Here is a 72,089-nt window from a genome sequence, read left to right on the forward strand (position 1 = left end):
AGATTCATGGAAACTAATGAGAATGAAGATACCACCATTCAAAATCATTGGGATACAGCAAAGGCGGTCCTAAGAGGGAAATACGTCGCATTTGAGGCATACCTCAAAAAAATGGAAAAACTCAAATACAGAAACTAACCACACACATAAAGGAACTGGAGAAAGAACAGCAAATAAAACCTACACCAAGCAGGAGAAGAGAGTTAATAAAGATTCGAGAAGAATTCAATGAAACAGAGTTCAGAAGAATTATAGAACAGTTCAACAAAACCAGGAGTTGGTTCTTTAAAAGAATTAATAAGATAGATAAACCATTACCAGCATTATAAAAACAAAAGAGAAAAGACTCTAATTAATAAAATTATGAATGAAAACGGAGAGGTCACAACCAATACCAAGGAAATACAAATGATTTTATTTTATTATTTTATTTTTTTTAATTTATTTATTTATGATAGTCACAGAGAGAGAGAGAGGCAGAGACAGAGGCAGAGGGAGAAGCAGGCTCCATGCACCGGGAGTCCGATGTGGGATTCGATCCCAGGTCTCCAGGATCCCGCCCTGGGCCAAAGGCAGGCGCCAAACCGCTGCGCCACCCAGGGATCCCTACAAATGATTTTAAAATATATTATGAGCAGCTCTACATCAATAAATTAGGCAATCTAGAAGAAATAGATGCATTTCTGGAAAACCACAAATTACCAAAACTGGAAAGGGAAGAAACAGAAAACCTTAACAAGCCAATAACCAAAGAGGAAATTGAATCAGTCATCAAAAACCTCCCAAGGCATAAAAGTGCAGGGCTAGGTGGCTTCCCAGGGGAATTCTATCAAACATTTAAAGAAGAAACAATACCTATTCTACTAAAGTTGTTCCAAAAGATAGAAAGGGATGGATTACTTCCAAACTCGTTCTATGAGGCCAGCATCTCCTTAATTCCAAAATCAGACAAAGACCCTACCAAAAAGGAGAATTATAGACCAATATCCCTGGTGAACACAAATGCAAAAATTCTCAGCAAGATACTAGCCAATAGAATCCAACAATACATTAAGAAGATTATTCACCATGACCAAGTGGGATTTATCCCTGGGATGGAAGGTGGTTCAACACTAGTAAAATAATCAACATGATAGGTCATATCAACAAGAGGAAACAAGAACCTTATGATCCTCTCAAAGGATGCAGAAAAAGCATTTGACAAAATACAGTATCCATTTCTGATCAAAACTCTGCAGAGTGTTGGGATAAAGGGAACATTCCGCAGCATCTTAACAGCCATCTATGAAAAGCCCACAGCAAATACCATTCTCAATGGAGAAACACTGAGCGCCTTTCACCTAAGATCAGGAACACTACAGGGATGTCCACTCTCAGCACTGCTATTCAACATAGTACTAGAAGTCCTAGCCTCAGCAATCAGACAACAAAAAGAAATAAAAGGCATTCAAATTGGCAAAGAAGTAGTCAAACTCTCCTTCTTCACAGATGACATGACTCTGTACATACAAAACCCAAAAGACTCCACCCCAAGATTGCTAGAACCCATACAGCAATTAGGCCTGTGGCAGGATACAAAATCAATGCCCAGAAGTCAGTGGCATTTCTATACACTAGCAATGAGACTGAAGAAAGAGAAATTAAGGAGTCCATCCCATTTACAATTGCACCCAAAAGCATAAGATACCTAGGAATAAACCTAATCAAAGAGGTAAAGGATCTATACCCTAAGAACACTTTTCAGAACACTTCTGAAAGAAAGAAAGAAATTGAGGAAGACACAAAGAGATGGAAAAATATCCCGTGCACATGTGTTGGAAGAATTAATATTGTGAAAATGTCAGTGCTACCCAGGGCAATTTATACGTTCAGTGGAATCCCTATCAAAATACCATGGACTTTCTTCAGAGAGTTGGAACAAATAATCTTAAGATTTGTGTGGAATCAGAAAAGAGCCCCAAATAGCCAGGGGAATATTGAAAAAGAAAACCAGAGCTGGGAGCATCACAATACTGGATTTCAAGTTGTACTACAAAGCAGTGATCATCCAGAGAGTGGGGTTCTGGCACACACACAGACACATCAATGGAACAGAATAGAGAATCCAGAAATGGGCCCTCAACTCTATGGATAACTAATATTCGACAAAGCAGAAAAGACTATCCAATGGAAAAAGGACAGTCTCTTCAATAAATGGTGCTGCGAAAATTGGATAGCCACGTGCAGAAGAATGAAATTGGACCATTGTCTTTCACCATACACAAAGATAAACTCAAAATGGATGAAAGATCTAATAGTGAGACAAGATTCCATCAAAATCCTAGAGAAGAATACAGGCAACACCCTTTTTGAACTCAGCCACAGTAACTTCTTGCAAGATATGTCCACGAAGGCAAAAGAAACAAAAGCAAAAATGAACTATTGGGACTTCATCAAGATAAGAAGCTTTTGCACAGCAAAGGATACAGTCAACAAAACTAAAAGACAACCTACAGAATGAGAGAAGATATTTGCAAATGATGTATCAGATAAAGGGCTAGTTTCCAAGATCTATAAAAAACTTCTTAAACTCAACACCAAAGAAACAAACAATCCAATCATGAAATGGGAAAAGACATGAACAGAAATTTCACAGAGGAAGACATAGATAGACATGGCCAACACGCACATGAGAAAATGCTCTGCATCACTTGCCATCAGGGAAATACAAATCTAAACCCCAATGAGATACCACCTCACACCAGTGAGAATGGGGGAAATTAACAAGGCAGGAAACCACAAATGTTGGAGAGGATGCGGAGAAAAGGGAACCCTCTTACACTGTTGGTGGGAATGTAAAATGTTGCAGCCAATCTGGAAAACTGTGTGGAGGTTCCTCAAAGAGTTAAAAATAGAGGTACCCTAGGACCCAGCAATTGCACTGCTGGGGATTTACCCCAAAGACACAGATGCTGTGAAAGGGCAGGACACCTCCACCCCAATTTTTATAGCAGCAATGTCCACAATAGCCAAACGGTTGAATGAGCCTTGGTGTCTATTGACAGACGAATGAATAAAGAAGATGTGGTTTATGTATGCAATGGAATATTACTCAGCCATTAGAAATGAAAAATACCCTCCTTTTGCTTCAATGTGGATGGAAGAGGAGGGTATTATGCTGAGTGAAGTAAGTCAATCGGAGAAGGACAAACATTATATGGTCTCATTCATTTGGGGAATATAAATAATAGTGAAAGGGAATAGAAGGGAAGGGAGAAGAAATGGGTAGGAAATATCAGAAAGGGAGACAGAACATGAAGACTCCTGACTCTGGGAAATGAACTAGGGGTGGTAAAAGGGGAGGAGGGCAGGGGGTGGGGGTGAATGGGTGACGGGCACTGAGGAGGGCACTTGACGGGATGAGCACTGGCTTTTATTTTGACAAATTGAACATTAATAAAAAATAAATGTATTATTAAAAAAATCCTAGAGGAGAGCACAGGCAACACCCTTTTTGAATTGGCCACAGCAACTTCCTGCAAGATATATCTATGAACAGTCAACAAAACGAAAAGACAACCTATAGAATAGGAGAAGGTATTTGCAAATGACACATCAGATAAAGGGCTAGTATCCAAAAATAAAGAACTGATTAAACTCGACAGCAGAGAAACAAACAACTGAATCATGAAATGGGAATAATTCTTCACCAAAGAATACATAGACATGGCCAACAAGCACATGAGAAAATGCACTGCATCCCTTGCCATCAGGAAAATATAAATCAAAACTACAATGAGATACCACCTCACACCACTGAGGATGGTAAAAATTAAGAAGATGGGAAACAACAAATGTTGGAGAGTATATGGAGAAAGGGGAACCCTCTTGCACTGTTGGTGGGAATCCAGACTGGTATAGCCACTCTGGAAAACTGTGTGGAGGTTCCTCAAAGAGTTAAAAATAGAGCTACCCTAGGACCCAGCAATTGCACTGCTGGGGATTTACCCTAAAGTCACAGATGCAGTGAAACGGCAGGACACCTGCACCCCAATGTTTATAGCAGCAATGTCCACAACAGCCAAACTGTGGAAGGAGCCTCAGTGTCCATCGATAGATGAATGGATAAAGAAGATGTGGTCTATGTATACAATGGAATATTACTCAGCCGTTAGAAACAATGAATACCCACCATTTGCTTCAATGTGGATGGAACTGGAGGGTATTATGCTGAGGGAAGTAAGTCAATCGGAGAAGGACAAACATTATTTGGTCTCATTCATTTGGGGAATATAAAAAATCGTGAAAGGGATTATAGGGGAGAGGAGAAAAAATGAGTGGGAAATATCAGAGAGGGAGACAGAACATGAGAGACTCCTAACTCTGGGAAACGAACAAGGGGTAGTTGAAGGCGAGGTGGGCGGGGAGATGGGACGACTGAGTGTCAGGCACTGAGTGGGGGCACTTGACAGGATGAGCACTGGGTGTTAACACTGTATGTTGGTAAATAGATTTCCAATAAAAATAAATAAAGAAATAGATAGATGATAGATACATAGATACATAGATACATAGATGATGATAGATGATAGATGATAGAAGATAGATAGATGATAGATGATAGATAGATGATAGATAGATAGATAGATAGATAGATAGATAGATAGATGATAGATGATAGATAGATAGATGATATAGATATAGATAGATGGTATATAAAGTGAGGGGGGAAATGTATATTATTTCATTTAAATTTGGGTTCTATTGATGGATTAAAAGGAAGTACCAGAAACATTCATAAAAACTCATTTGGCTTGTCTCTCTTTAATGAAGTTAGAGAGAACGTACTTTAGCAGTAGGAAGCCACTTTCTTTGGCAGCCCGTGTGGCTCAGCGGTTTACCGCCACCTTCAGCCCAGGGCCTGATCCTGTAGACCCAGGATCAAGTCCCACGTCAGACTCCCTGCATGAAGTCTGCTTCTCCCTCTGCCTGTGTCTCTGCCTCTCTCTCTCTCTCTCTCTCTCTCTGTGTGTGTGTGTATCTTGTGAATAAATAAAATAAATCTTTTAAAAAAAAGGAAGCCACTTTCTTTCCTGTTTGTCCTTTCCTAATAAAGGAATAGTGTCTATTCACAAGTTAGAGTTGCCAATAGAATATTGATGCTCACAGTGACCAGAGAATTAAAAGCCATGCCTTGAATATGGGCATGCCAGGTGTAATATAATGAATCTTTAAAATTAATTGATTTCTGTGGATACATAAACACTAAATCAATGGGATATGAGCACCCAGATGTTTATAGAAGCATTATCTGCAAGAGTTATTTGCAATGACAAGGAAAGAGCTAGAGAGTATTATGCTAAGTGAAGCAACTCCTAGAAATATGATTTCACTTATGTGGAATTTTAGAAACAAAACAAATAACTATCAGGAAAAAAAGAGAGAGGGGTCAAATAAAGAAACAGACTCTTAAATATAGAGAATAAACTGATGGTTGCCAGAGGGGAGGTGGGTAGGAGGATGGGTTAAATAGATGATGGGAAATAGGAATACACTTGTTGTGATGAGCTGAGTGTTGATGTAAGTGTTGAATTACTAAATTGTACACCTGGAATTTTTATTACATTGAATGTTAACTAAATGGAATTTAAATATCCATTTTGAAAAAAATAAATAAATAAACTCGATTTCAGTGTATTCAAGGGTACCACGTGCTTAGTAACTGTTACAAGAATCCATTTCATGTTTAATTCTGCTTTTCATTATTTACCTGGAAAACCTTTTCAATACCAATATTAACCTGTCAAGGATTATTTTAAAACAAGTTCATTAAAATATCACGTTTTCACCGTTCTCACTAGTTTATGCTTTCATGGATATTATGAAGCTTAGTGCCTGCATTAGTGTTCCAAAGATGGCATATTGACATACTATATATATATATATTTCAGTTGTAAAATGTTATTTTGATATACATATAATGTGAAAACATCACCACAATGTAAGTAGCATATCTATTTTCTCTATATAGTTACCATTTTGTGTGTGTGTGTGTGTGTGTGTGTGTGTGTAAGATTTTATTTAAGATCTATCCTTTTTGTAATTTCAAGTATACATTATGGCATTGTTAACTATAGTGACCATGCTATATATTAGATCTCTAGAATTTATTCATTCCACATAACTGAAGCCTTATAACTGTGGGTCAACTTCTCTTCATTTTCCCATCCCTGGCCCCTGGTAACCACCATTCTACTCTCTGCTTCTGTGAAGTGAACTATAGCATTTCAACCTATAAGTGAGATCATGCAGTATTTCACTTAACATAAAGTCTCCCAGCTCTTTATGTTATTGCAAATGGCAGAACTCTCTTCTTTTTAAAGTCTGAATCATATATATGTCACATTTTCTATATTGATTCATCAGTCAAGGATGAGGTTGTGTTCACACCATGGCTATTGCGAATAATGATGCATTGAACCTAGGAATGCAGATTGCCCTTCACAATCATGATTTCATGTCCTTTGGATATATACCCAACAGTAGGATTGGTGGGCAGTAGTTCTAGCTTTAATTTTCTGAGAGACCTCTATGCAATTTTCTCTAATGGCTGTAGTAATTTACATACTCATCAATGGTGTAGATGAGATCCCTTTATTCTACATGCTCACCAACATTACTGATCTTTTATCTTCCCAATAATAGTCATTCTAACAGATGTGGAATGATATCTCATGATTTTGATTTGCCTTTTCGTGGTGATGAGTGATGCTGAGCTCCTTTTGATGTATCTGTATGCCTTTGCAAAAATGCCTATTCAGTCCCTTTGCCTATTTATAAATGAGGAGATGAAGGAAATCTCTATAGCTTCTCTCAATTTTCCTGTAAACCTGAAACTGTCCTTTAAAAAAAGTCTATTATTTCAAAAGATATTAAAAAGATACGATTGACTATTAGACAAAAATCATCTAAATTCACTTAAAAGAATATAGAAAAGAAATAAAATAGGTTATAAAGGGGAAAAAAGTAAACTACAAAAAGATGAACTTATACCAAAATAACAACGACATTAAATGCAAATACACTACACTTGAAAGGCAGAAGTTGCCAAGATAGAATAATCTTCAGCTAAGTAATGGACTAACGATACACACGTCAGTATGATAACCTTCAGAACAAAGAGACCATACATGATGAGTAAATGCTGTATTTCAATTTACATAAAGTTATAGAGTAGACAATACATAGCTCAGCACAGAGTCTGCTTAAGAATCTCTCCCTCTGCACCTCACTACCCCCCAACACACACATATGTCCTCTCACTCTCAGAAAAAAAACAAGAAAAAAAAATGAAAGTAGATTGTATTTGTCTAGGACTGCTGTTGATGGTGATGGAGAGGAATAAATAAATGACTGCTAATGGGTATGCAATTTCTTGTTGAGGGAGCAAAGATATTGTAAAATTAGACAGTGTTGATTATTTCAGACTTTAAATTGCATACTATCAAATTATATACCTTAAATAATTGAATTGTATGATATGTATAGATTCTATTTCAATAAGCTTCTAAAAACAGATAAATTATTGAAAACTGCATTTGAAATGAATGATGAGGTATATGTAGTCCAATTGAATTTAAATAAAACGAAAATAATTTTTAAAAACCCAGATAAAAGTTAAATATAATGATCATTTGTACAGAATAAAAGGCCATACAGCAACTATTACTAAAAATATACTTACCATGATCAGAAGTTATGTAAATGTTGTATTAAAAGTCACTGCATAATAATGACTTTGGATCTCTTTTAGAACTAAAATGTTAAGTGATCAACATTTCATTTGATAATTTGATTCATTTATACAGAATAACTCAGAACTTTTGTTATCAGGAAATAAATAGGTTGTGGCATAAGAAAAGGTCATCTGTTTCTAATCTGCAAAATGGTGCCATGTGACCTATATCCAGGATATCTGCTTCAACAGCCAAGTGTAGAGCCCAATGGCACCCACTAAAGGCGAAGTTTCTTTGTGCTGCTGGAGAAGTACATGCCCCAAGGGTTTGAGGAGCACAGCACAAAGCCCCAACTGGAGCTGAGGAGTGTGAGGACCAAACATTATATAGTCAGGAGATCCTGACAGGTCTAGCTCCAACAAAACAGCCCCAATGTCTGCCCTCATAAAAATTAGATATTGGTCTGCCTTTGAATATTACCATTTGTAACAGTATAGATGGATCATTATGGGCCTTATGCTAAATAAATAAACATAAAGACAAATACCATATGATCTCATTTACATGTAGAATCTTAAAAAAAAAAGGATCAATAAACTGAACTCACAGATACAGAGAACAGATTGGAGGTTGCCAGAGTGAGGGGTAGGAAGGGTATATGTAATGGGTGAAGGTGATCAAGGAAGAAACTTCCAGTTATAAAATCTTACATAATTGAATATAATAATGTACACACAGTAACTCTAGTTAACACTATATTGTTTATTTGAAAATTGCAAAGAGTAGCTCTTAAATGGTTTTATCACAAGAAAAAAATTATAACAATGTGTGGTGGTGGATGCTACCTAGATTTTGAGATGATCCTTTTGAAATATATACAATATTGAATCATTAGTTTTTATACCTGAAGCCATTAAAAATATTCTATGCTAATTGATTTTAATTTTAATAAGGAGGGAACCTATGTCTCCATGCTTTTGTCTGCGCTAAACTTGTGACACATGTCGCATGTAACCTTTAACCACATGAAGAGAAGGAGGTAAAAATCATGTTGTATAATCCCTAAAAGTTGGTGTGAAAGGATTTAAAACTTTTGCTTTTGTGAAACAGCCAATGCCCTGAAACAACTATGGTGTGATATAGCCCAATCTACAATCCTGAAGAGTGAATGAGAACAGACATACCTGAGCAGACATCCGGTTGTATGAATGAGGCCATCTTGGACCATGTAATCCATTCATACTCCATCCATGGCCATCTTGGGCCATGTACTCCATTCATACTCCATCCATGCCAGTGAGAATGTTTCAGTGTGAAACCAGGAGAAGGACCACACAGCTGAATCCAACCCACATTGCAGAATCATTCAAATAAATTGCTTTTATGTTAAACCTTTGAGTTTTGGGATGGCTGGGTGACTCAGCAGCTTAGACTGTGCCTTTGGCTCAGGGTGTGATCCTGGAGTCACAGGATCAAGTCCCATATTGGCATCCTTGCGGGGAGCCTGCTTCTGCCTTTGCCTATATCTCTGCCTCTCTCTCTCTCTGTCTCTCATGAATAAATAAATAAAATCTTTAAAAAAGAAATAAATTAACTTTTAAGTTTTGATTTTGCAATTTAAAACCATTAATAGGGGTGGGGGTGCCTGGGTGGCTCGAACCCTTAAGCATCTGCCTTAAGCCCAGGTCAGGATCTCACGGTCCTGGGATCTAGCCAACCAGAATCTACTTCTCCCTCTCACTGTCCTTCTATGTTCTCTCTCTTAAATAAATAAATAAACAAGCAAATAAACAAACAAATAAATAAATATACTTAAAAAAATAAAACTAATTCCAGGATTAAATTTGTAGTTGTAAGCCACTAATTTTTGGTTTAGTGGTAGTTCCCAGTATATAGCAGTAGTAACTTACACACATACTAAGCTCACACAAGACAGAAAGTAGAAGATAAACACTGTGAAGTTTCAGGGGACTATCACATGGGTAGAGTTCTTAAAAGTCCTGTGGCCTGTGGATTGTAGAGATCCCAAAATCAAAAAGAAATGTTTTCTATTCACATCTCCTATCACTTGAAAAGAGACACAGTATTTTATGGGCCTTTAAATTTGGGAAGGAACATACAATTATATGGAACAAAGATTCCAAATCTTTCATTATGTTACTATAAAAATGACTAGTTTCAGGAGGACCTACTGACAAAGGCAAAGAAAGAGTCAAATCCCTTTGGGGTGAAGGTGAATGTCACCTGACCATTCAAGCAACTGAGAGCTAACAGCTGAGTGTGAGGCAGATCAAGCGTGACACCCCAATTTTTATGCATCCCTCAGATTCCTGCATTCCTCTTGCTTGTAGCCAGAGATGTCTTAGCAGTGGCCTATATTTCATCATGATACTAAGAGACCATAAATGAAGAGAGTTATGGAAACTCTTCTTCATCTTTAGGTCACTCAGGGGCCTGACCTGACAGGACTTTAGCTCACATCCATGTGGGCACTTCTGAACCCTATCCACAGATATCCCTTGTGCTGCTGAGGTACTGTGCGACATGATTGGAACCTAAAGCTGCTCAGTGGCTATCCCATCAAGCTTGTTTTCTGTATGAATGTCCCTGCTGCTAATTTGGGCTCTGTATTTCCTTCAACTGCAGGCCTGGTCCAGTGACATGGCCAGAGAACAGTGCAAATGGCCCACAGTGGGGTAAACTTTGGCCAGTGGGAAGGAAAAGTCAATTGCTACAGTTTTCCACTTTGTGGCTATTTACATATTGGAAAAGGAACACATAGTCTCTCTTAAAAGATCTAATGAGGTCAAGAAATCAGCTCTGTATGTGATAAAACTAGCCAGGGGTAAGAAGCTTGTAAGTTCCCTCTGAGAGTAGAAAGTGGGAAGGGTCTGGCGTGTTGGACATTGTATGAAAAAGGAAGTAGGTTTGATGAAAGTAGGAAGAGAAAAAAAAGAAAAGCAAGAATGAGGAGAATGGAAAGTGTAGGATAGGAGAAGAATAAGAAAGAATATTAGTGGTCAAGAGCCAACTTTAATGACTCACATTTCAGAAGTAAGGACTGCAATGAAAAGACTATGGGGCAGGAAGGTTTACTCAGAGGCTAATGGAAACTATTGAACATAATATTTAAGCTGGATGATCTTAAATTTTCTCATATGTTCAATGAAAACAGTAATAATAAGCTTATATGGGTTTTGGAGGTAAAAAGAAAATAACACATGCTGCACAACTGAGGTATTATTTATCATCAGCTTTATTATATTTTTTCTGATATTTCATATATAGATAATTTTTTTAGTAGATAAATTTTCTGAATGATCTAGGCCATAGGTATCTTCTTAAACTCAGAAGCTCACCAGGACTTGGCACCACTGTTTCTTCTTCCCATTTTGACCTCTTTTCCATTTTCCTTAAAGAATGAGGGTCTACTGTGAAATATTTGAGGTCACTTTCTAGCATTTAGAACTGTGATAGAAATGTAGTGAGCACTCAGTATGGATATGTTAGATACACAATAGGATACAGGAAAATAACAGAGATCTGAGCTATAGGGTTCTGATCTAAGTCCTGCAAAACACAGTAGAAACTAAACCTAGCAAGGCTCCAAAGGGAGGGGTGGTATGTGCCTATGAAAAAGAGATAAAACACACTTAAAAAACAAAGCACCTATTCTAATCCTCTGCTCTCGAGAGAAAGTTTTCCATTCTCTAGGATTCATTTTCTTTACCTAAAAAAGTAAGTAATGGGGGGGGGGGGGATCACATTAAAGATCCTCACTGTAGTTCTAAGATCCCATTCATATGTTCTGCTACCTGACTAATCATGACCTCTCTTGTAGCTAGTAGTCCCCAACCTACATAAAGGAAATAAAATGAAAAACTGAAGAAACTGAATGAAAACAAGAACATTCGATATGAGTAGGTGACTTGATTCAAACAATACAAATAAAATACTGAAATGTATGGCTAGGAAAAGACATTTTCTCCAATGTGGTAATCAAACAGGTTTTACTGAATACAGTGATCCATGTATCACACATCTCTCCTTCACTTCCTGAAAACGGAATTTCATATATATTTTTCTCTAACAAATGAACACATCACTGAACATTACTCTCATTTTTTTAATTGTCTTTTTTTTACAAATCTGATTATTCTAGTTATTGCTTGTACCTGGGTATTTATGGTGGAGTGTGTGTTTGTGTGTGTGTGTGTGTGTTTCTGTGTGTATATATTTCATTAAGAACTGCACATAGTGCTTTAAAAAAAATCTCTGATGTTGATGCATTCACAGAGTAAAGATAAGAAAGACCTAAGTTATCACCATTTTTGGTAGAAGTTATAATTAAGAAACCCTGGCCCTGGAAGCACACAAAATCATGCCTATTGTCCCAGCTTCGAATCTCAATGGACTTCCACCTGTTCATTGTTTAATGACGACTAGATCAATGTTTCTCAAACTTGTTTGATCATGGGTGTCATTTGGAGAAATGTTTGAACAGATAACAATATCTGTGCTATGAGTTTCTAATCCATTAGGTGATAGTTATGGGGTATTCAAAATCTATAATTATAACAAGCTCGTCTTGTAATTATTACAGTCAGTAGCACATCTGAGCACTTAATTTGGAAGCAGCAGGACTGGATGATACTTGGTATACTTATATTTTCTTATACCTGGTCCCTAAGAAGGTAAAGGTTATAAATTAATTACTCTCAAAGACCAAGAAGCAGGGTATATGAAATCGTATTTTAGCTTCTATCCTTGGCTTTATACATTTATTCCTATTGAATAAGGTCCTCGGGGTCAATCCCAAACAGAAGAACTCAGAAAATCTACTCTTGGATTCTTGGAAAAGATGACTAAAAATTATTAGAACCTAGATTCTCCCCGCTTTCATTAAGGATAAATCTGGTTTATACCATTCTATTTCATAGACATATGATCACAGCCTTGGCAGTCAACCACTCTCGGAATTTTATAGTTTTTTACATTTACAACTTGCTGCTGCAAGACAACAGATATTATTTTTATTAGAGCCTTCAGTAATGATAAAAATATGGAATCCCCTTCTCATTTTCCAGTTGAATTAATTAGTTTAGTTCATAATGGAAAACAATAAAAGTGTATCTCCCTATGTCTTCTTAGTAACGGTTATACTTCTTTACAAGGGAGTAGCAAACATTTTTGAAACATGTTTTCTTCTACTGCTCAATTTAATATGTAAAAACAATTTTCATGTTCCTCCCTATGTCATCCTTAATGCAAGAGACAGTTCAATAACCACGCATAGAAGATAATATAGATTTTAGAAAAATAACTTTATTTTTTAAAAGATTTTATTTATTTATTCCTGAGAGACACACTCACAGAGAGAAGCAGAGACACAGGCAAAGGGAAAAGCAGGCTCCATGCAGAGAGCCTGATGTGGGACTCAATCCTGGGACTCTAGGATCATGACCTGAGCTGAAGGCAGACACTTAACCACTGAGCCACCCAGGTGTCCCTGAAAAATAACTTTAAAAAATCACTTTGTCACCCAGCAAACACAATTCAAAAAATAATTCCCTCATAAAGTCAGAACTTTACCAGGATGTCCATTCTCAATATTTATGTTCAATGTTTAATGAAAAGACTTTTACTAGAGAAATTAGGTTAAAAAATAAATAAATCATCCTATTGAGAAAGGAAGAAGTAAAACTATTTCTATTAACAAATGACATGATCTCATACATAGAAAATCCTAAAGCTTCCACCAAAAATATATGAGAAATAAGAAGTGAATTCAATAAAGTTGAAGGATAAAAATATTAACACAAATCAGTTGCATTTCAGATGCAAACATCAACCTACTTGAAAAAGAAATGAAGAAAGCAATCCCATGTACAATAGCTTCAAAATCAATAAAATACTTTGGAATAAATTTAACTGAGGAAGGGAATGGCTTGTAGACTGAAAACCATAAGGCACTGATGATACAGATGGAAGAATGCATAAATAAATGGAAAGATAGCCTGTGCTCATGTATTAGTAAGATTAATATTGTGAAAATGTCCAGACAACCCAAAGCAATCTATAGATTCAATGCAATCCTGATCAAAATTCCAAAGGCATTTTTCACAGGAAGAGGAAAAAAAAAACTAGTGTTAGTTTCTTTGGAACCACAAGAATACCCTGAATGACCAAAGCAATCTTGAGAAAGAAGAATAACCTGAATATGCTGAGGTATTATGCTGAGTGAAGTAAGTCAATTGGAGAAGGACAATCATTATATGGTTTCACTCATATGGGGAGTATAAGAAATAGTGAAAGAGATTATAGGGGAAAGGAGGAAAAATGAGTGGGAAAAATTAGTGAGGGTGACAAAACAACCTCCTGAGAGACCCCTAACTCTGGGAAATGAACAAGGAAAGTGGAGGGGAGGTAGGCGGGGGTATGGGGTGACTCGGTGACAGGCACTGAGGAGGGCACTTGACAGGATGAGCACAGGGTGTTATACTATATGGTGGCAAATCTAACTTCAATTAAAAATATATTAAAAAAAGAAAAATCTGGGGATATCCCATACTTGATTTCAAGCTATATGACAAAGGTATAATAATCAATCAGTATGATATTGACATAAAAAACAAGCACCTTAGACCAGTGTCACAGAATGAAGAACCAAGACAATTACATACACATATACAGTCAACTGATTTTTGACAAGGGTTCCAAAACACACAATAAGGAATTAATAGAATCTTCAAAAACAGGTTTTGAGGAAATTGGATATTCATGAAAAAGAATAAAATAGGATACCTATCTTATACGAATCACAAAATTAACTTGTAGTGAATAAAAGTCTTAAACAGAAGACCTAATAAGATAAAATTACCCAAAGGAAACAGCGAGAAAAGATTTTTGACATTAGTCTTGAAAATTATATCTTGGATTAGACAGAAAAAAAAAACAGAAAAAAAAAGCAAAATGAACAAGTGGGACTACATTAAAAAAAATGAATTCTGCACAGAAAAGGCAACAGGACATTGAAAGGCATACTACAGAATGGGGAAATATTCACAAAATATGTAACTGATAAGTTTAAAAATCATAAAAGAAAACACATACTGGGTGTTATTCTGTATGTTAGTAAATTGAACACTAATAAAAAATAAATTAAAAAAAAAAAGAAAACACATACTGAATTCATACAACTTAATAGCAAGTAAGTAAATAATTCAATTAAAATTGAGCTAAAAAAACGAATAGCCATTTTTTTCAAAGAAAACTTATAAATGGCCAAGGATATATGAAAAGGTGCTCAACATCACTATCAGGGAAATGTAAATCAAAACTACAATTGAGTGTCACCTTACACCTGTTCAGACTGTTATTTAAAACAACACTAAAGCTAACAAATATTAGCAAGAATGTGGACAAAAGAAAACTTTTATACACTGTTGGTGAAAATTCAAAATGGCACGGCCATTAGGGAAAATAATATGGTGAGATTTCAAAAAAATTTAAAATGTACTACTGTAGATATGATGTGCCAATCCTACTTGTGGGTGTATTTAAAAGGCTTAAATTCAGTACCTTGGGGGCGCCTGGCTGTCTTAGTTTGTAGAGCATGAGACCCTTGATCCTAGGGCCTGGAGCTTAAGCCTCACCTATGTGTGAGGCTTAAGAAAAAAAGTCATTTTTTAAAAAATCAGTATCATGAAGATAACTGCACACCCATGTTTACTCTAACATTATTCACAAAAGCTGTAATATGGGGAAAACATAAAAATTCTTCAATAAATGAATGAATAAAGAAGATAAATATTATTCAGCCATTTAAAAAAAGGAAATCCTACCATTTGCAATGACATGGTAAACTGGGAGCATTACGCTATATAAAAGAAGCCAAAAGGGGAAAGACAAATATGGTATGCTATCACTTTTATGTAAAATCTGGAAGGAAAAAAGAGAACAGAGACTTAATCTGAGGAGAAAAAAGAGAAGTTAAAGAACTTAATCTATCTAATTAAAAGATTTATATTAAGCTCCCATAAACAGTACTGTGTGGTATTGCTATAAGGATAAACATATAGATCATTGAAATATTAGGTGTCCATAAACAGACCTAAATGTATGATTTTTTAGTAAAGATGTCTAGGTAATTCAATGAAGGAAAGAATAGACTTTTTTCCCTACTGATTATGCTGGGTCAATTACATACCCATATGGAAAAAAAAAATGAACCTCAACTACTACTTCATATCATACCCCAAAATTAACTCAAAATGAGTCAGAGACCTACATGTTAAAAACAAACCTATAAAAATACTAGAAAGAGTATTTTAAACTTTGGGGTAGATCAATGTTTATTAAATATCTCACAATGGGATACCTGGGTGGCTCAATGGTTGAGAGGCTGCCTTAGCCTCAGGGCACGATCCTAGGATCCAGGGATGGAGTCCTGCATCAGGCTCCCTGCAAGAAGTCGATTTTCCCTCTGCCTATACCTTTGACTCCCTTCTGTCTCTCATGAATAAATGAGTAAAATCTTTAAATAAATATCTCCCAGTAAGCATGAGCTATAAGTAAAACTGAAAATTGAAACTTGTTAATATTTTAACTCTTTTACTCCCTGAATGACATCTTTCTAAAAATGAAAAAGCAATCCATGGACTAGGAAAAAACTATGTATATAGACACGCAAACAATTTTATAAAGTATAAATATATAAACATTTTACAGACAATTTATATATATTATATATATAAATTTTATATAAACATATACTTTATATTTATTTTTAATATATAAGATATATATATATATATGATTAAAAGGCCTATACCTAGAATATATAAAGAACGTTCAGACTTTAGTAATTAGAAACCCAGAATGACTATCTTTATATTGTACAAAGGACGCAAAAAAGAAATTTCCAGAAAAAGATCTACAAATGCTTGATCATAGCGTAGTTCTATTTTTACCTTTTTGAGAACCCTAATACCATTTCCTTGAGTGGCTGCACTACTTTGCATTCCCACTCAGTGCAAGAGGGTTCCCCTTTCTCCTCATCCCCATCCCCATCTCTTGGCACTCGTATTGTTAATTTTAGCCATTCTGGCAAGTGTGAGGTGAGATCTCATTATAGCTTTGATTTGTATTTCCCTGATAATAAGTGATGTTGAGGTTCTTTTCATGTGTCTATTAGCAATATGAATGTCTTCTTTGGAAAAATGCCTATTGAAGTCTTCAGCCCCTTTGTTAATTGAATTAATTGTATTTGGGGTATTGAGTTTTATAAGTTCTATTTATAGATGGTACTTGGATGGTACTCAACTATCCAGAAATTGCACTGGTAGGTATTTGCTCAAAGAATACAAAAATACTAACTCAAAGGGATAGTGCATCCCAATGTTTATCTACAATAGCCAGATTGTGGAAACAACCCAAGTATCCATCAACTGATGAATGGATAACAAAGATGTGGTAGATATAAAACCTGGTATATATTTACATGTATATAATATATATATGATATATACATATGATAGAATATTACTCAGCCGTAAAAAGAATGAAATCTTGCCTTTTGCAATGACATGAATGGAGCTAGAAAGAATTATGCTAAGTAAAATGAGTCAGTCAGAGAAATACAAATACTAAAAGATTTCAATCATATGTACAATAAGAAATAAAACATACAGTATGGGGGCAGGGGGAGAGGGAGGCAAAAAAAATGGAATTTTAATCGTAGAGAACAAAATGATGGTTACTAGAAGGGAAGTGGGTGACAGTAAATGATGGGAATTAAGAAGAACACCTGTAATGAGACCCAGGTGTTGTGGAAGTTTTGAATCACTATATACTACACATGAAACTATTATTATAATGTATGTTAAGTAACTAGACTCTAAATATACTTTTAAAAATGTACAAATGACAAACAAATGCTCAACATCATTAGTCATCAGGGAAAGCAAATTAAAACCACAATAATATATCAGCACATACCTCCTTGAATGATGACGTGGAAAATAACAATACCAAGTGACAAAAAATATGGAACAATTCTTGTGATTAAAATGAGAACTTTCTGCTTGTATTTTGATATCTCACCATAATTTTAATGTTGCCTAGTATTCCTTATGAACCCATGAGTTCAAAGAGATTACTATGAGTCCCAGAGATTACTAATTAGGAGCCTATTAGAGCTTCCGTTTAATTTCATAGCCCTCTGATGAAAATGAAAAACAACGTTTGGAGACAAGGACTTTAATAACTGCCATTCCACTGATTTTAAGCCCTCACTGCACTAGCTCTAATGCAATCAATAACAGGTTTCTAGAAATGTTTTAATATTGTTAGGGAGGCAGGTTCTCTGTGACCCGAGTCAACAGGTTAAAACATTACAGGTCTCCACACTCAAATTATGCCATTTTCCTACTCCCATGATATTTAGCTTTCTTGGAAACTAAAGTTCACAAAGAGAAAGGGGATTCTTGCATGGTTGGGTTCCAAGCAGAGGGAATGCAATTCCCTATTCGAAATTGGGTGATTTTCAAACATGTCTCTTCAGCATACCTGTTTCTAAGACCAAGCCTTTCCACCAAAGGAGATAATTAATTCCAGAGAGAGAAAACAGCAGTTCTAAGCCAAGGTCCTTGAACTTTTTTGGAAACGTCTTTAAATATCCATGCAGTGCCAAAGGAAAATATTGTGGGGGGTTTACGTTCCTAGAGCAAGATTCATTATGAGAAGAATGACCCATTTGAAAGTGTTTCCTCCACATTTCTTGCCTCTTGTCTATGGGACCAGAGCCATCTGGAGATCATGTCTCCATAGTGTTTCAAAAGAATTCATTCCAAATTCAAATCCCAGATTCTCAATAAGGAATTTTGAGGCTTTAGGCTAGAAGGAAAGATTGAGACTAGGAGAAACACCTTTTCAAGGACCTTTGATTTGTTATCAAATTACCTCAATAGTCTGTGTCTGAGGTGTGTTCTATCTTTCATACTGAAAGTTTACTATTAAAGAAGAGGCCAGCTTGAAGATGGAATTATTTCTGAAAAATCCTAAACATCACTGTGATCATCTATAAGGTAAGGTTTTCAGCAGCATTGAAGCATCTTAAACATTGGTATTTTCTATAAAGAGTAATCATTATGTTTCAACAGCTTACAAACAGTAATATTATAACCATATTCCCATTAGTCAGAAGATAGTTAGTAAATGTCATTAACTTAAACAGACAAATGAAAATGTTGAGGCTTATAGAGATTTTATGAGATTTTATAAAAATTGGAACCCAATTTTTGGTCACAAGACACCTATTTTGACATAAGATGCCTCCTTTAACATTCAAGACTAATCATGAGCATGAAGATTAAATGTAAGTATGCCCCCCACACAGTGATATATAAATATGTTTATAGATGACATAAATCATTAGTCATTTAGTCCAAGCATGACCAGAGACTGTCCTTCCTAAGGTTAATTACTATGCATAACGTGAGTCTCTGTGGTATGCTGAAAAGTAAAATTAGAGATAATTCTTCCAGAGATTATTGCGTGATTAAATGTTTTCTGATTACAGTCAATTACCAATTCTTCCTATCTTCTGTGTGAATACAGTCACAAAAATACGTGAAAGCTCTTCGTGTGCTCACAGTAATGCGGTGGGGATATTCATATACATTTACTCAATCAATTCTCACAGCACCTGGGATGTGGATATGATCATTCTCACTTTAGAGATGAGGAAACAAGAACATAAGGTCCCAGGAAATGTACCCTGGATAAAAGAAGTTGCAAGTGGAAAAGGCAAGATTCCAATCGGGTCTCTCTGATTTCAAACCAATACAGTACACTTAACGACCATGGTAGTCATTTTCAACATTGTACAGAAAACTCTGGAGACCCATGTTTTTAAGAGGATTGGGTAGGGAGGAAATGGGCTGCATGAGAGGCCAAGGTAAAAGTGCTCTTCAATGAAAGCAGTACCTCATTTTCATTAATATTTGGAGACTGCAGTGTGTGGTACGTGTGTGTGTGTGTGTGTGTGTGTGTGTGTGTGTGTGTGTCTTGATGAAATTACTTCATATATATTTGCCTCTGAAGTACCATTAAAGTCCTTTGATTATGGTCATGTCAAAAGAGATTACTAGTTTACACTGTTTATTATCACAGAACAATGTAGAGCAAGGATTAATAATTTGAAGGAAAAAGGTCACAAGTAAAATTTGATTTAGTCTTGGCTCTCCTCATTTTTATCTGCTTGATCTAGGGCAGGATTCTTAACTTCTCTATGTTTGTATCTCCTGCTGTGTAAAGGAAGTATGATAGTGGTAATTATTTCACAGGAATGTAGTGAGGATTAAACAACCACATTTCTGAAAAAAACGAACACAGCAAGTGTCTACATTTGTGTTGATATAATTATTATAAAATATATATAATTACATTTTAGTTGATATTATCTTTATTATTATTCTGAACATCTGCAATCATTTCGTCTCTTGCAAAAAAGTATGAAACAATGCTAACCACACAGGTTACTACCATGCCATGCACATAGTAATCAATCATTTAAAATATATTTATCAGTTATTATAATATTTTGGGATTTTGAAAACTTGTATTATCTACTCTTTTATAATAGCTCCTGGAGCCTTGTATTACATTCTCATAAGAAACACACTGTTCCACATTTTTGTTAACTATTATAAATGTTCTGTGACTGGGCTTTCTGTCTCTGGCTGACATCCCCTAACTGAAGCTAATTCAACTTCATCCAAGACACACAAAGGACTTTCACAGAGTTATATCCAAGAGTCACCATTCTTCCAACCCCTGGTCATTCTTCCACTTCTATTCAGTTACCTTCCATGGTTCCCCATTTCCTAAGGGTAAAGAAAGAATTCCTAGCTTTCCATTCATAGCTTGAACATCCATTCTTTACCACTCTTTTGAAACTTAGCTGCCAGTATGATTCCTTCAAGATAGGCTCTTTATCATCTCAGATGATGAAGTATGCCTAGGTGATCTTCAAGAACTCAGAACTTACTTGCTATCTCACAAAACCTCATGAGAATCCACTTCTCATTAGAATACAGGCTGCTACATTTACTAGATGTGGAAGCTTACTAAATGCAAGGTTACATTAACATAAGGGATTTCTTTTTCAGGTCATGTAGTTAAGCATAATACGAAAAAATGGAGATTAGGAACAACGTGACAGAATTTGTGCTACTGGGGCTCACAGAGAATCCAAAGATGCAGAAAATCATATTTGTTGTGTTTCTGGTCATCTACATCGTCTCTGTGGTAGGAAATGTGCTCACCGTGGTCACTATCACTGCCAGCCCATTATCGGGGTCCCCCATGTACTTTTTCCTGGCCTATCTCTCCCTCATTGATGCCTGCTATTCTTCTGTCAATACCCCCACCCTCATCATAGAGTCACTCCGTGAAAAGAAGACCATCCCATTCAATGCATGCATAATCCAAATCTTTGGGGAACATTTCTTTGGAGGTGCTGATGTCATCCTGCTTACTGTGATGGCCTATGACCGCTATGTGGCCATCTGCAAGCCACTGCACTACATGACCATCATGAATCGGCGGCTATGTGGCCTGCTCATGGCAGTGGTGTGGGTGGGAGGCTTTCTTCATGCAGCCATACAGATCCTCTTTATCATCCCACTACCCTTCTGTGGCCCTAACGTCATAGATCACTTTATATGTGATCTGAATCCTTTGCTCAATCTTGCCTGCACTGATACCCACACTCTTGGGTTCTTTGTTGCTGCCAACAGTGGTTTCATCTGTGTCTTAAACTTCCTCCTCCTCATGGTTTCCTATGTGGTCATTCTGCGCTCCCTAAAGAACCACAGCTTGGAGGCGAGGCGCAAAGCCCTCTCCACCTGTGTCTCTCACATCACAGTGGTCGTCCTATTCTTTGTGCCCTGCATATTTGTGTACATGAGACCCGCAGCTACTTTATCCATTGATAAAGCAGTTGCAGTGTTCTATACTACAATAACTCCCATGTTAAATCCTTTAATCTATACCTTGAGAAATGACCAGATGAAAAATGCCATTAGGAAACTGTGTAGTAGGAATGCTAGTGTGGGTGACAAATAAATGTATCTGGAGCTCAACAGTGATTCAACTGAGGCAAAAGTCAAACAGACATGTTGGATGATCTCAGCAAGGAATACCTATGACATAAAAAATGACAACAACAACAACAACAATGACTGCTATTTTGTTTTCAAGAGCAAAAATGGGTGCAAGAAATGGAAAAATAACCCTAGCTCAGGATCTCTCTTTGCATATTTGAATAATGCTAGCAAATTGGGGCTTGTTTCATGAGCTTCATTCATATGCATGGATTCATAAGCTTTCATCCTAATTTTAAAAATTAAAAATAGGGACACCTGGGTGGCTCAGCAGTTGAGCATCTGCCTTGCATCATGGCATGATCCCGGGATCTGGAATCAGGCTCCCCACAGGGAGCCTGTTTCTTCCTCCGCCCGTGTCTTTAGGCCTGTCTCTGTGTGTCTCTTATGAATAAATAAATAAAATCATTTTTTAAAAAATTAAAAATATATTGATATTGAACAGTAGTCTTTATAACAATCCAAAGAAGTAGGCATTGCTATTATCCCCATTTTATAGGTGAGGAAACAGAAAGGGGGAATTATCAAAATAATTATACTGAAGATTCACTAATCAGAGACTACCTGATTTCTCAGACCATGCTCTTAAATGTTGTGATACAGTGCCAGACAATGATGACAGAAAGATGATTCTAATTCTTACCACTTATTGAGCTAGGTTTTATGCTGGACCACATATATAAGATATAGATACAAATATCTATATATACATATATAGATATACAATATATATCTTATACATATGCATGTTAAATCATTATGTACATGTACTATATATCATAATAATATAGATGATTATATATTGTATTTCTATTAATTCATTACTTATAACTAAATTCCAAGGATATTTCAGTAATAACTCAGGTCAATTTTAGTTATCATTGTTGTGGATAATAAGCTCATTGCAATATTCTGGTTTGTATTTACTTTAGGAAATAAAAGTGAAAGCCCATTAACACTGATGGAGTAGGTGAAGAATATGATACTTTATTTGAAAATTTACTTGTAAAAAGTAAAATAAAATAAAATAAAGAAAATTTACTTGGGGGCTTCAGAATCCTATCATTGTCATGTCACCCATCTTATGCTGATAAGCTGTTAGAAAATGCGATGACTCAAATCAAAGATCATTTCAATGCCAGATGAGAATTCCTACTTTTTAATATATATTTATACTCCATAGAGATCTTGCCTGCTACCTAGAATATTTTATACAATTAGAAAAATGACTAGTGCATGATAAATAATAACTAAAAAATAAAACTATAAAGAAAGATCAATAAAGTAAATAAAACGTAGAACAAAAAATATATTGAGCTGTAGGGAATAATCTCCCTATTTTGTCTGATTTGGATTCAAGAATTCTAGCTGGGTCTGTTAAACAGACCACAATTTGTTTTAACTCCTGCTTAAACCATGTAATGAGAAAGAAATTGAACCTGACATTCTCATCTCGATTCAAGTAACTGAAACTGAACCTACTCTCAGCAAGATTACATCATATGAACATGAGTTGTCCATGTTATTCTTCTCTGTTAATTAGTTTACATTGTGGTAACATATCATCATGAAAGAATATTTTTTAAAATATGTGGCTCAACCCACACACAAAACAATTTCAGGATAAATATATTCCATTGATCCCATCTATCCATCACCCATTAATCAATAGCAACATCTTGAGTCTGAAGAATAATATATCAGAAACACTGATGATTGTGGGGCTTCAGTGCTAAATAGGGGAACCTGGGTCTTGCCTTCACAGAGCTTCACATCCACTGAAAGAAACCCAGAGGAAAACAGAAAATGACAACACCCTGTTATAAAGGGTAAGGTAGTGGCAGCACAAAGTGCTAGGAAAGGATGAATTAGGGACATACAAGAAAGGTTCAGGAAATGTTCCAAGAGGAAAGGACATATGAAATGGAATTTCAAACTGGAAATCAAGTCAGCAGAGTGAATATGTACACTTCAGTTGGAGTAGGAGCATTCCTAAGAGAGAGAATACATTACAAAGGTCAGGGGTGAAAATCAGTATGCAGGAATTCTGGTGAATGCAGTGTGACCATAGGTGTTAATATATCTATAAATTCAACATCATTTATTAAACTCTCACCATGTGCCAGGCAGTATGCTACAAAATGAACCAACCTATATGGGTAAATAGCAGGACATGAACCTGGTAAGACCAGAACAGGAAAGATGCAGAAGGGTCTCACGATCACGTTAAAGCCTACTTCACAATAGCATGGGGCAAACATTGGAAGGCCTTTTGAACCAGTGAGTGATGCAGCTGGATTCGAGCTTGAGATGATAGCTGTATGGGTTATCAGTGTGGGAAGTGGATTGAAGGGAACAAGAGTGGCAGCAGGATGTTATTGTCATGATGTGGGTGTGAAAGGATGGAGCCTGAACTCTGGTGGTGCCAGTGACGATGTTGAAGGTGGTAGGCACTGCTGAGTCTGGATCCACTTCCTTCACTCCTCCAGTGTCTCCTAGCTCTGTGTCTGGGCTACAAACAGCTCAGAGCTCAAAGCCCCACCTTCTCTGTACATTTGCACCAGAACAAAATTATAGGCTATACCCACCACTGTGGGACACGGTAGCAGCCAATAGACATCAGGCTGGTTCCTTTGCCTCGGGGTGGAGCCAGTCCTGTATCACGGTGTATACCCTAGATTCCTGTGGCATCAGGCTGAAGTCAATCCCCAGTTGGGGCCACACACTTCTTCCTATATCGTAGTAGCTTCCCTCAACCCTTCTCCTTATAAATCACTTTCATGAGAATCCCCATCTCAGAGTATGCATTTGGGAACCCAACTTAACACAGAGACATAGGAAACTTTAAGAAATATCTAAGTATATAAACAGAAGAACTTGACATGGGATGAAGATTTGATAAAGAAGTCATGAATGAAAACCAGACTCTTCTTTAAATTACTGGGAGGAGGGAAGCCCTGGTGGCGCAGCGGTTTAGTGCTGCCTGCAGTCCAGGGTGTGATCCTGGAGACCTGGGATGGAGTCCCACATCGGGCTCCTTGCATGGAGCCTGCTTCTGCCTCTGCCTGTGTCTCTGCCTCTCCCTCTGTATGTCTCTCATGAATAAATAAAATCTTAAATAAATAAATAAATAAATAAATAAATAAATAACTGGGAGGAGGTTAGAACAGAGAAAATGAGTCTTTTTTTGACAGCTCAAGTGGTTTCTACCTCTTTGTACTAAAGGGTTAATGTTGAATTGCCTAAGAAAATGTAATGTTCCCCCTCAAAGGCAGGTGACCTGAGAGAAGGGGCTGATTTTCCTCAGTACTCACTCCCACCATCCTCTTTGCTCCTACACCTATAACAAGACACAAAACACAACAACCTTTAATAGTGAGGTACAAAGTGTAACTCATGAACACAGTACACCCCAAAATAAATGTTTTCTAATGTATGAAGAAAAAAATTGGATAATCATGAAATAAAGTTCAATCAAGCCAAATTTCTTGATATTGGTTCACTAAGCAGAGATTCTTCATGTAACATTATAGCTGGGGGACTGAGGTAAAGCTAATGGTATATCTGCTTGGTTGGTGGCTAAAGCATGAATCTAAAGGGGGCCCAGTGTAAGCAAAGTAGAAATGCCAGATTTGCCTTGATGTAATGTAGAGGGACACATTGAAAGATATGGGGATATCGGAATGTTAGAATGGATTGTCATAAAAAAATGGATTGTCGTTTCAGGGAGGGTCAAGAAGACATACCTTTCTTTTGAAAAATGTATTTATTTATTCATGAGAGACACAGAAAGAGAGGCAGAGACATAGGCAGAGGAAGAAGCAGGCTCCCTGCAGGGATCCAAATGCAAGACCCAAGATGGGGACCCCAGTTCATACCCTGAGCTGAAGGCAGACCCTAAACCACTGAGCCACCCAGATGTCTCTAGGTGTCATACCTTTCGTCATGACCAGAGAACTAAATTTTCAGGCTAGTGCCAGCATCTTTGAAAAACTCTCTGATCACTGTTGTCTGTAGGCCAGACCTTTAGTGTTGCTAAACTGGAAAATCCCAATGCAATGGGAGTGTTTTGATGCCAGATAACAGTTACCAAGTGGTAGCACTGGAGCTTCTTAAAGGCAAGGTGGGCATGCTTTCCATAGAGGACAGAAGAATCAAAATAACAATCAGGATAATTAATACAAGCAGATTTACAGTGCTGGCTCTGTCATGTTGGTGCTCCTAGAAGTGAAATAGGGAAGAAAACTATATAAGCCTTGATCTGTGTTAGCAAAAATGTACAGGCTTAGTAAACTTAATCATAAAAGAGAGATTCGTGGGATTCCTGGGTGGCTCAGCGGTTTAGCGCCTGCCTTCAGCCCAGAGTGTGATCCTGGAGTCCCAGGATGGAGTCCCACATTGGGCTCCCTGCATGGAGCCTGCTTTTCCCTCTGCCTGTGTCTCTGCCTTTCTCTCTCTTTCTGTGTCTCTCATGAATAAATAAATAAAATCTTAAAAAAAATAAAAAGAGAGAGATTCGTGATCTTGCAATTAATTCCCAGATGGAACCAGTCTATAAACTCAAAATTCCTAGAATAAAGGGAAGATCGAATCCCCTTGAGGAAGCACCCTGGGACATTGCTAAAAATGTATATATTAATCTTTTTCACCGCATTCCCCAAATGAGGCCTATGGCCTTTTTGTCTGTCAATTTGTGCATTGAGGAATAGAAAAATATCTAGACCTTCAAGGACTGCTGGACACTGGTTGTGACCTGAAACTGATTCCAGGAAACCCAGAACAACAGTGTTCCCCTAGATAGAGCAGGAGTTTCCAGAGGACAGGTGGTCATTGGAGTTTTAGCTCAGGCAAAGTTTGCAATGGGTCCAGTAGGTCACTGGACTCATTCTTTGGTACTTCTCCACCTTCAGAATGCATAATCTGAAGAGATATCTTTGCAACTGGCAAACTTGCAATTTGACATGCAGACTGAGGGCTATTATAGTGAAAGCCAAATGGAAACCTCTAGATTTGCCTCTACCTAGGAAAATAGTAAAGAAAAAGCAATACCACATCCCTGGAGGAATCATGGTGATTAGAGCCACCATCAAGGACTTGAAAGATATAGAGGTAGTGATTCCCATAACATACACATTTAACTCACTTATTTGGCCTTCACAGGAGATAGATGGATCTTGGAGAATGACAGTTGATACTCATAACTTAACTAGGTGGAGACTCCAAGAATTGCAACTGCTGTACCAGATGTGGTTTTGTTGCTTCGGTAAATTAACATATTCTTTGGTACCTGGTATGTAGCACATGATTTGACACATGTCTTTAAGATCCACTAGAGGCAATTTGATTGCAGCTTACAAGGCCAGCAATATGCCTTCACTGCCCTCCTTCAGAGTTGTGTCACCTCTCTGGTACTATGCCATAATTCAGTTCATAGAGATCTCCATTGTATTTTATTCTTCTAGATAACCATACTGGTCCATTATATTGATGACAAAACACTGATTGGATCTAGAGGTCAAGATGTAAATACTCTAAGATTTATTAGTAGGACATTTCTGTATCAGAGGATGGAAAGTAAATACAATTGAAACTCAAGTAACTGAAACTCAGTAAAATGTCCACGATCCAAGGGGGATAAAGCATATAAGGATAGTTCTTTTGAAGTAAATATAAAATAGGATAAAAACAGAGGGGGAGACAAACCGTAAGAGAATCTTAACTATACAGAAAAAACTGAAGGTTGCTGGTGTTGAGGTGGGGTACGCTATGGGCATTAGGGAGGCCATTTGATGTAAGGATCAGTGGGTGTTTTATGCAACTGATGAATCACTAATTTTTACCCCAAAATTAATAATACACTATATGCGGAGGGAGAGGCAAGATGGCGGAAGAGTAGGGTCCCCAAGTCACCTGTCCCCACCAAATTACCTAGATAACCTTCAAATCATCCTAAAATCTATGAATTCGGCCTGAGATTTGAAGAGAGAACAGCTGGAATGCTACAGTGAGAAGAGTTCACGCTTCTATCAAGGTAAGAAGACGGGGGACAAAAGAAATAAAGAAACAAAAGGCCTCCAAGGGGGAGGGGCCCCGCGAGGAGCCGGGCTGAGGCCGGGGCGAGTGTCCCCAGGACAGGAGAGCCCCGTCCCGGAGACGCAGGAGCTGCACCAGCCTTCCCGGGCGGAAAGGGGCTCGCAGGGAGTTGGAGCAGGACCCAGGAGGGCGGGGATGCCCTCGGGCTCCCTGGGACACTAACAGACACCTGCGCCCCGGGAGACTGCGCCGAGCTCCCTAAGGGCTGCAGCGCGCACGGCGGGACCCGGAGCAGCTCGGAGGGGCTCGGGCGGCGGCTCCGCGGAGGGGGGGTGGGGCGGGAGCAGCTCGGAGGGGCTCGGGCAGAGGAAGAGGCTCCGCGGAGGGGGCTGCGGGGCGGGAGCAGCTGGGGGGGCTCGGGCAGAGGAAGAGGCTCCATGCGTAGGGGGCTGCGGGGCGGGAGCAGCGGGGAGGGGCTCGGGCGGGGGCTCCTCCGGGGGGCTGCAGGGCCGGAGCGCGAATCCAACAGCCCAGGCCCCGGAGCACAGGGCTCCGGGACAAAGCCCAGGATCCGGCCTCCCCCGGGACAGGCAGAGGCCAGGAGGGCCCAGGACAGCAAGGACGCTCCTGCCCCGAGCTGAGCAGATCAGCGGCCCCGCCCCGGAGCCTCCAGGCCCTGCAGACGGAGAGCTCCGGAGTTACTGCGGGAGCTGACTCCAGGGCTGCAGAGCTGGCCCCGCCCCTGGGGCTGTTGCTCCTGGGGCCTCACGGGGTAAACAACCCCCACTGAGCCCTGCACCAGGCAGGGGGCAGAGCAGCTCCCCCAAGTGCTAACACCTGAAAATCAGCACAACAGGCCCCTCCCCCAGAAGGCCAGCTAGACTGACAAGTTCCAGGGGAAGTCAAGGTTTAAAGTGTACAGAATAAGAAGATATTCCCCGTCTTACTTTTTTTTTCTTTTTGATTTCTGTTTGCTTTCCCTACCCTTTTTTCCCTTTCTTTCTTTTTCTTTCTCTTCTCTTCTTTTTCTTTTTCTCTTCCTTTTTTTTTCTTTTACTCTTTTCCTTCCTTCTTTCTCTCTTCTCTTTTTCTCCTTTTCCCAATACAACTTGCTTTTGGCCACTCTACACTGAGCAAAATGACAAGAAGGAAACCCTCACTTTAAAAGAAAGAATCAGAAACAGTCCTCTCTCCCACAGAGTTACAAAATCTGGATTACAATTCAATGTCAGAAAGCCAATTCAGAAGCACTATTATAAAGCTACTGGTGGCTCTAGAAAAAAGCATAAAGGACTCAAGAGACTTCATGACTGCAGAATTTAGATCTAATCAGGCAGAAATTAAAAATCAATTGAATGAGATGCAATCCAAACTAGAAGTCTTAACGACGAGGGTTAACCAGGTGGAAGAACGAGTGAGTGACACAGAAGACAACTTGATGGCAAAGAGGGAAACTGAGGAAAAAAGATACAAACAACTAAAATACCATGAGAATGGATTAGGGAAATAAATGACAGCCTGAGGAAGAAAAACCTACATTTAATTGGAGTTCCTGAGGGCGCCAAAAGGACCAGAGGGCCAGAATATGTATTTGAACAAATCATAGCTGAAAACTTTCCTAATCTGGGAAGGGAAACAGGCATTCAGATCCAGGAAACAGAGAGATCCCCCCGAAAATCATAAAAACCATTCAACACCTCGACATTTAATAGTTAAGCTTGCAAAATCCAAAGATAAAGAGAAGATCCTTAAAGCAGCAAGAGACAAGAAATCCCTGATTTCACAGGGAGGAGTATTAAGATAACAGCAGACCTCTCCACAGAGACCTGGCAGGCCAGAAAGGGCTGGCAGGATATATTGAGGGTCCTATATGAGAAAAACATGCTACCAAGAATACTTTATCCAGCAAGGCTCTCATTCAGAATTTAAGGAGAGATAAAGAGCTTCCAAGACAGGCAGGAACTGAAAGAAACCAGCTCTGCAAGAAATTTTAAGGGGGACTCCTAAAATTCCCCTTTAAGGAGAAGTCCACAAAACAAAGGACTGAATAGATATCATGATGACACTACTATCTTTCCATAGTAACTCTGAACGTGAACAAGCTAATGACCCCATCAAAAGGCACAGGGTGTCAGACTGGATAAAAAAGCAGGACCCATCTACTTGCTGTCTACAAGAGACTCATTTTAGACAGGACACCTACAGCCTGAAAATAAAACGTTGGAGAACCATTTGCCATTCAAATGGTCCTCAAAAGAAAGCAGTGGTAGCCATCCTTATATCAGATAAACTAAAATTTACCACAAAGACTATAGTAAGAGATGAAGAGAGACAATATATCATACTTAAAGGATCTATCCAACAAGAGGACTTAACAATCATCAATATATATGCCCCGAATGTGGGAGCTGCCAAATATATCAATTAATAACCAAAGTTAAGACATACTTAGATAATAATACACTTACACTTGGTGACTTCAATCTAGCACTTTCTACACTGGATAGGTCTTCTAAACACAACATCTCCAAAGAAACGAGAGCTTTAAATGATACACTGGACCAGATGGATTTCATAGATACCTACAGAACTTTACATCCAAACTCAAATGAATACACATTCTTCTCAAGTGCACATGGAACTTTCTGCAGAATAGACCACATACTGGGTCACAAATCGGGTCTGAACTGATACCAAAAGATTGGGATCCTCCCCTGCATATTCTCAGACCATAATGCCTTGAAATTAGAACTAAACCACAATAAGAAGTTTGGAAGGACTTCAAACACGTGGTGGTTAACGACCCTCCAGCTAAAAGATGAAAGGGTCAACCAGGAAATAAAGAAAGAATTAAAAAGTTTCATGGAAACTAATGAGAATGAAGATACAACCACTCAAAATCTTTGGGATGCAGCAAAAGCAGTCCTGAGGGGGAAATACATCACAATACAAGCATCCATTCAAAAACTGGAAAGAACTCAAATACAAAAGCTAACCTTACACCTAAAGGAGCTAGAGAAAAAACAGCGAATAGATCCTACACCCAGCAGAAGAAGAGAGTTAATAAAGATTTGAGCAGAACTCAACAAAATCGAGACCAGAAGAACTGTGGAACAGATCAACAAAACCAGTAGTTGGTTCTTTGAATGAATTAATAAGATAGATCAACCATTAGCCAGCCTTATTAAAAAGAAGAGAGAGAAGACTCAAATTAATAAAATCATGAATGAGAAAGGAGAGATCACTACCAACACCAAGGAAGTACAAACAATTTTAAAACCATATTATTAACAGCTATACGCCAATAAATTAGGCAATCTGGAAGAAATGGACGCATTCCTAGAAAGCCACAAACTACCAAAACTGGATTGGGAAGAAATACAAAACCTGAACAGGCCAATAACCAGGGAGGAAATTGAAGCAGTCATCAAAAACCTCCCAAGACACAAAAGTCCAGGGCCAGATGGCTTCCCAGGGGAATTCTATCAAACATTTAAAGAAGAAACCATACCTATTCTACTAAAGCTGTTTGGAAAGATAGGAAGAGATGGAGTACTTCCAAATTCGTTCCATGAGGCCAGCATCACCTTAATTCCAAAACCAAAGTCCCCACCAAAAAGGAGAATTACAGACCAATATCCCTGATGAACATGGATGCAAAACTTCTCAACAAGATACTAGCCAATAAGATCCAACAGTGCATTAGGAAAATTATTCACCATGACCAAGTAGGATTTATCCCCGGGACACAAGGCTGGTTCAACACTCGTTAAACAATCATGTGATTCATCATATCAGCAAGAGAAAAACCAAGAACCATATGATCCTCTCATTAGATGCAGAGAAAGCATTTGACAAAATACAGCATCCATTCCTGATCAAAACTCTTCAGAGTGTAGGGATAGAGGGAACATTCCTCGGAATCTTAAAAGCCATCTACAAAAAGCCCACAGCAAATATCATTCTCAATGGGGAGTACTGGGAGCCTTTCCCCTAAGATCAGGAACAAGACAGGGATGTCCACTCTCACCACTGCTATTCAACATAGTACTGGAAGTCCTAGCCTCAGCAATCAGACAACAAAAAGACATTAAAGGCATTCAAATTGGCAAAGAAGGGGTTATTCTGTATGTTAGTAAATTGAACACCAATAAAAAAAAAAAAACAAATTGGCAAAGAAGAAGTCAAACTCTCCTTCTTTGCCAATGACATGATACTTTACATAGAAAACCCAAAAGACTCCACCCCAAGATTGCTAGAACTCATACAGCAATTTGGTAGCGTGGCAGGATACAAAATCAATGCCCAGAAATCAGTGGCATTTCTATGCACTAACAATGAGACTGAAGAAAGAGAAATTAAGGACTCAATCCCATTTACAATTGCACCCAAAAGCATAAGATGCCTAGGAATAAACCTAACCAAAGAGGTCAAGGATCTGTACCCTAAAAACTATAGAACGCTTCTGAAAGAAATTGAGGAAGACACAAAGAGATGGAAAAATATTCCATGCTTATGGATTGGCAGAATTAATATTGTGAAAATGTCAATGTTACCCAGGGTAATTTAATGCAATCCCTATCAAAATACCATGGACTTTCTTCAGAGAGTTAGAACAAATTATTTTAAGATTTGTGTGGAATCAGAAAAGACCCCGAATAGCCAGGGGAATTTTAAAAAAGAAAACCATAGCTGGGAGCATCACAATGCCAGATTTCAGGTTGTACTACAAAGACGGTGTGGTGCTGGCACAAAAACAGACACATAGATCAATGGAACAGAATAGAGAATGCAGAAGTGGACCCACAAATTTATGGTCAACTAATATTCGATAAAGGAGGAAAGACTATCCATTGGAAGAAAGACAGTCTCTTCAATAAATGGTGCTGGGAAAATTGGACATCCACATGCAGAAGAATGAAACTAGACCACCCTCTTGCACCATACACAAAGATAAACTCAAAATGGATGAAAGATCTAAATGTGGGACAAGATTCCATCAAAATCCTAGAGAAGAATACAGGCAACACCCTTTTTGAACTCGGCCACAGTAACTTCTTACAAGATACATCCATGAAGGCAAAAGAAACAAAAGCAAAAATGAACTATTGGGACTTCATCAAGATAAGAGGCTTTTGCACAGCAAAGGATACAGTCAACAAAACTAAAAGACAAACCTACAGAATGGGAGAAGATATTTGCAAATGACATATCAGATAAAGGGCTAGTTTCCAAGATCTATAAAGAACTTCTTAAACTCAACACCAAAGAAACAATCAACCCAATCATGAAATGGGCAAAAGACATGAACAGAAATCTCACAGAGGAAGACATAGACATGGCCAATACACACATGAGAAAATGCTCTGCAACACTTGCCATCATGGAAATACAAATCAAAACCACAATGAGATACCACCTCACACCAGTGAGAATGGGGAAAATTAACAAGGCAGGAAACCACAAATGTTGGAGAGGATGTGGAGAAAAGGGAACCCTCTTACACTGTTGGTGGGAATGTGTAATGGTGCAGCCACTCTGGAAAACTGTGTGGAGGTTCCTCAAAGAGTTAAAAATAGACCTACCTGGACCCAGCAATTGCACTGCTGGGGATTTACCCCAAAGATACAGATGCAATGAAACGCCGGGACACCTGCACCCCGATGTTTCTAGCAGCAATGTCCACAATAGCCAAACTGTGGAAGGAGCCTCTGTGTCCATCGAAAGATGAATGGATAAAGATGTGGTTTATGTATACAATGGAATATTAGCCATTAGAAATGACAAATACCCATCATTTGTTTGACGTGGATGGAACTGGAGGCTGTTATGCTGGTGAAATAAGTCAGTCGGAGAAGGACAAACATATGTTCTCATTCATTTGGGGAATATAAATAATAGTGAAAGGGAATAGAGGGGGAGTGAGATGAAATGTGTGGGAAATATCAGAAAGGGAGACAGAACATAAAGACTCCTAACTCTGGGAAATGAACTAGGGATGGTGGAAGGGGAGGAGGGTAGGGGGTGGGGGTGAATGGATGACCGGCACTGAGGGGGGCACTTGACAGGATGAGCACTGGGTGTTATTCTGTGTGTTGGTAAATTGAATATCAAGAAAAAGTAAATTTATTATTAAAAGATTAATAATACACTATATGCTAATTTGAACTTAATAAAACAAAAAAATATTTCTCTTTTAAGGAAAAGTGTATGTTGGTCCAACTATCCCTTCCGATACCAAAAGATGTACTATACACACTAGGTATCTTGGATAGGGAAGGCAATCCAAGAATCCAAGAGTCTTCATTTGGATATTTTACTCTTGTCTATTTATTAAGTTACTCAAAAATCTGCTAATTTGAGTGGAGCTCAGAAAAAAGAAATGTCTCTGTCTCATATCGAGACTGTGGTGTAAGCTACTATTCCACATGGGTGCTATGATTCAGCACATCCAATGGTGCTTGATAGGTCAATGGTAGAAAGGGATGCTGCTGGAGTCTTTGGCAGTCCTCCATGTATGAACTGCAGGGCAGGCCCTTAGGATTTTGGAGCAAATTCCTGACGTCCTCTATAGGCAACTACTTTCCTTTTGAGAAATGGCTCTTGCCTGCTACTGGGCCTTGGTAGAGACTAAACACTTAACCATAGGTCACCAATTCTCTGGGAAACCTAACTACTCATCTTGAACATGGTGTTTTCTAACCCCCAAAACCATAAAATTGGGAATGCCGTGCAACAGTCCGTTATCAAATAGAATAGTCTTCATTTATATATGATTTTGCCTTCCATGGTTGCTATTACCTGATGTTCAGAAGCAGATGATCCTTCTGAGATATGTTCAGAAGGTCTTTAGTGGCCTAATGCTACCTCACCATGTCTGTGTTATTCATAGCACTTCATCTCACTAGGACAGCATTTTGTCATCTCACATTATCATAAGAAGGAAGGTGAGTACAGTACAATCAGGTATTTTGATAGAGACAAAGACCATATTCACATAATTTGTATTACTATACTGTTGTGGATTTTTGTATTTTATTATTGTTGTTGTTAATCTCTTACTGTGCCTAGTTTATAAATTAAACGTCATCACAAGTATGTATGTATAGAAAAGCAAAGTATATATAGGATTCAGTACTCTACACAGTTGCAGACATCCACCTAGGATCTTGAAACACATCCCTTCACACCAATATAAGGACCGATTACCATATATGTGATCTGGCCCAAGCAAGAACTGCAGAAAATTCAGATGAAGAAGTAGCCAAATGCTCACAGTCTCTACTTTTTGCTATGATACCTTCTCTCTACCTGACTGAGCCCAAAACCTTGTTGGGGGATCACTTTATTGAACTGACAAAAGAGGAAAAGATTTGGTTTGGTATACAGAAAGCCTCAGCAGTGATATGTGGGTAGAGCTCAAAAGTAAATAGATGTAGCACTACAGCCCCATTCTGAAAAATCCACAAAGGTCTGTAGTGAAGGGCAATTCTTTCAATGGGGAGAACTTTAAGCAATGAACCTGGTGTTCACTTCCTTGGAAAGAGAAAAGGCCAGATGTAACAATGTATACTGATTCATGTGCTTGGGCCAAGGATTTAGTTGAATGATCAGGGACATGAAGAAAACACTATTGGAAAATTGGTAACAACAAGAAAATTTGAGGAAGAGATATATTTACATGCCTTTCTGAATCAGTAAAAACACACAAGATATTTACGTCTCCCGTGAATGCTCATCAAAGAATGATCAGCGGAGGAGGATTTTAATTTTAATTTTAACTTGGTTAGTGGATAGAGTGACACATTTCGTGCATACTACTCAGCCTCTTTACCTACCACTTCTCTCATCACCCATTGGGCTCATGAACAAAGTGGCCCTGGTGGCAGGCATGGAGGTTGTACAGGAGTTCAACAATATGGAGTTCACTGACCAAAGTTATCCTTACCATGACCACTGCTAAGTGCCCAATCTTCCAGCAGCAAAAGCAAGCCCCCCATAGGACATGATTCCATGGCATGATGAGCCTGGATATAGGTTCATTACATTGTTGCTTCCATAACAGAAGTGCAGTAGCTAATGGCATAGAGACTTTCTTTGGATACAGATTTGCCTTCTCTGCATGCAACTCTTCTGCCAAAACTACCATCCAAGGACGTAGAGAACTTTTAATCCACCATTACAGTATTGCACACAGCATTGGGTCTGACCCATTAACTCAATTCACATCCAATGCAGTGTCACAGTCATCCCATGCTCATGGAATTCACTGGTCTTACTACATTTCATACTATCTTGAAGCAATTGCCCTGATAAGATGGTGCAGTGAACTTTTGCAGAATTAGTTATACTACCAGCTAAGTAACAATACTTTCCAGGGCTGGAGCAAGCATGTTCAGATCTCTGGAAGGCCATATATGCTCTGAATCAGCACTCATTACATATTGTTCTTCCTCCCAAATAAAGTTCTGTAACCAATAGATAGAAATGGAAGAGGCACCATTCATATTATTGTTAGCGACCCACCAGCAAAATGTTTACTTCCTGTTCCAATTAACTTATGTTCTTCTTGCTTTGAAGTCTTTATTCCAAAGGGAGAAATGCTCCCAGCAGAAGACACAACAAAATTCAACTGAACAAAGAGATGAGACTGCCTTCTCACCCCTGGGCTACTCATGACTTTGAATGAATAGGCAAAGAAGTAAGTTGCTGTGCTGGCTGTGGGGATTGATCCTGGCGACCAAGGGAAATTGGGACAACTACTCCTGAATGGAGTTAAGGAAGAGTATAGAAGAATACAGGAGATCCTGTAGGACCACCATTAGTGCCACCAACTCTGTGATAAGGTCAATGGAAAACTACAGCCATTGAGACAGAATTACCAATGACCCAGACACTTTAGTAATGAAGTTCTTTGTCACTCCACCAGCTTAGGAACTATGACCAGCTTGGTACTTGCTGAAAGCACATTCAATACAAAATGATTAACAGAAGAAAACAGGTATAAATATTAACTATGATCATGTGATTGTTACAGAAGTGAAGACTGTATTATTGTATTTGCTCTTTATATTTGTGTGTGAATATTTTAAAAAAATTTTTTTTAGTTTCTTTCTTTTCTAATTACCTTATCGTGTAACTGAAGATAAATTGGCTTTCTACCATAGGATGGTAGTATCTCTATTTTCCATTATAGTATTCAACTGACTGAATATCAAGGACAAAGTAAAAATCACCCCAAACATCACATTCCCTTTTTTTTTTTTTTTTGGTATTTTGATTCATTTTCAGTTGTATGTATGCAGGTTAGTTGTATGATGTTAGGTGGTTTATGACCTTGTGTTGTCTTTATTTTGAGATCAAGTAGAGTTTAAGGAGAAGTGTATAGGTGCTAGGTGGATAGGCAATGAACTTGTACTGGCTAATTTTATGTGTCAACTTGCTGGGCCACAGGGTGCACAAATATTTCTTTGACTATTGCTTTGGGTTGTGACTATGAGACTTTTCTGGATGATAGTAACTTTTGAATTGGCAGAAGAATAAAGTAGATTGCTCTCCCTGATGTAGGATTGTCATCAAACCAGATGAAGGCCTGAAAAATCACAAAACGCTAACCTCCCCTGAGTAAGAGGGAATTGTCCTACCTGGAGGACATCAGACTGAACCATTAGCTCTTCATGTCTGACGGCTTGTCACTTTCACATTAATTCTTCTTGATTCTCAGCTTCCTCCTGCCGATAGACTAAACTGGGACATCACCTCTTACCGGATTATAGCACTTTCTAGTCTTTAGACTCAAAATGGGACATAGACTTTGCAGTTCAGTTTTGCAGCATGTGAACAATGGAATATTATTCAGCATTGAAAAGGAAGGAGTTTCTGACCCATGCTACACACAGATAAACTTTGATGACATATTAATTGAAATAAGTTATCTATTTTTAATAAACATATATTTTATTCAGATCTATATTTTTAGGAAAACTGTGGAAATGATACAAAGTTCCCATATACTCTGCTCTCAGTTTCCCCATTTACCATCCTAAATAACGTGGCACATTTTTCACAAATATGAACACACTAGTTTTAACTAACAACTGTACTTTATTTGTTTACTTTGTTTTTAACCAATGCTATTTTTCATTGCCAGAATCTCAGCCAGCATACCACGTTGCATGCAGTAGTCATGTCTTCTTCTCCACCTCCAGACATAACAGTTTCTCCTAATGTTCTTTTCTTTCTTTATTTCAGGTATGATTACATACAGCACTAGTAGTCTCAGGTGTATAGTATAATGATAAAACAATTCTATAGCTTACTCAGTGCCCATTACAATATGTGTAGTCTTAACTTTTCTTGAGCTTTAAAATATTTATTTATTTGTTTGTTTATTTATTTATTTATTTATTTATTTATTTATGAGATAGAGTGTGTATGTGTCTGTATGTGTGTGCAATCAGTGGGAAGTGCAGAGGGAGAGAGAGGGTGAGGCAGAGAAGCAGACTCCAAGCTTATTGTAGAGCACTACTTGGGCTGGATCCTAGTACCTTGAGATCATGCCAAAACAAGAGTGGGAGGCTTACCCAACAGAGCAACCCGGGGGCTCCTCACATTTTTTTGTTTTTCATGAACTTGACAGTTTTAAGGAGAACTACGCCAACATTTTATAAAAGCTTCACATAGAGTTTGTCTGGTACTGTACTCAGGATTAGACTTGGGTTGTGGGTTATGGGACAAAGGTTACTGGACAAAGTGCCATTTGCATCACATCATACCAGTAGGTACATACTTTCAGTGTGACTCATCACCACTGCTTTTAACCTGATCACCTGGCTAAGGTGGTGTTGCTAGATTTCTCCTCTGTAGGTTTAGTCCTCTTTCCTCATTCCACAATGTGACTTTTGAAAGGAACTTAACTTGGGTAGAGCCCACAAATAAGAGATTGAGAATCATCCTGTAACCCTTTGAGAGCAACCTACAAAATCATTAAAAATTCTTTTTTTAAAAAAGATATTATTTATTTATTCATGAGACACACGCACACAGAGACACAGAGAGAGAGAGAGAGAGACAGATACAGAGGCAGAGACAGAGGCAGAGACAAGGGAGAAGGAGAAGCAGGCTCCATACAGGGAGCCTGACATGGGACACGATCCCAGGTCTCCAGGATCACACCCGGGGCTGAAGTCGGCACTAAACCGCTGAGCCACCATGGCTACCCAGAAATTCTTTTTAATGTGAGATTTGTCTATTGTCTCTGATTTATTATTTATTTATATAAGCGGTTATATCAATAACAACTTGTGGATTTTTTAAACAATGAGGTACATTTCAAATCAGTGTCGTTGATTGTGTTACTCAATATTTTTTCCCATTTTTTGGCACTAGGCGATGGAAGGGCTTTCCATTGGCTCCCTCTGTAATATTCTCATTACACTGTGAGTGACTGTGCATGTGCGTGTATGTGTTAGTATCCTTATCTTCTAGCATTACAAGGTACTCCAATTCATCTTGCACATTCCCTGCCCCAAACCTAGAATCAGCCATTTCCTTAAGAAGTATTAATTCACTTTCTTGGATAATGATATCAGATACCAAGTTCTGGACTCTAGACCACTAGTGGTAATCACAGGTTTCTCATTCTATTCAAAAGATATTATTTATGACCCTACTTAACACCTTTAATTGCAAGAAGAGACCACCTTTTCCCCATAATCTATTAATACATATTGAATTTTAAGTTCTGTATCACACCTAGTTCATGTGCTTTAATTAAAAGAAAAGGGACACTTTAGGGAATGACTTTCCCCAGACTCCTATATTATGCATCATTCCTGTTTAAATACTGCTGCAGGAAAGGCAAAAGAGAAGCATTTCCCAGTAAAAATTCCATGTGAGAGTTGATTTCAGAAGGTGTGGGATGAAATCAAGACCAACTTTATCTTTGGCATGCAGGCAAGAACCTGAGCCTCAGTGACAGCAAAGAGCTCAGACAGAATTTTAGAACACTTTTTTTGTTCTTTAATTTTCACGTGAGTGAGAAATTCTTTTCTTTATTGAGAAGAAAAGAGGATGACTGAACATCCTAACCTTTGGATAAGCTCATATCGAAACTGGTAAGATTTGTGTTGGGGATTAACTTACTTGTATTTAATGCTCAGAGAAAATTTATCTGATCAATGCTACAGTGCACACCTAACACGTTTTTACGTGTTAAGTTTGTGGAAAGATAGAAGGTTTAGGGAATTTTCTAGAAGTGTTTTACAATCTAAGGTGAGGAGTTGGAATAAAAGAAATGGACATCAGTTCCTGGTGGAGAGATAATCACATAGAAATAATACCTATTTGAGTGTCCCAGAAAATACTCCACAGAGATGATGATTTTACTTTGGAAGGAATAGGAGTCTTTTTCAGTGGTAACTGAGTATTGAATAGGACGAAAGAGTATTGGATTGTATCAAGAGTAAATTCTCCTAAAATTTTCATTCATTTTATGAATACTTATTATTAAATATGTACTTCTTTCTAGATGCTTAAAATCAACAGTGAACAAATAAAAATCACTCTCTTTATTTTGCTTCTTTCATGTATGCCACTCTTCTATTATTATGTGAACTATACAAATTTCTAGATAGGTAGATAGGTAGATGGGTAGATAGATGATAGATCAATAGGTGGACTGATAGAATGATAGATAGATAATGCTTTTATAATACTTAATTGTTAGATACCATGAACAAGATTTCATTCCTCTTTACTGGATTTGGACAAAAAATGTATTTGGCCATCTCTGGAAACTACAGTGGAACCTGTAGTGAATGGCAGTGTTGTTGGGGCATGAGGTGTAAAGTCCCTGAGTCCAGAATTGGCTCTACAGCTGACTCACCCACCTTATCAAACACTTAAACCTTCATGTGGCCCTGGGAATCTTGCTTTTCCCACAGCCCATTTCAGAAGACAGTTTGTATGAACTAGTAATATGCCAAGGTGATTAATAAACAATCTACAAGGATTAGGTTTTTAAAGCTTTATGTTTAATGCAGCATGACTATGGCATATTTTGAACTCTCAAATGAAATATATTATGGAGAAGGTCATCCTCCTAACTTCTATTCCAAGAATGCAACATATAAATAAATGAATATACATACATATACATTGATATGTACGTATATAATTTACTATTATATATAATAATTTAATACATTAATGTATAAATTTAAAGATACAAGGTTTTAGGGGTTCCAAGTGGCTCTCTTGGTTAAACATCTGCTTATGCCCCAGATATGATCTCAGGGTCGGGAATCGAACACTGTATCAAACTCCCTTCTCAGGAGAAAGGCTAAACTTCATCCCTCAGCTCCTCCCTCCACTGAAGTCATGTTTACTCTCTCTCTTTTTCTGTCAGTGATCTCTCAAAAAAAAGTAATAATTGTTTTAATTAAAACAAAATTAAAATGTTTTATGATAGACACTGAGGAGGGCACCTGACGGATTGAGTGCTGGGTGTTACACTATATGTTGGCAAATTGGACTCCAATAAAAAAAGATATACAAAAAAAAAAAGAAACTGAATTGAGAACTGTAAAAATACAGAAATTATTAAGAATTAGTAACAGTGAATTAAACTCAGTTGAGGTAGTAAAAGATTAAAAAATACGTTTCACAATGGACTGACCAATTGACTGAATATTCACTGCTAAAATATTGATTGTTTATCTCTTGTCCTCTCTGCCTCTCTCTCTCTTTCTCTCTTTTAGGTTTCATTACGGAAAACACTATCAAATGTTTCTACATCATTCCTTGAATGTTCAGAATATTTACTGTAAGATACTTTGCAACTAAACTACTATGTTGAAATAGTATGAAAGTGCATTATGTAAATCATGATGAATTTTCCCCATTTTGTAGAGTTGTATCCAAATAGATCCTTGCTAGAAACTAAAACAACACATTCAGCTCAGAAAGATGCCTTCTCTTGCCGAATCCTCTAAATTAATGTTTATTATGCCTAAATAATCAGGTCTCTATAGTTATTGCTTTATTTCTTGTTTCATAAGCAACCAAGATAATAAGTTGTGAATAAATGTTGTGGTTTCCACTTTATTCAGAAGAAAACAAATGAATGGTGGGGATTATACACTGGTAGTGGCACTTCCATGATCAAACATATGGATTAAACCTCCAAATACAGAGTATTCATTTCACAGAACGATTCCTTGCAGATTAATTATTTCTAACTTGCATTTTCTCCACTTTGCCTGAAATAATGCAGCAAAATAACAGAACTACTGAGTTCATACTGTTAGGATTGACTCAAGATCCTATGAAAAAGAAAATGGTATTTGTAATATTTTTCATTTTTTATTTGGGAACTGTGGTTGGGAATTTGCTTATTATTGTAACCATCAAGTCCAGCCGGACACTTGGGAGCCCCATGTACTATTTCTTATTTTATTTGTCCCTTGCTGATTCCTGCTTTTCAACTTCCACAGCCCCAAGACTAATTGTGGATTCACTCTCTGCAAAAAATATCATAACTTACAATGAATGCATGACTCAAGTCTTTGCACTGCATTTCTTTGGCTGCATGGAGGTTTTAGTCCTCATCCTTATGGCCTTTGACCGGTATGTGGCCATCTGTAAGCCCTTACATTACCCAACCATCATGAGCTGGCGGGTCTGCACCATCCTAATTGTTCTGGCATGGATTGGATCTTTTATCCATTCTACAGCCCAGATTATCCTGGCTTTGAGATTGCCCTTCTGTGGACCCAATTTGATTGATCATTACTGCTGTGATTTGCAGCCCTTGCTGAAACTTGCTTGCATGGACACTTTTGTGATCAACCTACTGTTGGTGTCTAATAGCGGGGGCATTTCCTCAAGCAGTTTTGTGATTCTGATGATCTCCTACATTGTCATCTTGCATTCACTGCGAAACCACAGTGCGGAAGGGAGGAAAAAAGCTCTCTCTACTTGCACTACTCACATCATTGTAGTAATCATATTCTTTGGTCCCTGTATATTCATTTATACACGCCCCCCAACCACTTACCCCATGGACAAGATGGTAACTGTATTTTATACTATTGGGACACCTTTTCTCAACCCACTTATCTACACACTGAGGAATGCAGAAGTGAAAAATGCCATGAGAAAGCTATGGCATATCAATATTACCTCAGAAAGCAGAAGATGAATTGAGGACTTCGGTTGATTACTTAATCTGTACAGATATCAAATATGATACTGTGTATCCTGATTTACTCAACACACTCTAATATATCACACCAGAGTTCCTTACTTTTTTCGGTACTTCTGCCCTTAAACTAGTAGCTTCCCTTACTTATATTGCCAGCCTGGTTCTTTCTTTTATTGAGAGCTCACTTCTGATGTTGCTGATTAGGAAACACTGCTCAAAACTCTGTCTACACTCTGGTATGTTAATAAGAAAGATATTTATACAATCACAAGTGTTCAAAAAATGATCATCCATAAATAAAATATTTTATGACTTGTAATTACCTCTATAGAACGTTTCAAAAAAGGTATCCTACTGTCTTTTCAACACATTCAGAACAATGGAACTATTTTTTTTGTGTTAGAAATTCCTTACATTATATCATTAGTTTGTCTTTATTTTTTTATTTTTCATTTCTTTTTAAGATTTTATTTATTTATTCATTGGAGACACAGAGAGAGAGAGGCAGAGACACAGGTAGAGAGAGAACCTGGCTCTATGCAGGGAGCCTGATGTGGGACTCGATCCTGGGACTCCAGGATCATGCCCTGGGCCAAAGGCAGGCACTAAACCACTGAGCCACCCAGGGATCCCCCATTAGTTTATCTTTAAGAAGTTCCACACAAGTGAACCAAAGGTCTAAAGGTGTGTGTGTGTGTGTGTGTGTGTGTGTATACATATTGTGCATAAATAAGTATACATATATATATATACACACACACACACACCTTAAATATAAATATATAATATACATAAATCCTTTATATATATATTTCTTATTGTTTCTTTTGGCTATTAACATAATTGATGCATTATGTATGGGATTTTTAAAGTGTTATATTACAAAAATATTGAGATATCCAGCTAATCTGTGTGATTGGTATATAAGTGCTATACCAAGAGAATTCTGTAAGCCAATGAGGGAAGGAGAGAAAATAATCTAGGCTGGCAAGACTAAATAAGAATTTAAAATACACCATAGATACAACATATTTTCTGAGATCAAAGTAGAGAAAGGTAAAACCTAGTTTGAAGGGAAAAAATGGGCAAGATGGTGGAAGAGTAGGGGCCTCAATTCCCCTGGCCCCACCAACTTCCAAAAATAACTTTCAAACTATCCTGAAAACCAACAAATCTGACCTGAGATTTTAAAGAGAGAATAGCCTGTACCCTACAGATAGGCCAGAAAGGGCTGGCAGGATATATTCAGGGTCCTAAATGAGAAGAACATGCAACCAAGAATACTTTATCCAGCAAGGCTCTCATTCAGAATGGAAGGAGAGATAAAGAGCTTCCAAGACAGGCAGGAACTGAAAGAATATGTACCTCCAAACCTCCAAACCAGCTCTGAAGGAAATTTTAAGGGGGACTCCTAAAATTCCCCTTTAAGAAGTCCAGTGGAACAATCCACAAAAACAAGGAATGAATAGATATCATGATGACACTAAACTCCAATCTTTCAATAATAACTCTGAACGTGAACAAGCTAATGACCCCATCAAAAGGCGCAGGGTGTCAGACTGGAAAAAAAGCAGGACCCATCTACATGCTAGGAATAAACCTAACCAAAGAGGTAAAGGATCTATACCCTAAAAACTATAGAACGCTTCTGAAAGAATTTGAGGAAGACACAAAGAGATGGAAAAAGTATTCCAACTCATGGATTGTCAGAATTAATATTGTGAAAATATCAATGTTACCTAGGGCAATTTACACGTTTCATGCAATCCCTATCAAAATACCATGGACTTTCTTCAGAGAGTTAGAACAAATTATTTTAAGATTTGTGAGGAATCAGAAAAGACCCCGAATAGCCAGGGGAATTTTAAAAAAGAAAACCATAGCTGGGAGCATCACAATGCCAGATTTCAGGTTGTACTACATAACTGTGGTCATCAAGACAGTGTAGTACTGGCACAAAAACAGATACATAGACCAATGGAAGAGAATAGAGAACCCAGAAGTGGACCCTCAACTTTATGGTCAACTAATATTCGATAAAGGAGGAAAGACTATCCACTGGAAGAAAGACAGTCTCTTCAATAATGGTGCTGGGAAAATTGGACATCCACATGCAGAAGAATGAAACTAGACCACTCTCTTGCACCATACACAAAGATAAACTCAAAATGGATGAAAGATCTAAATGTGAGACAAGAGTCCATCAAAATCCTAGAGGAGAACACAGGCAACACCCTTTTTGAACTTGGCCACAGTAACTTCTTGAAAGATACATCCACGAAGGCAAAAGAAACAAAAGCAAAAATGAACTATTGGGACTTCATCAAGATAAGAAGCTTTTGCACAGCAAAGGATACAGTCAACAAAACTAAAAGACAAACCTACAGAATGGAAGAAGATATTTGCAAATGACGTATCAGATAAAGGGCAGTTTCCAAGATCTATAAAGAACTTCTTAAACTCAACACCAAAGAAACAAACAATCCAATCATGAAATGGGCAAAACAAGAGAAATCTCACAGAGGAAGACATAGACATGGCCAACACGCACATGAGAAAATGCTCTGCATCACTTCTAATCAGGGAAATACAAATCAAAACCACAATGAGATACCACCTCACACCAGTGAGAATGGGGAAAATTAACAAGGCAGGAAACCACAAATGTTGGAGAGGATGCAGAGAAAAGGGGAACCCTCTTACCCTGGGTGGGAATGTGAAATGGTGCAGCCACTCTGGAAAACTGTGTGGAGGTTCCTCAAAGAGTTAAAAATAGACCTGCCCTACGACCCAGCAATTGCACTGTTGGGGATTTACCCCAAAGATTCAGATGCAATGAAACGCCGGGCCACCTGCACCCCGATGTTTCTAGCAGCAATGTCCACAATAGCCAAACTGTGGAAGGAGCCTCTGTGTCCATCGAAAGATGAATGGATAAAGAAGATGTGGTTTATGTATACAATGGAATTTTACTCAGCCTTTAGAAACGACAAATACCCACCATTTGCCTCAACGTGGATGGAAGTGGAGGGTATTATGCTGAGTGAAGTAAGTCAATCAGAGAAGGACAAACAGTGTATGTTCTCATTCATTTGGGGAATATAAATAATAGTGAAAGGGAATATAAGGGAAGGGAGAAGAAATGTGTGGGAAATATCAGAAAGGGAGACAGAACATAAAGACTCCTAACTCTGGGAAACGCACTATTTATGGTGGAAGGGGAGGAGGGCAGGGGGTGGGGGTGAATGGGTGACCGGCACTGAGGGGGGCACTTGACGGGATGAGCACTGGGTGTTATTCTGTGTGTTGGTAAATTGAATACCAATAAAAATTAATTTATTACCAAGAAAAAAAAAAGAAATGTTTATCACTTAACATTTTAATTCTAAAAGAGATCCAAAGTCATTATTATGCAGTGATTTTAATACAACATTTACGTAACTTCTGTTCATGGTAAGTATATTTTTAGTAATAGTTCCTGATGGCCTTTTATTCTGTACAAATGATCATTATATTTAACGTTTATCTGGGTTTTTAAGAATTATATTCTTTTTATTTAAATTCAATTATACCACATATAGCTCATCATTTCAAAATGAGTTTTCAATAATTTATCGGTTTTTAATGGATTTATTGGCATAGAATCTACACATATCATATAATTTAATTATTTAAAGTATATAATTTAATGGTATACAATTTAAATTATGAAATTATCAATACTGTCTAATTTTACAATGTCTTTGCCCCCCCAACAAGAAATTGCATAGCCATTCGCACTTATTCCTCTCCATCACCATCAACAGCAGTTCTAGACAAATACAATCTACTTTCATTTTTTTTCTTGATTTTTCTAAGAGTGAGAGGACATATGTGTGTGCTGGCAGGTGGCGAGGTGCAGAGGGAGAGAGATTCTTAAGCAGACTCTGTGCTGAGCTCTGTATTGTCTACTCTATAACTTTGTAAATTGAAATACAGCATTTAATCATCATGCATGGTGTTTGTTCTGAACTTTATCATAATGACGTGTGTATCATTAGTCCATAACTTAGCTGAAGATTATTCTGTCCATCTTGACAACTTCTGCCTTTCAAGTGTAGTGTATTTGCATTTAATGTCGTTGTTAAATATTTTGGTATAAGTTCATCTTTTTGTAGTTTACTTTTTGTCCCCTTTATAACCTATTTTATTTCTTTTCTATATTCTTTTGAGCGAATTTAGATGATTTTTGTCTAATAGTCAATCGTATCTTTTTAATATCTTTTGAAATAATAGACTTTTTTTAAAGGACAGTTTCAGGTTTACAGGAAAATTGAGAGAAGCTATGGAGATTTCCTTCATCTCCTCTGATTTATAAATAGGCAAAGGGACTGAATAGACATTTTTGCAAAGGCATACAGATACATCAAAAGGAGCTCAGCATCACTCATCACCACGAAAAGGCAAATCAAAATCATGAGATATCATTCCACATCTGTTAGAATGACTATTATTGGGAAGATAAAAGATCAGTAATGTTGGTGAGCATGTAGAATAAAGGGATCTCATCCAAGCCATTGATGAGTATGTAAATTACTACAGCCATTAGAGAAAATTGCATAGAGGTCTCTCAGAAAATTAAAGCTAGAACTACTGCCCACCAATCCTACTGTTGGGTATATATCCAAAGGACATGAAATCATGATTGTGAAGGGCAATCTGCATTCCTAGGTTCAATGCATCATTATTCGCAATAGCCATGGTGTGAACACAACCTCATCCTTGACTGATGAATCAATATAGAAAATGTGAGATATATATGATTCAGACTTTAAAAAGAAGAGAGTTCTGCCATTTGCAATAACATAAAGAGCTGGGAGACTTTATGTTAAGTGAAATACTGCATGATCTCACTTATAGGTTGAAATGCTATAGTTCACTTCACAGAAGCAGAGAGTAGAATAGTGGTTACCAGGCGCCAGGGATGGAAAAATGAAGAGAAGTTGGCCCACAGGTTATAAGGTTTCAATTATGTAGAATGAATAAATTTTCGAGATCTAATATATAGCATGGTCGCTATAGTTAACAACGCCATAATGTATACTTGAAATTACAAAAAGGATAGATCTTAAATAAAATCTTACACACACACACTCAAATGCACAATGGTAATTATATAGAGAAAAATAGAATGCTACTTAGATTGTGGTGATGTTTTCACATTATATATATATATATATATCAAAATAACATTTTACAACTGAAATATGTATATATTTTTGTTTGTCCATATGCCGTCTTTGGAACTCTAATGCAGTCACTAAGCTTCATAATATCCCAGAAAGCAAAAAGTAGTGAGAACAGTGAAAACGTGATATTTTAATGAACTTATTTTAAAATAATCCTTGACAGGAAGAAAATATTGGTATTGAAAAGGTTTTTCAGGTAAATAATGAAATGAAGAATTAAACCTGGATTCTTGTAACAGTTACTAGCATGTAGTACCTTTGAATACACTGAAATCAAGGAGTTTATTTATTTATTTATTTATTTATTTATTTATTTATTTATTTATTTATTTAAAAATGGATATTTAAATTCCATTTAGTTAACATTCAATGTAATAAAAGTTCCAGGTGTACAGTTTAGTAATTCAACACTTACATCAATACTCAGCTCATCACAACAAGTGTATCGCTATTTCCCATCATGTATTTAACCCATCCTCCTACCCATCATCTATTTAACCCATCCACTTGCCCACCTCCCTTCTGGCAACCATCAGTTTATTCTCTATATTTAAGAGTCTATTTCTTTATTTGCCCCCTCTCTCTTTTTTTCCTGATAGTTATTTGTTTTGTTTCTAAATTCCACATAAGAGAAATCATATTTCTATGAGTTGCTTCACATAGCGTAATACTCTCTAGCTCTTTCCTTGTCATTGCAAATGACTTGCAGGTAATGCTTCTGTAAACATCTGGGTGCACATATCCCATTGATTTAGTATTTCTGTATCCACAGAAGTCAATTAATTTTAAAAATTCATGATATTACACCTGGCATGCCCATATTCAAGGCATGGCTTTTAATCCTTCTGGTCACTGTGAGCATCAATATTCTATTGGCAACTCTAACCCGTGAATAGACACTATTTATTCAGAAAGTACAAACAAGAAAGAAAGTGAATTCCTTTTTTTAAGATTTATTTTATTTATTCATGAGATACAGAGAGAGAGAGAGAGAAAGAGAGAGAGAGAGAGGGAGAAGCAGGCTTCATGCAGGGATCCTGATTTGGGACTTGATGCTCCTGGGTCTGCAGGATCAGTCCCTGGGCTGAAGGCGGCACTAAACCGCTGAGCCACCCGGGCTGCCCAAGACAGTGGCTTCCTACTACTAAAGTAGGTTCTCTCTAACTTAATTAAATAGAGACAAGCCAAATGAGCTTTTATGAATGTTTCTGGTACTTCCTTTTATCCATCAATAGAACCCAAATTTAAATGAAATAATATACATTTTCCCCTCCTTTTATCTATCTATCTATCTATCTATCTATCTATCTATCTATCTATCTATCTTCTATCAATTTATTTATTTATTTATTTATTTATTTATTTATTTATTTTTATTGGAAATCGATTTGCCAACATACAGTGTAACACCCAGTGCTCATTCCGTCCAGTGCCCCCACTCAGTACCCATCACTCAGTCATCCCATCCTCCCACCCACCTCCCCTTCAACTACCCATTGTTCATTTCCCAGAGTTAGGAGTCTCTCATGTTCTGTCTCCCTCTCTGATATTTCCCACTCATTTTCTCTCCTTTCCCCTATAATCCCTTTCACTATTTTTTATATCCCCCAAATGAATGAGACCATATAATGCTTGTCCTTCTGCAACTGACTTACTTCCCTCAGCATAATACCCTCCAGTTCCATCCACGGTGAAGGAAACGGTGGGTATTCATCATTTCTAATGGCTGAGTAGTATTCCATTGTATACATAGACCTCAACTTCTTTATCCATTCATCTTTCGATGGACACCGAGGCTCCTTCCAGAGTTTGGCTATTGTGGACATTGCTGCTATAAACATTGGGGTACAGGTGTTCTAGCATTTCACTGCATCTGTGAATAGGGTTGACTCCTTAATTTCTCTTTCTTCAGTCTCATTGTTAGTATGTAGAAATGCCACTGATTTCTGGGCATTTATTTTGTATCCTGCCACACTGCCGAATTTTGTATGAGTTCTAGCAATCTTGGGATGGAATCTTTTAAGTTTTCTATGTATAGTACCATATCTGTGAAGAGGGAGAGTTTGACCCCTTCTCTGCGAATTTAAATGACTTTTCTTTCTTTTTGTTGCCTGATTGCTGAGGCTAGGACTTCTAGTATTATGCGAATAGCAGTGGAGAGAGTGGACATCCCTGTCTTATTCCTGATCTTAGGTGAAAGGCACTCAGTGTTTCTCCTTTGAGAATGGTATTTGCTGTCGGTTTTTCGTAGATGCCTTTTAAGATGCTGAGGAATGCTCCCTCTATCCCTACACTCTGAAGAGTTTTGATGAGGAACAGATAATGTATTTTGTCAAATGCTTTCTCTGTATCACTTGAGAGGATCATAAGGTTCTTTATTCATCTTGTTGATATGACTTATCATGTTGATTATTTTACTAGTGTTGAACCAACCTTGCATCTGGGGATAAATCCCACTTGGTCATGGTGAATAATCTTCTTAAAGTGCAGTTAGATCCTATTGGCCAGTATCTTGTTGAGAATTTTTACATCTGTGTTCATCAGGGAATTGGTCTATAATTCTCTTTTTTTGGTAGGGTCTTTATCTGATTTTGGAATTAAGGTGATGCTGGCCTCATAGAACGAGTTTGGAAGTACTCCATGTATTTGTATCTTTTGGAACAGCTTTAGTAGAATAGGTATTGTATCTTCTTTAAATGTTTGATAGAATTCCCCTGGGAAGCCTTCTGGCCCTGGACTTTTGTGTCTTGTAAGGTTTTGATGACTGCTTCAATTTCCTCCCTGGTTATTGACCTGTTCAGGTTTCCTATTTCTTCCTGTTCCAGTTTTGGTAATTCGTGGTTTTCCAGAAATGCATCTATTTCTTCTAGATTGCCTAATTTATTGATGTAGAGCTGCTCATAATACATTTTTAAAATCGTTTTTGTTTCTTTGGTATTGGTTTTGATCTCTCCTTTTTCAATCATTATTTTATTAATTAGAGGCTTTTCTTTGATTTTAATAAGGCTGGCTAATGTTTTATCTATCTTATTAATTCTTTCAAGGAACCAAATCCTGGTTTTGATGATCTGTTTTATAATTCTTCTGATCTCTAAGCATGTGTATGGTTGTTGTTTCTCATTTCTCTAAAATTAACCAGCCATGATGGAATAAAGAAAAAGAGTACATATTATATTCATCATTTTTGGGGTACACTTCAAAGTACAAAAAGCATCATGGTAATTTTTAAGTGCAAAGAAATTTGAGTTCTTCTCAAATCTTTAGTAACTCTCTTGTTCTGCTTGGTGTAGGTTTTATTTGCTGTTCTTTCTCCAGTTCCTTTAGGTGTGTGGTTAGCTTCTGTGTTTGAGTTTTTTCTAATTTTTTGAGGGATGCTTGAGTTTCAGTGTATTTCCCTCTTAGGACCGCTTTTGCTGTATCCCAAAGATTTTGAACGGTGGTATCTTCATTTTCATTAGTTTCCATGAATCTTTTAGATTCTTCTCTAATTACCTGGTTGACCCATTCATCTTTCAGAAGGATGCTCTTTAACTTTCATGTGTTTGAGTTTCTTCCAAATTTCTTCTGGCAATTGGGTTCTAGTTTCAACACATCATGGTCTGAAATATGCAGGGGATGATTCCAATATTTTGGTATTGCTTGAGACCTGATTTGTGACCCATTATGTGGTGTATTCTAGAGAAAGTTCCATGTGCACTTGAGAAGAAGGTGTATTCAGTTGCTTTCAGATGGAAAGTTCTGTATATATCTGTGAAATCCATCTGGTCCAGCGTACCATTTAAAGCTCTTGTTTCTTTGGTGATGTTGTGGTTAGACTATCTGTCATTTATGGAAAGTGTCATGTTGAAGTCTCCTACTATTAGTGTATTATCTTCTAAGTATGTCTTTACTTTAGTTATTAATTGATTGCTTTACTTGGTAGCTCCCATATTAGGGGCATAAATATTCATGATTGTTAGGTCCTCTTGTTTAATAGATCCTTTTTTTTTTTTTGATAGAGCCTTTAAGTATGAAATAGTGTCCCTCTTCATCTCTTACTCCAGTCATTGGGATAAACTTTATTTTATCTGATGTGATGATTGCTACCCCAGCTTTCTTTTGAAGACTATTTGAATGTTAAATGTTTCTCCAACTTTTCCTTTTTCAGCTGTTGGTGTCCTTCGGTCTAAAATGAGTCTCTTGTAGACAGCAAATAAATGGGTCTTGCTTTTTTATCCAGTCTGAAAACCTGCATCTTTGTGATAGGATCATTTAGCCTTTTCACGTTCAGAGTTACTATATAAAGATATGAATTTAGTGTCATCATAATACCTATTCAGTCCCTGTTTTTGTGGATTATTTCTTGGTGCTTCCTCTTTCTTTTACAGGGTCCCCCTTCCTATTTCTTGCACAGCTGAAATAGGTTTGGTGGTCACATATTCTTTCAATTTCTGCCTATCTTGGAAGCTCTGTATCTCTCTTTTTATTCTGAATGAGAGCCTGAATGTTGAGGTGTGGAACGGTTTTTATTGATTTTATGGGGGGACCTCTCTATCTCCTGGATCTGAACGCCTGCTTCCCTCTCCAAGTTAGGGAAGTTCTCAGCTATGATTTGTTCAAATTCTTTTCTGGCCCTCTGTCCCTCTCGGCACTCTCTGGAACCCCAATTATATGTAGATTTTTCCTTCTGGGGCTATCATTTATTTCCCTTAACCTTTCCTGATGGTCTTTTGTTTTTCTCTTTTGTCCTCAGCTTCCTTCCTTGACATCAACTTGTCTTCTATGTCACGCACTTTTCTTCCACCTCATTAACCCTGATTGTTAGGACCTCCAGTTTGGATTGCGTCTCATTTAATTGATTTCTAATTTCAGCCTGATTAGATCTAAATTTTACAGTCATGAAGTCTCTTGAATCCTTTATGCTTTTTTTTTCAGAGTGACCAGTAGCTTTATAATTGTGCTTCTGAAATGGCTTTCTGACATCGAATTGTATCCCAAATTCTGTTACTCTGTGGCAGAGAGAACAGTTTCTGATTTTTTCTTTTGTGGGAATTTCTTCCTTCTAGTCATTTTGCTCAGTGCAGAATGGCTGTATGAATGGATTGAGCCAAGAATATCAACTACAACCTAAGTAAATTTCATCCTAGATGATTCTGCCGTGGTCAGAGACTAGAAATTGAGAACATAGATCAGAATGAAATAAAACAAAAGGAACACTAAAATGACAAGCAAATTTAAAAAAAAAAGTAAAAAATAAAAGGCCAAGGATCCCAAAGAAAAAGAAGAAAAAAGAAGAGAAAAAAGCAAATGTAAAGAGGAAAAATAAAAGAAAAAAAAAGGAGAGGAATAAGGGAGAGGGGGATTGGGAAATATTGGTGGTGACGAAGGTGTAGTGGAGGGAGAATGTAGTCTACCTGAGGGGTCCTAGAGGGTGATCCTTTTGTTTCTGTGTATATTAAGTTCTGTATGTTAGAATCTACTCAGTCCCAAATTTATATAAACAGGAAATACTTGTAGAAAGCCCCAAAACTGACCACCAAAGCACCAATGAGATAAAAGAGGGGGGCAGAATGGGAATACAAATCTCACAGAATGATCCAGCATGGTATACCACTTGGTTCTGGGTGTATTCTGGTCATGTTTTAGAAGGTAAATAACTTCCACCATTGTAGAACAAAATGAGGCAGAGAAAACAAAAAACACAAAACAAAACAAAAAAACATATCTTGTATATCTCCCAAAATTAGGTTGAGTATGTTGAAGGGAATCTAGAAGTGGAAAATATATCTAAGACCTATGAAAATGGTCTTAATGGTTTAAATATGAAAGTCAAAAAGGAAGAAACTTAAAAATGGTAAAATATTGTAGCTAAGGTTGGAAAAGTAAAAAAAAAAAATTGGAAATTTACAGTCTGATATACAAACGAGTTGTACTGGAAAAAGGAAAAAACAAAAGGAGGGATGCCTTCTAGTTCTATATACTGTAAATCCCTTGACTTCCCCTGGAGCTTTCCAGCGCTGCTCGGTCAAGAACTTGCTCTTCCCCTGTCCTTCCAGCTGGTCTTCTGGGGGACCAGAAGGGGAGGGGCCTGCTGTGCTGATTCTCAGGTGTGTGCATCTGGGGGAGCTGCCCTCCCTCCCACTGGGTTCCAGGCTCCGTGGGAGCTGTTTATCCTGTGATGCCCCTTTTCCCTGGCAGCCCCACTTTGTACCAGGCACAGAGTGACACCAGGAAGAACAACCACACTGACGGGGGCCAGCTCTCCAGCCCTGAAGTCAGCTCCCGCAGTAACCACCACAGCTCCCAGTCCGCAAGGGCCTGGATGCTCCAGGGGTTACAGGTTGCTGACCTGCACAGCTCCGGGTCCAACCGCGGCATGAACGTCCTCACTGTCCTGGACCTTCCCAGCCTCGGTCTGTCCCGGGGGAGCGCAGGATCCTGGACTGTGCCCCCTGGTGCCCTGGGATCCAGGGCCTGCGCTGCTGGAATCGCGCTCCTGGGGTCGCAGCACCCGAAGGCAGAGGGTGCAGCCCCCTCCACAGGGAGCCGCCTCCTGACCTACTGGCTTCTCCCCGAGGTCCCCCCGGCGCCCTCCAGCCCTTTACCTCACTTGGCCCGGGGTGTGTGGCATGCTCTCCCCTGGGGCGCACCTCCTGTGTTAGTGACCCCGGGGACCTGGGGGCTCCATTGCCCCTCCCTCGATCGGCCCGAGTCCCTTGCTAAGCGCCTTTCCATCCCGGAAGAATCCGGTCCAGAATTTTAATTTTCCCCTTTCTCCGGGGCTGGGATTTCCTGTCCCGAGGCTCCCTCTGCCGCCTTAGACCCGCTCCTCATAGGGACGCTCCCCGACTGAATTCTTTTTTACTTTTTTCCTCCCTCCTACTTTGTTAGAAGCCAAAACCTTTCTATCTGTAGGGTACAGGCTATTCTCTCTTTAAAATCTCAGGTCAGATTTGTTGGTTTTCAGGATAGTTTGAAAGTTATTTTTGGAAGTTGGTGGGGCCAGGGGAATTGAGGCCCCTACTCTTCCACCATCTTGCCCATTTTTTCCCTTCAAACTAGGTTTTACCTTTCTCTACTTTGATCTCAGAAAATATGTTGTATCTATGGTGTATTTTAAATTCTTATTTAGTCTTGCCAGCCTAGATTATTTTCTCTCCTTCCCTCATTGGCTTACAGAATTCTCTTGGTATAGCACTTATATACCAATCACACAAATTAGCTGGATATCTCAATATTTTTGTAATATAACACTTTAAAAATCCCATACATAATGCATCAATTATGTTAATAGCCAAAAGAAACAATAAGAAATATATATATAAAGGATTTATGTATATTATATATTTATATTTAAGGTGTGTGTGTGTGTGTATATATATATGTATACTTATTTATACACAATATGTATACACACACACACACACACACACACCTTTAGACCTTTGGTTCACTTGTGTGGAACTTTTTAAAGATAAACTAATGGGGGATCCCTGGGTGGCTCAGTGGTTTAGTGCCTGCCTTTGGCCCAGGGCATGATCCTGGAGTCCCAGGATCGAGTCCCACATCAGGCTCCCTGCATAGAGCCTGGTTCTCTCTCTACCTGTGTCTCTGCCTCTCTCTCTCTGTGTCTCTCAAGAATAAATAAATAAAATCTTAAAAAGAAATGAAAAATAAAAAAAATAAAGACAAACTAATGATATAATGTAAGGAATTTCTAACACAAAAAAAATAGTTCCATTGCTCTGAATGTGTTGAAAAGACAGTAAGATATCTTTTTTGAAACGTTCTATAGAGGTAATTACAAGTCATAAAATATTTTATTTATGGATGATCATTTTTTGAACACTTGTGATTGTATAAATATCTTTCTTATTAACATACCAGAGTGTAGACAGAGTTTTGAGCAGTGTTTCCTAATCAGCAACATCAGAAGTGAGCTCTCAATAAAAGAAAGAACCAGGCTGGCAATATAAGTAAGGGAAGCTACTAGTTTAAGGGCAGAAGTACCGAAAAAAGTAAGGAACTCTGGTGTGATATATTAGAGTGTGTTGGGTAAATCAGGATACACAGTATCATATTTGATATCTGTACAGATTAAGTAATCAACCGAAGTCCTCAATTCATCTTCTGCTTTCTGAGGTAATATTGATATGCCATAGCTTTCTCATGGCATTTTTCACTTCTGCATTCCTCAGTGTGTAGATAAGTGGGTTGAGAAAAGGTGTCCCAATAGTATAAAATACAGTTACCATCTTGTCCATGGGGTAAGTGGTTGGGGGGCGTGTATAAATGAATATACAGGGACCAAAGAATATGATTACCACAATGATGTGAGTAGTGCAAGTAGAGAGAGCTTTTTTCCTCCCTTCCGCACTGTGGTTTCGCAGTGAATGCAAGATGACAATGTAGGAGATCATCAGAATCACAAAACTGCTTGAGGAAATGCCCCCGCTATTAGACACCAACAGTAGGTTGATCACAAAAGTGTCCATGCAAGCAAGTTTCAGCAAGGGCTGCAAATCACAGCAGTAATGATCAATCAAATTGGGTCCACAGAAGGGCAATCTCAAAGCCAGGATAATCTGGGCTGTAGAATGGATAAAAGATCCAATCCATGCCAGAACAATTAGGATGGTGCAGACCCGCCGGCTCATGATGGTTGGGTAATGTAAGGGCTTACAGATGGCCACATACCGGTCAAAGGCCATAAGGATGAGGACTAAAACCTCCATGCAGCCAAAGAAATGCAGTGCAAAGACTTGAGTCATGCATTCATTGTAAGTTATGATATTTTTTGCAGAGAGTGAATCCACAATTAGTCTTGGGGCTGTGGAAGTTGAAAAGCAGGAATCAGCAAGGGACAAATAAAATAAGAAATAGTACATGGGGCTCCCAAGTGTCCGGCTGGACTTGATGGTTACAATAATAAGCAAATTCCCAACCACAGTTCCCAAATAAAAAATGAAAAATATTACAAATACCATTTTCTTTTTCATAGGATCTTGAGTCAATCCTAACAGTATGAACTCAGTAGTACTGTTATTTTGCTGCATTATTTCAGGCAAAGTGGGGAAAATGCAAGTTAGAAATAATTAATCTGCAAGGAATCATTCTGTGAAATGAATACTCTGTATTTGGAGGTTTAATCCATATGTTTGATCATGGAAGTGCCACTACCAGTGTATAATCCCCACCATTCATTTGTTTTCTTCTGAATAAAGTGGAAACCACAACATTTATTCACAACTTATTATCTTGGTTGCTTATGAAACAAGAAATAAAGCAATAACTATAGAGACCTGATTATTTAGGCATAATAAACATTAATTTAGAGGATTCGGCAAGAGAAGGCATCTTTCTGAGCTGAATGTGTTGTTTTAGTTTCTAGCAAGGATCTATTTGGATACAACTCTACAAAATGGGGAAAATTCATCATGATTTACATAATGCACTTTCATACTATTTCAACATAGTAGTTTAGTTGCAAAGTATCTTACAGTAAATATTCTGAACATTCAAGGAATGATGTAGAAACATTTGATAGTGTTTTCCGTAATGAAACCTAAAAGAGAGAAAGAGAGAGAGAGGCAGAGAGGACAAGAGATAAACAATCAATATTTTAGCAGTGAATATTCAGTCAATTGGTCAGTCCATTGTGAAACGTATTTTTTAATCTTTTACTACCTCAACTGAGTTTAATTCACTGTTACTAATTCTTAATAATTTCTGTATTTTTACAGTTCTCAATTCAGTTTCTTTTTTTTTTTGTATATCTTTTTTTATTGGAGTCCAATTTGCCAACATATAGTGTAACACCCAGCACTCAATCCGTCAGGTGCCCTCCTCAGTGTCTATCATAAAACATTTTAATTTTGTTTTAATTAAAACAATTATTACTTTTTTTTGAGAGATCACTGACAGAAAAAGAGAGAGAGTAAACATGACTTCAGTGGAGGGAGGAGCTGAGGGATGAAGTTTAGCCTTTCTCCTGAGAAGGGAGTTTGATACAGTGTTCGATTCCCGACCCTGAGATCATATCTGGGGCATAAGCAGATGTTTAACCAAGAGAGCCACTTGGAACCCCTAAAACCTTGTATCTTTAAATTTATACATTAATGTATTAAATTATTATATATAATAGTAAATTATATACGTACATATCAATGTATATGTATGTATATTCATTTATTTATATGTTGCATTCTTGGAATAGAAGTTAGGAGGATGACCTTCTCCATAATATATTTCATTTGAGAGTTCAAAATATGCCATAGTCATGCTGCATTAAACATAAAGCTTTAAAAACCTAATCCTTGTAGATTGTTTATTAATCACCTTGGCATATTACTAGTTCATACAAACTGTCTTCTGACATGGGCTGCGGGAAAAGCAAGATTCCCAGGGCCACATGAAGGTTTAAGTGTTTGATAAGGTGGGTGAGTCAGCTGTAGAGCCAATTCTGGACTCAGGGACTTTACACCTCATGCCCCAACAACACTGCCATTCACTACAGGTTCCACTGTAGTTTCCAGAGATGGCCAAATACATTTTTTGTCCAAATCCAGTAAAGAGGAATGAAATCTTGTTCATGGTATCTAACAATTAAGTATTATAAAAGCATTATCTATCTATCATTCTATCAGTCCACCTATTGATCTATCATCTATCTACCCATCTACCTATCTACCTATCTAGAAATTTGTATAGTTCACATAATAATAGAAGAGTGGCATACATGAAAGAAGCAAAATAAAGAGAGTGATTTTTATTTGTTCACTGTTGATTTTAAGCATCTAGAAAGAAGTACATATTTAATAATAATAAGTATTCATAAAATGAATGAAAATTTTAGGAGAATTTACTCTTGATACAATCCAATACTCTTCCGTCCTATTCAATACTCAGTTACCACTGAAAAAGACTCCTATTCCTTCCAAAGTAAAATCATCATCTCTGTGGAGTATTTTCTGGGACACTCAAATAGGTATTATTTCTATGTGATTATCTCTCCACCAGGAACTGATGTCCATTTCTTTTATTCCAACTCCTCACCTTAGATTGTAAAACACTTCTAGAAAATTCCCTAAACCTTCTATCTTTCCACAAACTTAACACGTAAAAACGTGTTAGGTGTGCACTGTAGCATTGATCAGATAAATTTTCTCTGAGCATTAAATACAAGTAAGTTAATCCCCAACACAAATCTTACCAGTTTCGATATGAGCTTATCCAAAGGTTAGGATGTTCAGTCATCCTCTTTTCTTCTCAATAAAGAAAAGAATTTCTCACTCACATGAAAATTAAAGAACAAAAAAAGTGTTCTAAAATTCTGTCTGAGCTCTTTGCTGTCACTGAGGCTCAGGTTCTTGCCTGCATGCCAAAGATAAAGTTGGTCTTGATTTCATCCCACACCTTCTGAAATCAACTCTCACATGGAATTTTTACTGGGAAATGCTTCTCTTTTGCCTTTCCTGCAGCGGTATTTAAACAGGAATGATGCATAATATAGGAGTCTGGGGAAAGTCATTCCCTAAAGTGTCCCTTTTCTTTTAATTAAAGCACATGAACTAGGTGTGATACAGAACTTAAAATTCAATATGTATTAATAGATTATGGGGAAAAGGTGATCTCTTCTTGCAATTAAAGGTGTTAAATAGGGTCATAAATAATATCTTTTGAATAGAATGAGAAACCTGTGATTACCACTAGTGGTCTAGAGTCCAGAACTTGGTATCTGATATCATTATCCAAGAAAGTGAATTAATACTTCTTAAGGAAATGGCTGATTCTAGGTTTGGGGCAGGGAATGTGCAAGATGAATTGGAGTACCTTGTAATGCTAGAAGATAAGGATGCTAACACATACACACACATGCACAGTCACTCACAGTGTAATGAGAATATTACAGAGGGAGCCAATGGAAAGCCCTTCCATCGCCTAGTGCCAAAAAATGGGAAAAAATATTGAGTAACACAATCAATGACACTGATTTGAAATGTACCTCATTGTTTAAAAAATCCACAAGTTGTTATTGATATAACCGCTTATATAAATAAATAATAAATCAGAGACAATAGACAAATCTCACATTAAAAAGAATTTCTGGGTAGCCCTGGTGGCTCAGCGGTTTAGTGCCAACTTCAGCCCCGGGTGTGATCCTGGAGACCTGGGATCGTGTCCCATGTCAGGCTCCCTGTATGGAGCCTGCTTCTCCCTCTGCCTGTGTCTCTGCCTGTGTCTCTGCCTCTGTATCTGTCTCTCTCTCTCTCTGTGTGTATCTCTGTGTGCGTGTGTCTCATGAATAAATAAATAATATCTTTTTTTAAAAAAAAGAATTTTTAATGATTTTGTAGGTTGCTCTCAAAGGGTTACAGGATGATTCTCAATCTCTTATTTGTGGGCTCTACCCAAGTTAAGTTCCTTCCAAAAGTCACATTGTGGAATGAGGAAAGAGGACTAAACCTACAGAGGAGAAATCTAGCAACACCACCTTAGCCAGGTGATCAGGTTAAAAGCAGTGGTGATGAGTCACACTGAAAGTATGTACCTACTGGTATGATGTGATGCAAATGGCACTTTGTCCAGTAACCTTTGTCCCATAACCCACAACCCAAGTCTAATCCTGAGTACAGTACCAGACAAACTCTATGTGAAGCTTTTATAAAATGTTGGCGTAGTTCTCCTTAAAACTGTCAAGTTCATGAAAAACAAAAAAATGTGAGGAGCCCCCGGGTTGCTCTGTTGGGTAAGCCTCCCACTCTTGTTTTGGCATGATCTCAAGGTACTAGGATCCAGCCCAAGTAGTGCTCTACAATAAGCTTGGAGTCTGCTTCTCTGCCTCACCCTCTCTCTCCCTCTGCACTTCCCACTGATTGCACACACATACAGACACATACACACTCTATCTCATAAATAAATAAATAAATAAATAAATAAATAAATAAATAAATAAACAAACAAATAAATAAATATTTTAAAGCTCAAGAAAAGTTAAGACTACACATATTGTAATGGGCACTGAGTAAGCTATAGAATTGTTTTATCATTATACTATACACCTGAGACTACTAGTGCTGTATGTAATCATACCTGAAATAAAGAAAGAAAAGAACATTAGGAGAAACTGTTATGTCTGGAGGTGGAGAAGAAGACATGACTACTGCATGCAACGTGGTATGCTGGCTGAGATTCTGGCAATGAAAAATAGCATTGGTTAAAAACAAAGTAAACAAATAAAGTACAGTTGTTAGTTAAAACTAGTGTGTTCATATTTGTGAAAAATGTGCCACGTTATTTAGGATGGTAAATGGGGAAACTGAGAGCAGAGTATATGGGAACTTTGTATCATTTCCACAGTTTTCCTAAAAATATAGATCTGAATAAAATATATGTTTATTAAAAATAGATAACTTATTTCAATTAATATGTCATCAAAGTTTATCTGTGTGTAGCATGGGTCAGAAACTCCTTCCTTTTCAATGCTGAATAATATTCCATTGTTCACATGCTGCAAAACTGAACTGCAAAGTCTATGTCCCATTTTGAGTCTAAAGACTAGAAAGTGCTATAATCCGGTAAGAGGTGATGTCCCAGTTTAGTCTATCGGCAGGAGGAAGCTGAGAATCAAGAAGAATTAATGTGAAAGTGACAAGCCGTCAGACATGAAGAGCTAATGGTTCAGTCTGATGTCCTCCAGGTAGGACAATTCCCTCTTACTCAGGGGAGGTTAGCGTTTTGTGATTTTTCAGGCCTTCATCTGGTTTGATGACAATCCTACATCAGGGAGAGCAATCTACTTTATTCTTCTGCCAATTCAAAAGTTACTATCATCCAGAAAAGTCTCATAGTCACAACCCAAAGCAATAGTCAAAGAAATATTTGTGCACCCTGTGGCCCAGCAAGTTGACACATAAAATTAGCCAGTACAAGTTCATTGCCTATCCACCTAGCACCTATACACATCTCCTTAAACTCTACTTGATCTCAAAATAAAGACAACACAAGGTCATAATTCCACCTAACATCATACAACTAACCTGCATACATACAATTGAAAATGAATCAAAATACCAAAAAAAAAAAAAAAAGGGAATGTGATGTTTGATGTTTGGGGTGATTTTTACTTTGTCCTTGATATTCAGTCAGTTGAATACTATAATGGAAAATAGAGATACTACCATCCTATGGTAGAAAGCCAATTTATCTTCAGTTACACGATAAGGTAATTAGAAAAGAAAGAAACTAAAAAAATTTTTTTTAATATATTCACACACAAATATAAAGAGCAAATACAATAATACAGTCTTCACTTCTGTAACAATCACATGATCATAGTTAATATTTATACCTGTTTTCTCCTGTTAATCATTTTGTATTGAATGTGCTTTCAGCAAGTACCAAGCTGGTCATAGTTCCTAAGCTGGTGGGGTGACAAAGAACTTCATTACTAAAGTGTCTGGGTCATTGGTAATTCTGTCTCAATGGCTGTAGTTTTCCATTGACCTTATCACAGAGTTGGTGGCACTAATGGTGGTCCTACAGGATCTCCTGTATTCTTCTATACTCTTCCTTAACTCCATTCAGGAGTAGTTGTCCAATTTCCCTTGGTCGCCAGGATCAATCCCCACAGCCAGCACAGCAACTTACTTCTTTGCCTATTCATTCAAAGTCATGAGTAGCCCAGGGGTGAGAAGGCAGTCTCATCTCTTTGTTCAGTTGAATTTTGTTGTGTCTTCTGCTGGGAGCATTTCTCCCTTTGGAATAAAGACTTCAAAGCAAGAAGAACATAAGTTAATTGGAACAGGAAGCAAACATTTTGCTGGTGGGTCGCTAACGATAATATGAATGGTGCCTCTTCCATTTCTATCTATTGGTTACAGAACTTTATTTGGGAGGAAGAACAATATGTAATGAGTGCTGATTCAGAGCATATATGGCCTTCCAGAGATCTGAACATGCTTGCTCCAGCCCTGGAAAGTATTGTTACTTAGCTGGTAGTATAACTAATTCTGCAAAAGTTCACTGCACCATCTTATCAGGGCAATTGCTTCAAGATAGTATGAAATGTAGTAAGGCCAGTGAATTCCATGAGCATGGGACGACTGTGACACTGCATTGGATGTGAATTGAGTTAATGGATCAGACCCAATGCTGTGTGCAATACTGTAATGGTGGATTAAAAGTTCTCTACATCCTTGGATGGTAGTTTTGGCAGAAGAGTTGCATGCAGAGAAGGCAAATCTGTATCCAAAGAAAGTCTCTATGCCATTAGCTACTGCACTTCTATTATGGAAGCAACAATGTAATGAACCTATATCCAGGCTCATCATGCCATGGAATCATGTCCTATGGGGGGCTTGCTTTTGCTGCTGGAAGATTGGGCACTTAGCAGTGGTCATGGTAAGGATAACTTTGGTCAGTGAACTCCATATTGTTGAACTCCTGTACAACCTCCATGCCTGCCACCAGGGCCACTTTGTTCATGAGCCCAATGGGTGATGAGAGAAGTGGTAGGTAAAGAGGCTGAGTAGTATGCACGAAATGTGTCACTCTATCCACTAACCAAGTTAAAATTAAAATTAAAATCCTCCTCCGCTGATCATTCTTTGATGAGCATTCACGGGAGACGTAAATATCTTGTGTGTTTTTACTGATTCAGAAAGGCATGTAAATATATCTCTTCCTCAAATTTTCTTGTTGTTACCAATTTTCCAATAGTGTTTTCTTCATGTCCCTGATCATTCAACTAAATCCTTGGCCCAAGCACATGAATCAGTATACATTGTTACATCTGGCCTTTTCTCTTTCCAAGGAAGTGAACACCAGGTTCATTGCTTAAAGTTCTCCCCATTGAAAGAATTGCCCTTCACTACAGACCTTTGTGGATTTTTCAGAATGGGGCTGTAGTGCTACATCTATTTACTTTTGAGCTCTACCCACATATCACTGCTGAGGCTTTCTGTATACCAAACCAAATCTTTTCCTCTTTTGTCAGTTCAATAAAGTGATCCCCCAACAAGGTTTTGGGCTCAGTCAGGTAGAGAGAAGGTATCATAGCAAAAAGTAGAGACTGTGAGCATTTGGCTACTTCTTCATATGAATTTTCTGCAGTTCTTGCTTGGGCCAGATCACATATATGGTAATCAGTCCTTATATTGGTGTGAAGGGATGTGTTTCAAGATCCTAGGTGGATGTCTGCAACTGTGTAGAGTACTGAATCCTATATATACTTTGCTTTTCTATACATACATACTTGTGATGACGTTTAATTTATAAACTAGGCACAGTAAGAGATTAACAACAGCAATAATAAAATACAAAAATCCACAACAGTATAGTAATACAAATTATGTGAATATGGTCTTTGTCTCTATCAAAATACCTGATTGTACTGTACTCACCTTCCTTCTTATGATAATGTGAGATGACAAAATGCTGTCCTAGTGAGATGAAGTGCTATGAATAACACATACATGGTGAGGTAGCTTAGGCCACTAAAGACCTTCTGAACATATCTCAGAAGGATCATCTGCTTCTGAACATCAGGTAATAGCAACCATGGAAGGCAAAATCATATATAAATGAAGACTATTCTATTTGATAATGGACTGTTGCACGGCATTCCCAATTTTATGGTTTTGGGGGTTAGAAAACACCATGTTCAAGATGAGTAGTTAGGTTTCACAGAGAATTGGTGACCTATGGTTAAGCGTTTAGTCTCTACCAAGGCCCAGTAGCAGGCAAGAGGCATTTCTCAAAAGGAGAGTAGTTGCCTATAGAGGACGTCAGGAATTTGCTCCAAAATCCTAAGGGCCTGCCCTGCAGTTCATACATGGAGGACTGCCAAAGACTCCAGCAGCATCCCTTTCTACCATTGACATATCAAGCACCATTGGATGTGCTGAATCATAGCACCCATGTGGAATAGTAGCTTACACCACAGTCTCGATATGAGACAGAGACATTTCTTTTTTCTGAGCTCCACTCAAATTAGCAGCTTTTTGAGTAACTTAATAAATAGACATGAGTAAAATATCCAAATGAAGACTCTTGGATTCTTGGATTGCCTTCCCTATCCAAGATACCTAGTGTGTATAGTACATCTTTTGGTATCAGAAGGGATAGTTGGACCAACATACACTTTTCCTTAAAAGAGAAATATTTTTTTGTTTTATTAAGTTCAAATTAGCATATAGTGTATTATTAATTTTTTAATAATAAATTTACTTTTTATTGGTATTCAATTTACAACACACAGAATAACACCCAGTGCTCATCCCATCAAGTGACCCCCTCAGTGCCGGTCACCCATTCACCCCCACCCCCTGCCCTCTTCCCCTTCCACCATCCCTAGTTCGTTTCCCAGAGTTAGGAGTCTTTATGTTCTGTCTCCCTTTCTGATATTTCCCACACATTTCATCTCACTCCCCTTCTATTCCCTTTCACTATTATTTATATTCCCCAAATGAATGAGAACATATGTTTGTCCTTCTCCGACTGACTTATTTCACTCAGCATAACAGCCTCCAGTTCCATCCACGTCAAACAAATGATGGGTATTTGTCATTTCTAATGGCTAATATTCCATTGTATACATAAACCACATCTTTATCCATTCATCTTTCGATGGACACAGAGGCTCCTTCCACAGTTTGGCTATTGTGGACATTGCTGCTAGAAACATCAGGGTGCAGGTGTCCCGGCGTTTCCTTGCATCTGTATCTTTGGGGTAAATCCCCAGCAGTACAATTGCTGGGTCCAGGTAGGTCTATTTTTAACTCTTTGAGGAACCTCCACACAGTTTTCCAGAGTGGCTGCACCATTTCACATTCCCACCCACAGTGTAAGAGGGTTCCCTTTTCTCCGCATCCTCTCCAACATTTGTGGTTTCCTGCCTTGTTAATTTTCCCCATTCTCACTGGTGTGAGATGGTATCTCATTGTGGTTTTGATTTGTATTTCCCTGATGGCAAGTGTTGCAGAGCATTTTCTCATGTGTGTATTGGCCATGTCTCTGTCTTCCTCTGTGAGATTTCTGTTCATGTCTTTTGCCCATTTCGTGATTGGATTGATTGTTTCTTTGGTGTTGAGTTTAAGAAGTTCTTTATAGATCTTGGAAACTAACCCTTTATCTGATACGTCATTTGCAAATATCTTCTCCCATTCTGTAGGTTGTCTTTTAGTTTTGTTGACTGTATCCTTTGCTGTGCAAAAGCTTCTTATCTTGATGAAGTCCCAATAGTTCATTTTTGCTTTTGTTTCTTTTGCCTTCATGGATGTATCTTGTAAGGAGTTACTGTGGCCGAGTTCAAAAAGGGTGTTGCCTGTATTCTTCTCTAGGAGTTTGATGGAATCTTGTCCCACATTTAGATCTTTCATCCATTTTGAGATTATCTTTGTGTATGGTGCGAGAGGGTGGTCTAGTTTCATTCTTCTGCATGTGGATGTCCAATTTTCCCAGCACCATTTATTGAAGAGACTGTCTTTCTTCCAATGGATATTCTTTCCTCCTTTATCGAATATTAGTTGACCATAAATTTGAGGGTCCACTTCTGCATTCTCTATTCTGTTCCATTGATCTATGTGTCTGTTTTTGTGCCAATACCACACTGTCTTTGTAGTACAACCTGAAATCTGGCATTGTGACGCTCCCAGCTATGGTTTTCTTTTTTAAAATTCCCCTGGCTATTCGGGGTCTTTTCTGATTCCACACAAATCTTAAAATAATTTGTTCTAACTCTCTGAAGAAAGTCCATGGTATTTTGATAGGGATTGCATGAAACGTGTAAATTGCCCTGGGTAACATTGACATTTTCACAATATTAATTCTGCCAATCCATAAGCATGGAATATTTTTCCATCTCTTTGTGTCTTCCTCAATTTCTTTCAGAAGCGTTCTATAGTTTTTAGGGTACAGATCCTTGACCTCTTTGGTTAGGTTTATTCCTAGTCATCTTATGCTTTTGGGTGCAATTGTAAATGGGATTGAGTCCTTAATTTCTCTTTCTTCAGTCTCATTGTTAGTGCATAGAAATGCCACTGATTTCTGGGCATTGATTTTGTATCCTGCCACGCTACCAAATTGCTGTATGAGTTCTAGCAATCTTGGGGTGGAGTCTTTTGGGTTTTCTATGTAAAGTATCATGTCATTGGCAAAGAAGGAGAGTTTGACTTCTTCTTTGCCAATTTGAATGCCTTTAATGTCTTTTTGTTGTCTGATTGCTGAGGCTAGGACTTCCAGTACTATGTTGAATAGCAGTGGTGAGAGTGGACATCCCTGTCTTGTTCCTGATCTTAGGGGAAAGGCTCCCAGTACTCCCCATTGAGAATGATATTTGCTGTGGGCTTTTTGTAGATGGCTTTTAAGATTCCGAGGAATGTTCCCTCTATCGCTACACTCTGAAGAGTTTTGATCAGGAATGGATGCTGTATTTTGTCAAATGCTTTCTCTGCATCTAATGAGAGGATCATATGGTTCTTGGTTTTTCTCTTGCTGATATGATGAATCACATGATTGTTTAACGAGTGTTGAACCAGCCTTGTGTCCCGGGGATAAATCCTACTTGGTCATGGTGAATAATTTTCCTAATGCACTGTTGGATCTTATTGGCTAGTATCTTGTTGAGAAGTTTTGCATCCATGTTCATCAGGGATATTGGTCTGTAATTCTCCTTTTTGGTGGGGTCTTTGGTTTTGGAATTAAGGTGATGCTGGCCTCATGGAACGAATTTGGAAGTACTCCATCTCTTTCTATCTTTCCAAACAGCTTTAGTAGAATAGGTATGGTTTCTTCTTTAAATGTTTGATAGAATTCCCCTGGGAAGCCATCTGGCCCTGGACTTTTGGGTCTTGGGAGGTTTTTGATGACTGCTTCAATTTCCTCCCTGGTTATTGGCCTGTTCAGGTTTTGTATTTCTTCCCAATCCAGTTTTGGTAGTTTGTGGCTTTCTAGGAATGCGTCCATTTCTTCCAGATTGCCTAATTTATTGGCGTATAGCTGTTAATAATATGGTTTTAAAATTGTTTGTACTTCCTTGGTGTTGGTAGTGATCTCTCCTTTCTCATTCATGATTTTATTAATTTGAGTCTTCTCTCTCTTCTTTTTAATAAGGCTGGCTAATGGTTGATCTATCTTATTAATTCATTCAAAGAACCAACTACTGGTTTTGTTGATCTGTTCCACAGTTCTTCTGGTCTCGATTTTGTTGAGTTCTGCTCAAATCTTTATTAACTCTCTTCTTCTGCTGGGTGTAGGATCTATTCGCTGTTTTTTCTCTAGCTCCTTTAGGTGTAAGGTTAGCTTTTGTATTTGAGTTCTTTCCAGTTTTTGAATGGATGCTTGTATTGTGATGTATTTCCCCCTCAGGACTGCTTTTGCTGCATCCCAAAGATTTTGAGTGGTTGTATCTTCATTCTCATTAGTTTCCATGAAACTTTTTAATTCTTTCTTTATTTCCTGGTTGACCCTTTCATCTTTTAGCTGGAGGGTCGTTAACCACCACGTGTTTGAAGTCCTTCCAAACTTCTTATTGTGGTTTAGTTCTAATTTCAAGGCATTATGGTCTGAGAATATGCAGGGGAGGATCCCAATCTTTTGGTATCAGTTCAGACCCGATTTGTGACCCAGTATGTGGTCTATTCTGCAGAAAGTTCCATGTGCACTTGAGAAGAATGTGTATTCATTTGAGTTTGGATGTAAAGTTCTGTAGGTATCTATGAAATCCATCTGATCCAGTGTATCATTTAAAGCTCTCGTTTCTTTGGAGATGTTGTGTTTAGAAGACCTATCCAGTGTAGAAAGTGCTAGATTGAAGTCACCAAGTGTAAGTGTATTATTATCTAAGTATGCCTTAACTTTGGTTATTAATTGATATATTTGGCAGCTCCCACATTCGGGGCATATATATTGATGATTGTTAAGTCCTCTTGTTGGATAGATCCTTTAAGTATGATATATTGTCTCTCTTCATCTCTTACTATAGTCTTTGTGGTAAATTTTAGTTTATCTGATATAAGGATGGCTACCACTGCTTTCTTTTGAGGACCATTTGAATGGCAAATGGTTCTCCAACGTTTTATTTTCAGGCTGTAGGTGTCCTGTCTAAAATGAGTCTCTTGTAGACAGCAAGTAGATGGGTCCTGCTTTTTTATCCAGTCTGACACCCTGTGCCTTTTGATGGGGTCATTAGCTTGTTCACGTTCAGAGTTACTATGGAAAGATAGTAGTGTCATCATGATATCTATTCAGTCCTTTGTTTTGTGGACTTCTCCTTAAAGGGGAATTTTAGGAGTCCCCCTTAAAATTTCTTGCAGAGCTGGTTTCTTTCAGTTCCTGCCTGTCTTGGAAGCTCTTTATCTCTCCTTAAATTCTGAATGAGAGCCTTGCTGGATAAAGTATTCTTGGTAGCATGTTTTTCTCATATAGGACCCTCAATATATCCTGCCAGCCCTTTCTGGCCTGCCAGGTCTCTGTGGAGAGGTCTGCTGTTATCTTAATACTCCTCCCTGTGAAATCAGGGATTTCTTGTCTCTTGCTGCTTTAAGGATCTTCTCTTTATCTTTGGATTTTGCAAGCTTAACTATTAAATGTCGAGGTGTTGAATGGTTTTTATGATTTTCGGGGGGATCTCTCTGTTTCCTGGATCTGAATGCCTGTTTCCCTTCCCAGATTAGGAAAGTTTTCAGCTATGATTTGTTCAAATACATATTCTGGCCCTCTGGTCCTTTTGGCGCCCTCAGGAACTCCAATTAAATGTAGGTTTTTCTTCCTCAGGCTGTCATTTATTTCCCTAATCCATTCTCATGGTATTTTAGTTGTTTGTATCTTTTTTCCTCAGTTTCCCTCTTTGCCATCAACTTGTCTTCTGTGTCACTCACTCGTTCTTCCACCTGGTTAACCCTCGTCGTTAAGACTTCTAGTTTGGATTGCATCTCATTCAATTGATTTTTAATTTCTGCCTGATTAGATCTAAATTCTGCAGTCATGAAGTCTCTTGAGTCCTTTATGCTTTTTTCTTTTTTTTTTTTTTTTTTTTTTTTTTTTTTTATTTTTTTTTATTTTTTTTTTTTATTTTTTTTTTTTATTGGTGTTCAATTTACTAACATACAGAATAACACCCAGTGCCCGTCACCCATTCACTCCCACCCCCCGCCCTCCTCCCCTTCTACCACCCCTAGTTCGTTTCCCAGAGTTAGCAGTCTTTACGTTCTGTCTCCCTTTCTGATATTTCCCACACATTTCTTCTCCCTTCCCTTATTTTCCCTTTCACTATTATTTATATTCCCCAAATGAATGAGAACATATAATGTTTGTCCTTCTCCGACTGACTTACTTCACTCAGCATAATACCCTCCAGTTCCATCCACGTTGAAGCAAATGGTGGGTATTTGTCTAGAGCCACCAGTAGCTTTATAATAGTGCTTCTGAATTGGCTTTCTGACATTGAATTGTAATCCAGATTTTGTAACTCTGTGGGAGAGAGGACTGTTTCTGATTCTTTCTTTTAAAGTGAGGGTTTCCTTCTTGTCATTTTGCTCAGTGTAGAGTGGCCAAAAGCAAGTTGTATTGGGAAAAGGAGAAAAAGAGAAGAGAGAAAGAAGGAAGGAAAAGAGTAAAAGAAAAAAAAAGGAAGAGAAAAAGAAAAAGAAGAGAAGAGAAAGAAAAAGAAAGAAAGGGAAAAAAGGGTAGGGAAAGCAAACAGAAATCAAAAGAAAAAAAAAGTAAGACGGGGAATATCTTCTTATTCTGTACACTTTAAACCTTGACTTCCCCTGGAACTTGTCAGTCTAGCTGGCCTTCTGGGGGAGGGGCCTGTTGTGCTGATTTTCAGGTGTTAGCACTTGGGGGAGCTGCTCTGCCCCCTGCCTGGTGCAGGGCTCAGTGGGGGTTGTTTACCCCGTGAGGCCCCAGGAGCAACAGCCCCAGGGGCGGGGCCAGCTCTGCAGCCCTGGAGTCAGCTCCCGCAGTAACTCCGGAGCTCTCCGTCTGCAGGGCCTGGAGGCTCCGGGGCGGGGCCGCTGATCTGCTCAGCTCGGGGCAGGAGCGTCCTTGCTGTCCTGGGCCCTCCTGGCCTCTGCCTGTCCCGGGGGAGGCCGGATCCTGGGCTTTGTCCCGGAGCCCTGTGCTCCGGGGCCTGGGCTGTTGGATTCGCGCTCCGGCCCTGCAGCCCCCCGGAGGAGCCGCCGCCCGAGCCCCTCCCTGCTGCTCCCGCCCCGCAGCCCCCTACGCATGGAGCCTCTTCCTCTGCCCGAGCCCCCCCAGCTGCTCCCGCCCCGCAGCCCCCTCCGCGGAGCCTCTTCCACTGCCCGAGCCCCTCCGAGCTGCTCCCGCCCCACCCCCCCTCCGCGGAGCCGCCGCCCGAGCCCCTCCGAGCTGCTCCGGGTCCCGCCGTGCGCGCTGCAGCCCTTAGGGAGCTCGGCGCAGTCTCCCGGGGCGCAGGTGTCTGTTAGTGTCCCCGGGAGCCCGAGGGCATCCCCGCCCTCCTGGGTCCTGCTCCAACTCCCCGTGAGCCCCTTTCCGCCCGGGAAGGCTGGTGCAGCTCCTGCGTCTCCGGGACGGGGCTCTCCTGTCCTGGGGACACTCGCCCCGGCCTCAGCCCGGCTCCTCGCGGGGCCCCTCCCCCTTGGAGGCCTTTTGTTTCTTTATTTCTTTTGACCCCGTCTTCTTACCTTGATAGAAGCGTGAACTCTTCTCACTGTAGCATTCCAGCTGTTCTCTCTTCAAATCTCAGGCCGAATTCATAGATTTTAGGATGATTTGA

The 72,089-nt window shown here is 38.3% G+C and overlaps 3 protein-coding genes across 3 annotated transcripts; 2 read left to right on the forward strand and 1 right to left on the reverse strand.

The window, feature by feature from the left end:
• Positions 1-20,915: 20,915 nt before the first annotated feature.
• LOC119864297 (olfactory receptor 4C46-like) lies at positions 20,916-21,845 on the forward strand. The gene has a single exon (XM_038562473.1). The coding sequence runs from the start codon at positions 20,916-20,918 to the stop codon at positions 21,843-21,845; it is 930 nt and encodes a 309-aa protein (XP_038418401.1).
• Positions 21,846-42,185: 20,340 nt separating this feature from the next.
• On the forward strand, positions 42,186-43,118 carry OR4C11K (olfactory receptor family 4 subfamily C member 11K). Its single transcript, NM_001388919.1, is given in 1 exon segment — positions 42,186-43,118. A coding segment is annotated over 1 exon segment (933 nt).
• A 13,333-nt stretch (positions 43,119-56,451) lies between these two features.
• OR4C11J (olfactory receptor family 4 subfamily C member 11J) lies at positions 56,452-57,384 on the reverse strand. The gene is given in 1 exon segment (NM_001389116.1): positions 56,452-57,384. A coding segment is annotated over 1 exon segment (933 nt).
• Between the last annotated feature and the right edge of the window lie 14,705 nt (positions 57,385-72,089).

The sequence above is a fragment of the Canis lupus genome, chromosome 18, assembly GCF_011100685.1.
Source record: "Canis lupus familiaris isolate Mischka breed German Shepherd chromosome 18, alternate assembly UU_Cfam_GSD_1.0, whole genome shotgun sequence".
Classification (NCBI taxonomy): domain Eukaryota; kingdom Metazoa; phylum Chordata; class Mammalia; order Carnivora; family Canidae; genus Canis; species Canis lupus.

Excerpts from the sequence above, each read along its gene's own strand:
- LOC119864297 (XM_038562473.1), top strand. The coding sequence starts at position 20,916 with ATGGAGATTAGGAACAACGTGACAGAATTTGTGCTACTGGGGCTCACA.